The sequence below is a fragment of the Pleurodeles waltl genome, chromosome 3_1 (assembly GCF_031143425.1).
Source record: "Pleurodeles waltl isolate 20211129_DDA chromosome 3_1, aPleWal1.hap1.20221129, whole genome shotgun sequence".
Classification (NCBI taxonomy): Eukaryota; Metazoa; Chordata; class Amphibia; order Caudata; family Salamandridae; genus Pleurodeles; species Pleurodeles waltl.
Window position 1 is genome coordinate 729,830,664 of NC_090440.1, and position 72,089 is coordinate 729,902,752.

Consider the following 72,089-nt stretch of genomic DNA (forward strand, 5'->3'; position numbering starts at 1 on the left):
AGCCATTATGGTGCTGTGGAGTTCGTTTATGACAGACTCCCAGACCATATACTCTTATGGCTACCCTGCACTTACAATGTCTAAGGTTTTGCTTAGACACTGTAGGGGCATAGTGCTCATGCACCTATGCCCTCACCTATGGTATAGTGCACCCTGCCTTAGGGCTGTAAGGCCTGCTAGAGGGGTGACTTATCTATGCCATAGGCTGTGTGAGGTTGGCATGGCACCCTGAGGGGAGTGCCATGTCGACTTAGTCATTTTCTCCCCACCAGCACATACAAGCTGGCAAGCAGAGTGTCTGTGCTGAGTGAGGGGACCCCAGGGTGGCATAAGACATGCTGCAGCCCTTAGAGACCTTCCCTGGCATCAGGGCTCTTGGTACCAGGGGTACCAGTTACAAGGGACTTACCTGGATGCCAGGGTGTGCCAATTGTGGAAACAAAGGTACAGTTTTAGGGAAAGAACACTGGTGCTGGGGCCTGGTTAGCAGGCCTCAGCACACTTTCAAATCATAACTTGGCATCAGCAAAGGCAAAAAGTCAGGGGGTAACCGTGCCAAGGAGGCATTTCCTTACAAATACTATTACTACTACTACTAATAATAATAATAATAAATTGTACCGAGAATAACTCCACAATGCTGATTGAGATTTTCGCTTTACTGCACTGTATTCACAAGGAAATAGCAAGTAGCTTTGTAACTAGATTTTTTAAATAAGATTATAAAGCCTTGGACAATTCCAAAGTCTGCCTACAGGGAGATAGATACGCGCCTCACGTTTGACAAGGGTCGCCATCCCACCGCTAAATGTATTTACCTGACTGTGTCTGAACCTTTTCTTAATCCCAGGGAGTGTGAGCAATGTCCCTCAGATCCATTAAAAGCCCCTCAATAGAAAACCCGCAAAGGGGTTTTCAATGCACATCAACATGTCACTCATCTGCAGTCGCTATCAATATCGGTTCTTATTTCACTTCTGAGTACCACCCTCTGGTTCCTCTTAATGCAAGCTGCTCTTTACGGAATTGCACTGGCAATCTTCCCCCCTCAGATCTATAATAATGTTTTACTTAGAAATTTCCGGCAACATATTTAAGTAGAAACATATTGAAAAAACATTAAACACCCCATATCCATGGTGATGCCTGTTTTTCAGCTTTATGAAATGGCTGTAGTAATGTAAAGCAACGCAATGCATTTTCAATAAAAAAAGGACATTTCTGTAATTTGAAATATTGAAGATTTCCCGACTTTTGATCATAACATGTTGAACAGATGTGCTATTCCTACCAGCGTACTCAATTGAAATGAGTTCTTCACAGATTCAAAAACCAGAGACTAGACTGATGATAAGCTTGCAATTCAGCCAAGTGCAAGGAAGTTTGTTGTAAAGCAGGTAGAGTGAGGGAATAATTTGTGCCTGCCAATGTTTGTTCCTGCAATGGGGATGCTGCTTAGCAGAATGCCAGATGCAGAATACATCCTGTGCATGGACTGCATATCATCTATAGTAGTGTTACCTGAAGTTTTTTAAGGGGTTTATTAGAATATTGAGTGGACGTGCATCCTCTTCCCATCATTAGTTATTTATGCATTTTACCCATTCTGGAATATAGGCCATCAACCAGGACTCTGCAGCCATCTCTGTCCTGGGCTTTTTTCTAATCTGACTCCAGGTGTAACCCAACTCCATGCAGTAACCCTTGAGGCCTCAGCACCAGTTGATTTTTGCCCTGCCTCTTTTCCTTTTCCATTGAAGGATCCAAGTCAGGGCTTACCTAGTGGTGCTTTATGAAGGCTTGCAGAGGGTGTGACCCAACCAGCCCCAGTGTCCTTTCATGATTTCTTTATGAGCAGGGAAGTCTGCTGCCATAGGTCATAGCTACTGATGGCGTTTGGCCTGCAGATTTGGAGAATTTTCTGCAGCAAGGTGTTGATGAAGGTTTGGACTTTACTGGTGGAGGTCAAGTTTCTGATCCATACAGGAAGGACCGATTTTACACTGGTGTGAAAAAGCCTGATCGTGGTTTGCAGCCTTAGGTCCTTGGAGCTCCAGATCTTTTTTAGCTGAATGAAGTCAGCCACTGCTTTGCCAATTCTTGCCTCAACGTAGGCATCTGTGCCACTCTGCTTGTCTATGACACTGCTCATGTAGGTGAAGGCCTCAACCTTTTCCAGTGCACTTCCTGCAAGATTGTCTATATTTTTGCTGGCTGTTTTGTCCTTCAAGATCTTGGTCTTTCCCCTGTGGATGCTGAGCCCAGGTTGTGCTGAGGTGGCTGCCACACTGGCACTCTTCCCTTGCATTTGCAGATCAGTATGGGAGAGTAGGACCAGGTCGACTGTGCATCATCCCCAATCAGTCGATGGAAAGGATCTCCCCCCTCTATGTCATTTTTATCTACTATGAAAAAGCATTCAACAGTGTGGACTGAGAGACCCTTTGGAAACTTCCCTGCTACACTGGTGTGTCAGATAAACTTCTAAGAATCATCAGGAACTCTTACAAGGGAATGACCTGCAACATTGTCCATGAAGGACAACTCACAAAGGCCTTCCAAGGGAGGACTGGAGTTTACGAGGGGTGTTTGCTTTTGTCTTTTCTCTTCCTGCTGGCCATAGACTCCATCATGAAGTCATCCATAGCAAGTAGATAAAAGGGGATCTAGTGGACACCTTGGATGCAGCGCAACGACCTGAACTTTGCAGACGACCTTGCTCTCTTCCCATCATGGATGTCATTTAAGTGTCACAGCTTCAATTGCTGGCTTGCTCACTGGTATAACATTACAAAAATTCCTTTTGGTTTTTCATTGGATCTTAGTAATTCTTTTCTTCTCTTCAAAATACATATATAGACATGACAAAACTGGGATTTGAAGTTAGAGATATTTAGAGTAGGATTGGTTACATGGATCTGGCAGGTAAGAATAGTTGAATTAAACCTGAGAATTTCATGTGACTTATTGCAAAGAACAGTGATTGTGATCAGAGTTAGATTTGTACCCTTTTTAGCCGATCTGCAGATGTGGTTAGCAAGGTACAAGACTGAGGCATTCCGACATAACTATTCTACAACTCCAAAGCATCATTGTCCTTTGTGTTGAGACTACTTGTAAGCTACATTGTGTTGTACCATTGTCATCCTTCACAGGAATCAATACTCTTGGAGTTTGATGAATCTTTGGACCCAGTAAGTGGTGTGGTAGAACCATCAATTAATTTTCAATACTACTCCAAACAATATAGACAATGCACAAAACCAAGTTCTAAAGATATATAATCACCAAGGGTTGCCCAAGGCATCAAAATAAATTCAGGCGAACATTAATAAAACTAAGCATTCAAGAAGAAGAATGTATTTCATCAACGAGAATATCTGAGTTACAGAGATGATATATTGCTCAGAGTTAACAATCATCAGTCAATTCAAATTAGCAGTGTCAATGATCTTTAGCTGGGCACAGGTCAACCTTAAAACTAACCAAATCAGGGAAATACATGTATGGGGAGAAACACATGCAGACAAAATACAAAAAGTGTTAAACTGTAGATCACCAACTAAGTTAGGCAAAAGACAAGAATAAAGAGAAAGCATAAGCACATTAGAAGCTCAGTCAAGAGTCTTCTGAAGGGAAAATAAATATGATTTCTATGGCTAAAAGGACATTTTAAAGGCAATCGCAGAGAGGATGATATTGCTCCAAAGGTACAGCATTTTGGGAGTCTTCATCAGCAAAGCATCAGGATCAGCAAGACGTCTGTAAGCGTCAGGAGCTCTCTGTAAGCCACTAGAAACTGCAGGGACTGTTCAGAACTGCCCCAATTTTCAAATGTCCACCAGTATTTTAGAATTCACAAAGCTTTCTGATTTGTCAAAGACATCAGTTCATGTCACGTTGAAGGGGCATCATCCAATAGTAATCGATCACCAGACTCCAAGTTGAAACAGGCCAGTTCTTTCCCAGGTCTGTCATGGGAACATCTTCCATCTGTGTGACTCCACGCAAGTTTGAGACAATTGTATGTGATGCCAGTCCATGTCTTACAATGTTCTTCAAGAATGTTGATAAACAATAGCCAGGACTTCTTGATCCCCAGCCACCAAATGTGTCGCATCTCTCTCCTAGTTCTGCAAAACATCTCTATTTTCTATTTTGGCTTTCATTGCTCTCCTTCTCTCCTATACTTGTCTAATGAATTATTTTTCTACAGGACTGCAAGTTAAATTATTCTTGTGTGCATATACTGTTTCAAATGTCAAGGTAGGTTCAAAGAAACCTACCACATAATTAATGCTCTTCACCTTTGCAATAACACTTAAATGTTTCATGACCGGGACAGTTGAAAATACCAAACCATAATTTGAATAGAAGTATTGGTAATACTCCTGCTAATAAAACAATGTTAATAACAGACTACAGGAAATTCCATAGGATAGAGGTAAACTGTGATATGTAATTTCTTCCCTGACTGATGAAGGCAGCTCTGTACACATATACGTCTCTAACTTCCATTGTCTCAACATATTCATACAGCACTTTATATTACACATTTATTTAGCACGACTGATCCTTCATCAGCATCCGAGCTTGCATGAGTCAACTGATTCTGCCTCGACCCTTCTGCACCATCCAGTGTTGTCACTGTTATTGACTCGCTCAGAAACCCCATGAAACCAAGTCGGTGCTAAAGCCAGTTATCCAGCCCTAACAGCTTGGTTAACCTGATCTCTTGCACTCACTGTAACCGACCCTTCTGGAACAGACAGTGTTTCATCAAGGGGACCTGAAATGTTGCCAGTGTGGCTAGCATGTACCCAATTTGGTAGACCAACACACTTCACAGCTGTTGTTGTCACGAGAACCAATTGATAAGGGCCTTTCCAATGTGGCTCCAAGTATGTCTTTCTTACATGTTTCATTAAGCATAACCCAGTCACCAGGACATAGGTCATGACACAGTTTCTGCTATGGCTGTACAGTAGCCTCTCCAACCTGATGAGACAAAGAACACACCACATTAGCTAGTCCTTTGCAATAATCCTTTGCAATAATCCAGCACCAAGCAATCTCACAGCATGCCCCATGATGATTTCATGTGATGACAATTCCGTTTTCTTGTCTGCTGTGCTGTAAACACTCATCAAAACAAGAGGCAATGCATCTGGTAATTTCAGTGTTGTGGATACACATACTTTTGCCAGTCGGGACCTCAATGTTTCTTTTATGTGTTCTACCAGACCTAAAGCTTCTGGACGATCACTGCAATGCAACCTTTGCTCAACTTGGAATGCTGCACACAACATTTTACAGACCTCACTGTTGTAATGAGTACATCAGTCTGATAATAGAGAAGCTGGGAATCCAAAACCTAGGGAACAGCTTCGGTACTGTGAGACTATCATTTCTCCTAGTGGGTTAAGCCTCAACTCAATGTCAGAAAATATAGAGAATAACTAAAATATATCTCAGTCCAATGCACACTGGTAGCTCAATAAAATCCATTCAATTGAAAAGTCCTTCTGACCTACCCATGTGACTCATTATAACAAATGTGCATTTCCCTTCATTCATTGTTGACAGGTGACACATCAGTGACATGTGGCTTTAGCAATCAATCTAAATCTAGGATTAAACCATGTTTGTCTGAATGTTCTGACTATTGCTTCTCTACCGATATGTGCCTGTTCATGGTAATGTCTTGCCTTCGGGGACAGTAAGCTGTTTGGCAACACTACTCTTCCATCACTTGAAACCCAAACATCATCTTCATTCCTTTTGACACATAATGCTCTAATCCACCTTTGCTGGTCTTCCTCTGTTGTGTCGTTCTGCAATCTTTTTCCTTCCTTCCATCTGTCAACAGCAGTCATCAAGAAATGTTGGCTTGTCACATAGTGTGTATCACTGTTCCACTCTGCATTAATGGAGGTGGCAAGCAGAAAGTACTCAGCACCTCAATGGACATATTATTCTGCTGATGACTGGGAACAGGAGTTTGCTACCTTTTGTGCTAACAATTTGAATCTTGCTCAGTATTCTTGAGATTGAAATTGCTTTAGAAGTTAAATTTGAAATTTCATTAGCATACATATTGGAAGTGATTATCAGTGATTACAAACTGTGCCTCTATTAGAGACATTTGAACCTTTAGTAGAAGGTTTTTAACATTTGCAAGTAGAGAAACTCTTGAACTTTCTAAAAGATCATGGAACTTTGCGAAAAATGGCCTTGTTGATAGACTATTTCTTGATTGCCTTGCTCACAAATAAAAAGGACTAAAAAGAGACAATGATAAACAAAACCACTTTGATTTTTTATTTGAATTTGGAGTTTTGGTCTGGAATTAGAGAACTTATGGAGTCAAATCGCTATAGAAGTATTAAGTGTAAATACATGTGCATAATTCTGTGTCATGAACGGGGGCTCTGATTATGCTTCTTTTTCTATGCTTTTTTATTGTTAGCAGCCAAATAAGATTGAAGTTTCTATATATACTACATTTCCCATCAAACCATAGTAACCACATGACAAACCATAGAGCATGATACTATTAAACCTGAATATGTCTAACCACTTCCTCTTTCTTTGCTGCTCTGCAGCCAGTTAAGTACACCCGCCATTATATTCTAAACTGTGTGTGACTGTAGTGATATTTTGCTTGTAATGGCGCTGTACTGATTTATTACAATGTTCGTGCTCATTAATTATTGTTAATCTGAGCGTCATCACGCTTGTAATCTGTGATTGGGCAGGTTTTTCTCCCCTTTAAAAAAGAGTGGCGTGCCGCTTCAGTTGTTTTGTTGTTGGGGGAGGGGGGAAGTGTAGGAATGAGGATTGCACGGCTTTTGGCCGCACAGTCCTCTTTCTATTGCCACAATACAGATACAACGCACATGAGTGACCCGACGAGTGCCTCTCAGGCTTTTTCTTTACTCGTCAAGTCACGTATGCAGCATTTCAGGGTTCCTAGGACAGTGCAGCTCCCAGTGACGCCCTGGTGTGACTGAGTTTCCCCAGGGCTGTAATAATTTGGCAGATGCTTTGCCCAGAGCAGGTTGTTGACTGGTCGCCCCTCCACTTTTTAAATAATTACAGTTTTGACCTGATTTTGGGGTTAAAGTACGTAAGGGCCTATTTCTTGCTCCCGGTGAATTCCCCTTGGGGCTCTCTTACTCTGGTGTCTGGCCCATTGTGGGACCATTCAAATTTGATTTTATTAAACAGTGAAATTTGGAGATACATAATGTATGAAGAACACAAGAAAGTTGAGGAGAGTTACTATTATGATGGTGGGCAATCGAGTTCATTTGAACAAAATCTGGTCTAAACTTTGGATGCAGGGGTGTGCCAGACTGTCAATGGTGCCTTAGTAACAAGGGCTATTGCGCCCCTGAAGCAACACCTTTATGACTTCGCCCAGCAGCAGGGCTGGCTACCTCCCCTGAAAGGCATGATTGATGGTGGCTAAGACCAAGCAAAATAAGAAACCTCACACAGAGGCGTTTAAAAGGCTGACAGCATCTCTTGCTAATGAGCATACTTATAGTATCCCTTCTGCCTCCCAAGCTGACGCTATTGCAGATGACTCCAATTCTGTGTCTTCTCAGAACTATTCTCATGAAGCCAAACCCCTTGTAAGCATAAAGCTAAAACCCACCATACCACTCCGAACAAACAGCCAAAGGTCCTGGCTTTTGAACCAGGGGACATTATCCATCCCAGATCGAGGACATGAGTGCCCCCTCAGGAAGTAGTGGACTACGTCAAGGCCCACATAAGACAAGAATTTGATAATGAGGAACGGGCTTGTCTGCGCTCTGAATGCTCCAGGCCTGAGTTGCCCGACAAGGTGGCGGAGACCCCAGGAATGGACCCCACCATGTGATGTATCTCAGGGAGTACACTAAGGACCCTAAGAAAGGTCTAGTTAGGGCATGGAAAGCATGCAAAGATAAATTATTAGACATGATGGGCCCTTTAACTAAGATTCTTGAATTGGCCTATCAGTCTAAGGAGTCTAATGTCCCTATTGATGCTGAGGTCCTGGTGGGCTGGGCCCAACGGGCCATTTGCCAATTAGGCAATACCAATTATACAATCTGTAATGAGCGCCGCTGCTCTATCCTTATGAAATTGGATCCTAAACTGGTGGACTTTGCCTCTTCAGAAGCTGGACCAGCGGCCCAAGCCTTATTGTTTGGCACCCCCTTCTTAAAAGAATTGTCCAAATTTGTTACTACCTATTCCAACCTTGACAAAGCCCAGGGTTCGATTAAAAGGGCTCTTAGACCACTTTTTGGGAGGGGCGGACTTTCCAGGGACGAGCTTTCAGCTAAGGATACCAAAGCTCACCGAGAGATAATTTCCAAAGAGACAGAGGTGGCTATCAGGATCAAGTCTTCACCTTCTATTTCACCAGGCCTCGTACATTCAGAGGACGTTCCCAGAAAGGAAGGTACAGAGGCTCCTCCATTTCCTTCCAGGATCCTAACCCCTCAGGTGATAATTATTCTGTGGGCAGAAGTGTCTTTAGGGGGGATGGACCCACAATTGGCAAAAGATCTCACACAATCCATGGGTCCTCCAGACTGTCCAAGGTTTCAAGCTAGAATTTTACAAAACCCCCTTACAGGCAGGTCCACCACGCATGCTGGGTTTTTCCCAACTACATCAGACTTTCATTAATTCCAAGATTCAATCGCTCCTCTTAGAAAATGTGATAGAGGAGGCCGATTGACAAAACCGGGGCTTCCTGAATTCAATTTTTCTGGTCAAAAAGAAAGGAAGCGGTTCAAGATTAGTCCTCAATCTTCGAGATTTCAACCAATGGATTCTCTACTGTCATTTCAAGATGGAGGTGTTCCATTTGTTATGGGGCATTCTTCACGTAGAGGATTGGATGGTGCATTTTGATTCAAAGGATGCTTATCTGACCATCCTGATATTTCTACCTCACAGACGCTTCCTTCAGTTTCAGTGGAAGAGCAAATAGACCGAAGGGGAGAATTTTGAATTTGTAATATCGTCAGCACCATGGTGCTTCTCAACGATACTGAGGCCTGTAGTAGAAGCCTTGAGACCCCGAGGCATTTGTCTCCTCATAGATCTGGACGACGTAACCATTGTGTCCCAATGTCCACAGATGTCCACTCTGCATCTAGAGTAGTCAATATCCCTTCTCCAGGGGCTGGGATTCGTTGGCCAGAAATACATTCTTATCCCAACTCAATGCATAGAATTTCTGGATTTTCAGGTAAATTCCCGGTCAGCTCAACTAGTTCTCCCTCTGCAGAAGATGAAGACATCAAGAGGGAGTTGAAGTAAGCATTGTCCAAGACAATTGTAACTTTGAGATCCCCAGTCCGCTGGTGGGCCTTCTTGCTTCCTCCATCCAAGCAATATTTCCAGGCTCTCTTCACTACAGGGCCCTTCAATGTTTGAAAATCCAACATCTGAACAAGGGTCTGTTGTATTCTCAACACGTCCTCGTTTCAGAGGATGTGAGAACAGAGATCTCCTGGTGGTTGAGCCAGATGGAAGCATGGAACGGCAGGGCCATTTTTGCCTCAAAGCTGGAGATGACTATAGAATCAGATGCCAGCCGTTGGGGCTGGGGAGCCCGTTGTGGGCAGATGTCCACGGGCTGTCGGTGGTCACTGAGAAAGTTATCTCTGCGTATAAATTGCTTGGAGCTCTTGGCAGGTTCTTTCGCAATTCGGAGTTTTGCAGCAGGCAAAGTGAAGTGCTGCATTCTTCACCGCATGGACAACATATCAGCGGGACCCAATCCAAACTCCTGATGGAGATTGCCAAAGATTTCTCGCATTTTTGTCTCCAGAACCACTTTTCAGTGACAGCCGAATATTTTCTGAGTCAACGCAATGTGGTGGCAGATTGGTATTCTTAACATCTGAGAGGTGCCAGCAATTGGAGACTTCACCAGAAGATTTGAAGATCTCTATTGTGCAAATGGAATCCCTGCCATATCGACATGTTTGTGTCACGTTTGAACAGGCAACTTCCAGCATATTTCAGCTGGCGTCCAGATCCGGAGGCGAGAGCGACAGATGCATTTCTATAAGATTGGAGTCTCTTCCACTCCTATGCCTTTGCCCTGTACTAACCCAATTGCGATGATAGGAAGCAGAAATGGTATTGATCACTCCACTTTGGAAGGCTCAAGCATGGGTTCTGAATGCCTGTGCCCCTCCTGTTCTGATACCCTGGTGTTGGAATCTGCTTCTGGACCCAGGGGATCATCCACATCCACTGATTCAAACAGGTCAACTGTCACTGGTAGCCTGGCATCTTTCAGGCAAATGTGGAGTCTCCCAGGTCTTTTGAGAGAAGCTCGAGACTACATTAATCAAGCATGGGCGTTGAGAACCCACAAACCATACTCCTCTGCTTTGAGACGCTGGTGGTGTTGGTGCTATTCATGGGGTGTAGATCCCTTTAACACAGATTGCACCATGATATTGAATTTTCTTTCCTCCTTGGCATTAGGGATGGCGTATAATTCCATAAAAATTTCTGTTTGGCCATTTCTGCTGGCCATGCATTTACTGAGGGGAAACCTGTGGGTCAACTACCCATTGTAGGAAAACTGGTACGGGTCATTAGGATGTTGAATCCCCTCTTCCCAAGTATTCGGAACTCTGGGACGTCAATGTGATCCTTAAGATTTTAGACGCTTGGCCAAGCAGCAAATATCATTCCAGGAAGCAGTTGTCAGCTAAATTGACTATGCTACTATGTCTTATTTCATGTAAAAGTTTCTCAGACATGAGAGCTTTAGACTTGGTAGGTTTTTTCCCATCAGGGTTTTCCTCTGGGACTCCTTCTGGATGGCACAGACTGTGGTAGCGCACTATTGTCAAACAGCACCGTGGCTACTGGAAGGGGTTGCACCTTACCTCGGCCAGAGCAGGACTTGCAAGAACCGGGGCCGCATACCATCCCCTTCTGATCCGGACGGTAAGCCAAGGGTGAATCGTGACAATTTCATTGCCCAATCATCCATTATTTTGAATATTCATTCATCTGTTGATGTTTTTATTATGTTAGGAATATGAACAGTATATAACCTGCTCTATGAATTGTCTGGAAATGCAGTTTTCTTGAATAATAATAATAATTATGGTATTTTTTATTGAAATGACTTTGTATTAATAAATATGCTACACTGAGATTTTTATTATTGTGGAGATACTTTTTATGTTCTGCACTGGACTCTAACCTTTTAGAAATTGGTGAGAGTAAATTTTGTTTGTGCACCTGTAATCTTCCATTGACTCTGGTGCATTCAAATGATCTTGTTTGTGCAGTAGTTGTAAAAGACAATTTTCTACGTAAGATAGACATATGTTTTCTGACTATATCCCTAACTCTAAATAAGTCATTTTAAATTTATTTTTTGTATCATAATTTGAGAAATGGGGTTGTTGGTTGAGGGGGATGTTAGCCCTTCTCAAAGAACAGCCACAATCCTTGTCAGGGTGAACCACAAACAGTTACTAAATTAATCTGTGCTTAACCCTCTGTTAGCTTTGCATATGGGCAGTCGGGCTTAACTGAGAGGCAATGTGTAAAGTATTTATCCAGCACACCAACAGAAATAAAGTGAAAACACAACACAAGAAAAATCCGTCACTAAGTAAAACAATAAAGTAAAATGTATTAAATTATTTGACATCAAAATGACAAAAATCGAATCAGTAAAACCTGAGATGTGCAATTTTATACAGTATAACGGTTAAAAGTACAAAGTGCACGCACTATTATTTGGTGTGTTTAACCGGGTAAAAGTCACACGTTCAGGCCAAATGCAATGGAGCCTTTACTGGATCCAGGGACCAGGTTAGTCCCACCAACTTCTAAACTTCAGTGCAAAGAGTTCTGTTCATAGGGAAGGAGGCCAAAAGGAGCAGGGTGAGCATTGTGGTTTGTCGTCACAGTAGCACTAAGAACAGGCCAGGTGTCGTGGACAGTTGTTGTTGTAGCACATAGGTCCTGTGGGGCCTCGTGGATGGTCATTTCTGGAGTTTCACATTGGCATGAAGTGCAGATCTTGTGTTTCAGTTCGTCACTAGTAGTTTCTATAGCACAAAGAGTTGGGTTCACCAGAGCCTTCTATTGGCGGTCGGCAAGATCTTGGGGCCAATGGGCCCTTCGTGGTCTGAAAGAGCCCAAAACCTTAGGAATTCCCTTTTTCTAGTGAATCAAAGGAGAGTGAAGCCTCACCATTCTACTTCCAGAGTCTCATCAGTAAGTTTCTTGAAGACCCTCACCCACTAGTTCGAACCCATGATTATCTTCACTGGTGTATCCTAGTGGATAGCTTCATCATCTGGTCCGCTCCCTGGGCATGGAGCAGTCCAGGTAGGTAATATCTCCAGCAGGAGGAAGAGTTTCTCGATATACAATAAGGTTGGATCTACAGAGCTGGCTAAAATTACTTCCTATCCCGAAATGGACAACTTGAATACAAAATTGGAACAGGGGCAAGGTTAAAAAACTTGGAGATCTGTACGGCACACATTACTAATCCTTCACATCTCACCATAGCAAACTACGTGTTTCAGACAACTATGCCCTGTTGGGTCGATAGGCTATCATCAGGACCTTTTTGAGACCAGATACCTTTTTCCCTGTAGAGGCAGCTGGTTCTTTTTTTAAAGGTAATATGGCAAGCATGTTCACTTACGTATCTTAAAAAAAAATGCTGCCCATGTCTTGGGGGAACCTTAAATGTATCTTTACAAGTGGTCAAGTTCAGTGTCAGCCCGATATTAAGTCCACCTCTTGTGCACACTCTGATGAATTTTGAAGTAGTAAGTAATAAACAATCACCAATAGTGATCAGGGCAAGCTTATTTTCAATAGCATGCGAACTGATTCTCTCCCACCCCACCCGGATGATCTTGAAGTAGCAGTGTCATGCTATACCACGTTGTTAGACTCAGTGGCCTGCTCTCTGGCCCATCTAAAGATAGGCAAACCCAAGAGATGTATCACTATGGCCCCTTGGTTCTCGGACAAGCTCTGGGCATCCAAACAAATGTGCAGAGATCAAGAGAGGAGATTAGATTGCAACAAGTCCAAGTTGACACATGAGCTGTCTGGATGATTCTAAAGCCCAGAATGTCAAGGAGAAAACAGCTTATTTTACCAACAAAATAGAGGCGGCGGCCAATTCAACCAAATAACTGTTTCATATGGTATCTAAACTCACTACAGTTCCAACCAATTCCGATATGCACATCAGCCAATCTTTTTGCAACTCACTGGCTAACTTCTTTTTGCAGAAAGTTGCCACAGTATATTGTGACTTTGTTTCGATTACTCCCCAAGCTCATTCAGCTATGCCCCCTACTCCCATAGGGAATGGACCATGCCCTTCTAATTTCTTGCCTCCTTCAGTTGAGTAAGTGCCATGATTAATCCTCTCCACCAAATCAGGGTCCCCTCTGGACCCTTGTCCCGGAGAGTGACAAAGCTTGCAGCAGAGATTATTGTTCCTGTTCTTCTAAATATATTTTTCAGACTATGTTCAATCGCAGATCTTTTTCCACCTCCTGGAAGAAAGCTTCTGTGGTTCCCCTCATTAAAAAATTTAATCTGGACCCTAAGGATCCCAAAAGTTATCATCCTATTTCCTGAATACCTTTTCCAGCTAAAGTCGCAGAAACAATCATAAATAGGCATCTTGTAGAATTCATTAACACATACAATCGTCTTGATGACACACACTTTGGGTTCTGCCATGGGCACAGCACTCATTAGGCCACCAAATAGATTAGATGATCCTTAGATGAGGGTGGGCATGTTTCCCTCATCCTGTTAGACCTGTCCGCAGCCTTCGACAAGGTCAACCATGATTTGCTGTTGGAGCGTCTTGCTGACATAGGGATCACAGGGGAAGCGTGGGACCTTGATCTTTTTTCTCCAATAAGGAGGTTAATCTTGGAGAATTTGTTTCACCCACTTTTTCCATCCCATGTGGGGTCCCCCAGGGCTACTCCCTTAGCCCCACCCTCTTTAAAGTATACGTCACTTTGCTGGCTAGCTCAATTGGATCTTTTTGCTTCGCAATCACTTCATATGCTGACGAAAAACAAATTGTCTGGTCTTTTACTAGCAAAGATTGCAAAGCTGGAACAAGCTTTTGCGACTGCATGATGGCAGTCAGCACCTGGATGTCTAAAACTAAATTCCAGTAGGACCAAATTACTACTTTTTGGCACACGTTCTTCTTTCTGGACTGAGTCCTGCTGGCCACAGGAGTTAGGCCCTCTTCTGGTACCGGTCACCAAAACCTGTAATCTTGGAATTGTGCTACACAACAGACTATCTTACACCGATCATGTCAAAACGGTCACCTCCTCAGCTTTTTTTATGCTCAGGTCTTTGAAAATGATCTGCCCTTTTATTCCAGCTCATTTACAAAAACTGGTTGTCACCTTATTGGTTATGTCCAAACTGGATTATTGCAATGGCCTTCTTTTATATGCACATCAAAACGTACTAAATAAACTACAAACATTGCAGGACGCCGCAGCCCGTTTACTTTTAAACATTTCTAAGTCTCACTCGGTTTCTGGACACATTAGGAAACTTCATTGGCTACCCATTAGGCACAAGACAGCGTTCAAGGCACTTTGTATTGCTTACAAAGCACTCAATTATCAAGCCCTGGCTTTCCTTTCTGAAAATATAAAATGGTATACACCAGGAAGGTCACTTAGGTCAGCTTCCAGCAAGTTGGCAATAGTTCCCCGGTATAAACGTTTAGCCTGGGGTGGCAGAAGCTTAATCCGTGGCTCGACCAAGGGGGGAAATGCACTGCCCATTGCCATCAAAATAGGCCCCCACCTAACTAGCTTTTAGAAAGCCTGTGAAAACCTGGCTGATCCATTCCGATTTAAATTTATCTTGCCCTTATGCCAGTCCACGCTGTTCACATTCCTACCACCAGGCCCTCCTTTCATGACGGGGTTCTCCGGCTGCCACTTCAGTTAGTGCCTAAACACCTCCGGGTAATTGCAGCCCTCTATAATTTATCTTAACATGAATTAAGATTTTTAAGTGTCACATAGAGCAGTCTCACAATGAAGACACTACCATGGTGAGGAATAGGTTTTTTATTGTAGTGCTGGTTTTCATCGTTAATCTTGGTACTCTCAAGGGTTCTTCTTCTATTAAATTTCAAATTGACCCAACTACTGTGTGGTAGATGGCCTTTGTAAAAATGCCTAAATCATGTTTCAATGTAGGTGGTGTGGGAAAATAAACAAATGTTATAAACTAAAGTTAAAAACGAAATATTCTTGTTCTTATGTATTCTTTTACTGTTGTATATCTTATATTTTTGCATCTTTAGAATGGTATGTGGTACGTAGAAGCACGGAACACCAAAGTTGGAATGACACGTACTTTGACAAGAGAAGGGCGGCGTGGTGTGTGTTAGACCTGACAGCCTTAGAGTGGTCACCCCTAACTTTTTGCTTGCCTCCCTCCACTTTTTAGATACTGTCTTTGCTGGGTCTAAGACTCTGCGCACTTTACCACTGCTAACCAGTGGTAAAGTGCATATGCTCTCTCCCTTTAAACATGGTAACATTGGATCATACCCAATTGGATTATTTAATTTACTTTTAAGTCCCTAGTAAAGTGCACTATATGTGCCCAGGGTCTGAAGATGAAATGCTACAAGTGGGCCTGCAACACTGATTGTGCCACCCACTTAAGTAGCTCCTAAACCTTGTCTAAGGCCTGTGTGTGCAGTTATACTGCCAATTCGACTTGGCATTTAAAAGTCAAGCCAAGCCTAATACTCCCCTTTTTCTACATATAAGACACCCCTAAGGAATGCCCTAGGCAACCAATAGGGCAGGGTGCTGTGTAGGCAAAAGGCAGGACATGTACCTGTGGAGTTTACATGTCCTGGTAGTGTAAAACTCCTAAATTCGTTTTTAGACTGCTGTGAGGCCTGCTCCTTTCATAGGCTAACATTGGGGCTACCCTCATATACTGTTTGAGTGGTAGCTGCTGATCGGAAAGGAGTAGGAAGGTCATATTTAGTATGGCCAGAATGGTGATACAAAATCCTGCTGACTGGTGAAGTTGGATTTAATATTACTGTTTTAGAAATGCCACTTGTATCTGCACTAAAATCCTTCTGTGCCTTACAATCCACGTCTGGCTGGATTTAATTGACAGCTGTAGGAGGCTGGACTGGCTTGTAGTGAGTACCTAGGGGTACTTGCACCTTGCACCAGGCCCAGTTATCCCTTATTAGTGTATAGGGTGTCTAGCAGCATAGGCTGATAGATAATGGTAGCTTAGCAGAGCAGCTTATGCTGAACTAGGAGACGAGTGAAGCTCCTACAGTACCACTTAGTGTCATATGCACAATATCATAAGAAAACACAATACACAGATATACTAAAAATAAAGGTACTTTATTTTTATGACAATATGCCAAAAGTATCTCAGTGAGTACCCTCAGTATGAGGATAGCAAATATACACAAGATATATGTACACAATACCAAAATATGCAGTAATAGTATTAGAAAACAGTGCAAACAATGTATAGTTACAATAGGATGCAATGGAGACACATAGGGATAGGGGCAACACAAACCATTTACTCCAAAAGTGGAATGCGAACCACGAATGGACCCCAAACCTATGTGACCTTGTAGAGGGTCGCTGGGACTATTAGAAAATAGTAAGGGTTAGAAAAATAGCCCACCCCAAGACCCTGAAAAGTGAGTGCAAAGTGCACTAAAGTTCCCCAAAGGACATAGAAGTCGTGATGGGGGAATTCTGCAGGAAAGACACAAACCAACAATGCAACAACGATGGATTTCCAGTCGAGGGTACCTGTGGAACAAGGGGACCAAGTCCAAAAGTCACAAGCAAGTCGGAGATGGGCAGATGCCCAGGAAATGCCAGCTGTGGGTGCAAAGATGCTGCTACTGGACAGTAGAAGCGTAGGTTTCTGCAAGAACGACAAGGGCTAGAGACTTCCCCTTTGGAAGACGGATCCCGCACGCCGTGGAAAGTCGTGCAGAAGTGTTTTCCCGCCGAAAGACTGCCAAGAAGCCTTGCTAGCTGCAAATCGTGCGGTAAGGGTTTTTGGACGCTGCTGTGGCCCAGGAGGGACCAGGATGTCAAAAATTGCGTCAGGAGACAGAGGGGATGTCGAGCAAGACAAGGAGCCCTCTCAGCAGCAGGTAGCACCCAGAGAAGTGCCAGAAACAGGCACTACGAGGATGCGTGAAACGGTGCTCACCCGAAGTCGCACAAAGGAGTCCCACGTCGCCGGAGAACAACTTAGGAGGTCGTGCAATGCAGGTTAGAGTGCCGTGGACCAAGGCTGGACTGTGCACAAAGGATTTCCGCCGGAAGTGCACGGAGGCTGGAGTAGCTGCAAAAGTCACGGTTCCCAGCAATGCAGTCTGGCGTGGGGAGGCAAGGACTTACCTCCACCAAACTTGGACTGAAGAGTCACTGGACTGTGGGAGTCACTTGGACAGAGTTGCTGGATTCAAGGGACCTCGCTCGTCATGCTGAGAGGAGACCCAAGGTACCGGTGATGCAGTTCTTTGGTGCCTGCGGTTGCAGGGGCACGATTCCGTCGACCCACGGGAGATTTCTTCGGAGCTTCTAGTGCAGAGAGGAGGCAGACTACCCCCACAGCATGCACCACCAGGAAAGCAGTCGAGAAGGCGGCTGGATCAGCGTTACAGAGTTGCAGTAGTCGTCTTTGCTACTATGTTGCAGTTTTGCAGGCTTCCAGCGCGGTCAGCAGTCGATTCCTTGGCAGAAGGTGAAGAGAGAGATGCAGAGGAATTCGGATGAGCTCTTGCATTCGTTATCTGAGGAATCCCAAGAGACAGAGACCCTAAAGAGCCAGAAAAGAGGGTTTGGCTACCTAGGAGAGAGGATAGGCTAGCAACACCTGAAGGAGCCTATCAGAAGGAGTCTCTGACGTCACCTGATGGCACTGGCCACTCAGAGCAGTCCAGTGTGCCAGCAGCACCTCTGTTTCCAAGATGGCAGAGGTCTGGAGCACACTGGAGGAGCTCTGGGCACCTCCCAGGGGAGGTACAGGTCAGGGGAGTGGTCACTCCCCTTCCCTTTGTCCAGTTTCGCACCAGAGCAGGGCTAATGGGTCCCTGAACCGGTGTAGACTGGCTTATGCAGAAATGGGCACCAAATGTGCCCATGAAAGCATTTCCAGAGGCTGGGGGAGGCTACTCCTCCCCTGCCTTCACACCATTTTCCAAAGGGAGAGGGTGTAACACCCTCTCTCAGAGGAAGTCCTTTGTTCTGCCATCCTGGGCCAGGCCTGGCTGGACCCCAGGAGGGCAGATGCCTGTCTGAGGGGTTGGCAGCAGCAGCAGCTGCAGTGAAACCCCGGGAAAGGCAGTTTGGCAGTACCAGGGTCTGTGCTACAGACCACTGGGATCATGGGATTGTGCCAACTATGCCAGGATGGTATAGAGGGGGCAATTCCATGATCATAGACATGTTACATGGCCATATTCGGAGTTACCATTGTGAAGCTACATATAGGTAGTGACCTATATGTAGTGCACGCGTGTAATGGTGTCCCCGCACTCACAAAGTCCGGGGAATTGGCCCTGAACAATGTGGGGGCACCTTGGCTAGTGCCAGGGGGCCCACCCACTAAGTAACTTAGCACCCAACCTTTACCAGGTAAAGGTTAGACATATAGGTGACTTATAAGTTACTTAAGTGCAGTGTAAAATGGCTGTGAAATAACGTGGACGTTATTTCACTCAGGCTGCAGTGGCAGGCCTGTCTAAGAATTGTCAGAGCTCCCTATGGGTGGCAAAAGAAATGCTGCAGCCCATAGGGATCTCCTGGAACCCCAATACCCTGGGTACCTCAGTACCATATACTAGGGAATTATAAGGGTGCTCCAGTAAGCCAATGTAAATTGGTAAAATTGGTCACTAGCCTGTTAGTGACAATTTGCAAGAAATGAGAGAGCATAACCACTGAGGTTCTGATTAGCAGAGCCTCAGTGAGACAGTTAGGCATCACGCAGGGAACACATACCTATAGGTCACAAACTTATGAGCACTGGGGTCTTGACTAGCAGGGTCCCAGTGACACATAACAAACATACTGAAAACATAGGGTTTTCACTATGAGCACTGGGCCCTGGCAAGCAGGATACCAGTGAGACAGTGAAAACACCCTGACATACACTCACAAACAGGCCCAAAGTGGGGGTAACAAGGCTAGAAAGAGGCTACTTTCTCACACAACCCCACCCCCCCCCCAAACGAAGGACAATAAGGCTAACCTTGGCCAGTTGAGACTTTATTGTCTAAGTGGTGATAAGTAGAGAGTAGCTCTGCAATAGACTGGTTACTCCCTTTATCATCCACTATATGGTTACTTCCCTGTGGGGATGTAAACCACCCTGTTTGAAGTTTTTTAGCTAAGCAACAATGTGAAGATGTATTTTCAGAGTTTCTATCAGTAAGTTTTAGTTTAGAGCAGTGGGAATTGCCCACTGAACCTATTTGTAGTGATGGAAATGCCAGACAGGGATGCTGTCTCAGAAAAGCCATAGCTGGGCAAAAACGTTGTCCATATGGCTGGAAGAGAGAACAGGGATGCTGTTTCTCTTGGGTTGGAGCAGGGCAGGGATGCTGTCCTATGAGCTCCACACTAGGACAGGGATGCTGTCCTAAGTGTTGTGAGGCAGTGCAGAGTTTCTGCACTAAAGTTTCTCTGGGAGGGTTGGAGGGATGCTCCATGTTAACTAAAATGGTGCTCTTTTTGTCACCAATGTTAGTTATCCCACAGAGAGGTACTTCTACCTCAGGGAGTACAGCTTTGCCAGCTGATGATTCCCTTGGAACAGGTGCCACCCCAGGAGAGGTTTCTCCCACCACAGGAATGGTATCCTGAATGGCAGGGTGGTTAGGGGATACTGTGATACCCTTTTTACCTGTTGATGGAGAGGGATCCTGAGTTTTCAGACCTTCTCTCCTTTGCTTTTTCATTTCAGTAGAAATGAGAGGGAACAATTCCTCTGGGATGCCCAGCATGGCTGCATGGGCATAAAACTCTACATCAGCCCAACCTGAGGCCTCTAGGTCATTACCTAAGAGACAGTCTACAGGTAAGCTAGGTGATACCACCACCTGCTTAGGGCCAGTAACTCCACCCCAACTAAACTGAATTATAGCTTAGGGAAGAAACTTAGTGGAGTTATGGACATCAATAATCTTATACTGTTGTCCAATGATGTGTTGTTCAGGAGGCACTAGGTTTTCAGTCACCAAAGTGATACTGGCACCTGGGTCCCTGTAGGCCAAGGCCTCAACACCATTTATTGAAACTGTCTGCCTGTACTTATCCATTGTAAGGGGACAAGCAGCCAGTGTGGCAAGGCCAATGCCACTAGGTGTGACAGAAACTGTCTTGGGCCTGACTACCACAGTTTCTATGATGGACCCATAAGTGTACCCAACTACACCCTTAACTTGACTGTTGCCAGCAGTCCCACCGCTAGTACCTCTACTGCTAGGGGCACTAGAGCTTGATGTATTAGTGGTGGTAGGCTCAGGGGGTTTACCTGGACAGGACTTATCCCCTGGCCTATGGCCTCTGTTTTTACACACAAAGCACCAAGGCTTTTTAATGTGTGCAGGTTGAGAAGAAGAGGAAGAATTAGTTTTATCCCCACCCTCTGAAGAGTGTTTAAGATTTGAAGTGGGATCTTTGGTTTTACCCTTATCCCCATGCTTATCTTGAGATTTTTCACCATCTTTCTTCTTATTGCCATCTTTGTCACCCCCTGTATGAACTTTTCTGTTCACCCTTGTTCTGACCCATTTGTCTGCCTTCTTTCCCAATTCTTGGGGAGAGGTCAGATCAGAGTCCACCAAGTACTGGTGCAACAAATCAGACACACAATTATTAAGAATATGCTCTCTCAGGATCAAGTTATACAGGCTGTCATAATCAGTAACTTTATTGCCATGTAACCACCCCTCCAAGGCCTTCACTGAATGGTCAATGAAATCAACCTAGTCTTGTGAAGACTCCTTTTTGGTCTCTCTGAACTTTATCCTGTATTGTTCAGTGGTTAAGCCATAACCATCCAGGAGTGCATTCTTAAGAACTGTAAAATTATTGGCATCACTTTCTTTCACAGTAAGGAGCCTATCCCTACCCTTTCCACTAAATGATAGCCATAGGATAGCAGCCCACTGCCTTTGAGGGACATCCTGTACAACACAGGCCCTCTCAAGTGCAGCAAACCACTTGTTAATGTCATCCCCCTCCTTATAAGGGGGAACTATCTTGTGCAGATTCCTAGAATCATGCTCTTTTGCAGGATGACTATTTGGAATACTGCTGCTGCCACCATGGGTTTCTAAACCCAGTTTCTGTCTCTCCTTCTCTACTTCTAAGGACTGTCTATCCAAATCCAGCTGTTGCTTCTTGAGCTTCAGTCTGGTTTGTTCCACTCTCAATCTATTGAGCTCCCTTTCTAACAATCTGTCATCAGGGTGGGTGGGAGGGACATTCCTAGACACAGAAGTATGGTGAGAATGGACAGAAGGAGACCTGTCCCTTACAGAAGGCACCCTAACAGCTTGGCTAACAGTGTAATGTGAGAGCACACCTTCTGTATGATGTGACCCAGCATCTGTACCAACTATGCTAGACTGTCTAGTAATGGGCAGGCTAGGAAGTTTCTTTCCTGAATCTTTTCCTGGGGGAGTCCCTGGATCAGATTGGGAACCATTTGCTACTTTTTCAACAGATGTGGCCCCTATGGCCTTATCTTGTTCTCTAAGCATGTTAAGCAATAATTCCAAAGAAGGATTCTTCCCTACACTCAAACCTGTTTCTACACAGAGACTCCTTGCTCCTTTCCAGCTAAGGTGGTCATATGCACGTTTGGACAGATCAACATTTTGGCCTGTGTCAGACATTTTAGAAAGAGTTTAAGTGACAGAAAAAGTGATAAAAAAAGTTTTTAGAGATTTTAGAAAGACAGGAAAAAAAAAGTTTTTTAACTTTTAAGAACTTTTAGAAAGTTTAGAAGTACTTTTCAGCACTTTAGAAAAGAGTGAAAAGAGGAAATGCAAAACTTTTTAGTTATGTGTACATATACTGAACTTGTTTTGTATATTTTTCTCTTATGAAAAGTACAATGACAAGAGTGGTAAGTAGTCTCAAAGCACTTATCCCACCGCTGCACAACCAATGTAGGAGGCTGGACTGGCTTGTAGTGAGTACCTAGGGGTACTTGCACCTTGCACCAGGCCCAGTTATCCCTTATTAGTGTATAGGGTGTCTAGCAGCATAGGTTGATAGATAATGGTAGCTTAGCAGAGCAGCTTATGCTGAACTAGGAGACGAGTGAAGCTCCTACAGTACCACTTAGTGTCATATGCACAATATCATAAGAAAACACAATACACAGATATACTAAAAATAAAGGTACTTTATTTTTATGACAATATGCCAAAAGTATCTCAGTGAGTACCCTCAGTATGAGGATAGCAAATATACACAAGATATATGTACACAATACCAAAATATGCAGTAATAGTATTAGAAAACAGTGCAAACAATGTATAGTTACAATAGGATGCAATGGATAGGGGCAACACAAACCATATACTCCAAAAGTGGAATGCGAACCACGAATGGACCCCAAACCTATGTGACCTTGTAGAGGGTCGCTGGGACTATTAGAAAATAGTAAGGGTTAGAAAAATAGCCCACCCCAAGACCCTGAAAAGTGAGTGCAAAGTGCACTAAAGTTCCCCAAAGGACATAGAAGTCGTGATAGGGGAATTCTGCAGGAAAGACACAAACCAACAATGCAACAACGATGGATTTCCAGTCGAGGGTACCTGTGGAACAAGGGGACCAAGTCCAAAAGTCACAAGCAAGTCGGAGATGGGCAGATGCCCAGGAAATGCCAGCTGTGGGTGCAAAGATGCTGCTACTGGACAGTAGAAGCGTAGGTTTCTGCAAGAACGACAAGGGCTAGAGACTTCTCCTTTGGAGGACGGATCCCCCACGCCGTGGAGAGTTGTGCAGGAGTGTTTTCCCGCCAAAAGACCGCCAACAAGCCTTGCTAGCTGCAAATTGTGTGATAAGGGTTTTTGGATGCTGCTGTGGCCCAGGAGGGACCAGGATGTCGCAAATTGCGTCAGAAGACAGAGGGGACGTCGAGCAAGACAAGGAGCTCTCTCAGCAGCAGGTAGCACCCGGAGAAGTGCCAGAAACAGGCACTACAAGGATGCGTGAAACGGTGCTCACCCGAAGTCACACAAAGGAGTCCCACGTTGCCGGAGAACAACTTAGGAGGTCGTGCAATGCAGGTTAGAGTGCCGTGGACCCAGGCTGGACTGTGCACAAAGGATTTCCGCCGGAAGTGCACGGAGGCTGGAGTAGCTGCAAAAGTCACGGTTCCCAGCAATGCAGTCTGGCGTGGGGAGGCAAGGACTTACCTCCACCAAACTTGGACTGAAGAGTCACTGGACTGTGGGAGTCACTTGGACAGAGTTGCTGGATTCAAGGGACCTCGCTCGTCGTGCTGAGAGGAGACCCAAGGTACCAGTGATGAAGTTCTTTGGTGCCTGCGGTTGCAGGGGGACGATTCCGTCGACCCACGGGAGATTTCTTCGGAGCTTCTAGTGCAGAGAGGAGGCAGACTACCCCCACAGCATGCACCACCAGGAAAGCAGTCGAGAAGGCGGCTGGATCAGCGATACAGAGTTGCAGTAGTTGTCTTTGCTACTATGTTGCAGTTTTGCAGGCTTCCAGCGCGGTCAGCAGTCGATTCCTTGGCAGAAGGTGAAGAGAGAGATGCAGAGGAATTCGGATGATCTCTTGCATTCGTTATCTGAGGAATCCCAAGAGACAGAGACCCTAAATAGCCAGAAAAGAGGGTTTGGCTACCTAGGAGAGAGGATAGGCTAGCAACACCTGAAGGAGCCTATCAGAAGGAGTCTCTGACGTCACCTGATGGCACTGGCCACTCAGAGCAGTCCAGTGTGCCAGCAGCACCTCTGTTTCCAAGATGGCAGAGGTCTGGAGCACACTGGAGGAGCTCTGGGCACCTCCCAGGGGAGGTACAGGTCAGGGGAGTGGTCACTCCCCTTCCCTTTGTCCAGTTTAGCGCCAGAGCAGGGCTAAGGGGTCCCTGAACCGGTGTAGACTGGCTTATGCAGAAATGGGCACCAAATATGCCCATGAAAGCATTTCCAGAGGCTGGGGGAGGCTACTCCTCCCCTGCCTTCACACCATTTTCCAAAGGGAGAGGGTGTAACACCCTCTCTCAGAGGAAGTCCTTTGTTCTGCCATCCTGGGCCAGGCCTGGCTGGACCCCAGGAGGGCAGATGCCTGTCTGAGGGGTTGGCAGCAGCAGCAGCTGCAGTGAAACCCCGGGAAAGGCAGATTGGCAGTACCAGGGTCTGTGCTACAGACCACTGGGATCATGGGATTGTGCCAACTATGCCAGGATGTTATAGAGGGGGCAATTCCATGATCATAGACATATTACATGGCCATATTCGGAGTTACCATTGTGAAGCTACATATAGGTAGTGACCTATATGTAGTGCACGCGTGTAATGGTGTCCCCGCACTCACAAAGTCCGGGGAATTGGCCCTGAACAATGTGGGGGCACCTTGGCTAGTGCCAGGGTGCCCACCCACTAAGTAACTTAGCACCCAACCTTTACCAGGTAAAGGTTAGACATATAGGTGACTTATAAGTTACTGAAGTGCAGTGTAAAATGGCTGTGAAATAACGTGGACGTTATTTCACTCAGGCTGCAGTGGCAGGCCTGTGTAAGAATTGTCAGAGCTCCCTATGGGTGGCAAAAGAAATGCTGCAGCCCATAGGGATCTCCTGGAACCCCAATACCCTGGGTACCTCAGTACCATATACTAGGGAATTATAAGGGTGTTCCAGTAAGCCAATGTAAATTGGTAAAATTGGTCACTAGCCTGTTAGTGACAATTTGCAAGAAATTAGAGAGCATAACCACTGAGGTTCTGATTAGCAGAGCCTCAGTGAGACAGTTAGGCATCACACAGGGAACACATACCTATAGGTCACAAACTTATGAGCACTGGGGTCCTGACTAGCAGGGTCCCAGTGACACATAACAAACATACTGAAAACATAGGGTTTTCACTATGAGCACTGGGCCCTGGCAAGCAGGATACCAGTGAGACAGTGAAAACACCCTGACATACACTCACAAAGAGGCCCAAAGTGGGGGTAACAAGGCTAGAAAGAGGCTACTTTCTCACAACAGCTCCCTTGTGCATTCACTCAGACACACCCCAAACACAGGATACTCAGCCTCACTTGCATACATCTGCATTTTGAATGGGTCTTCCTGGGCGAAGAGGGTGGAGGGCCTGACAATTACATGTCAAAGGACAATAGCCTGCCCTCACACCAAGGACTGCCACACCCCGTACTTGGACCCTGGCAGACAGGATTGAACTGTAAAGGGACCTTGTGCACTTCTAAGCCACTCTTTGAAGTCTCAACCACTTTAAAGGCACATTTGGGTATTTAAACAAGGCCTCTGCCCCTACCAACTCAGACCCTTCCTGGAGAAGAGAACCTGAACCAGACCTGCATCCTGCCAAGAAGACCTGCCAGGCTGCCCAAAGGACTCACCTATCTGCTTTCTGTGAAAGATTGCTGCCTTGTTGTTGCCCTGCTGCCTTGCTGAGGTTCTAAGTGCTCTCCAAGGGCTTGGATAGAGCTTTCCTCCTGTTCCCTGAAGTCTCAGGATCAAAAAGACTTTGGGGGTCATTACAACCCTGGTGGACGGCGGAGAAGCGGCGGTATGACCGCCAACAGGCTGGCGGTCTTTACCATGTGTATCATGACCATGGCAGTTACCGCCATGGTCATCCGCCGGTTCTCCGTTCCGCCCGCCAGGGTAGAGACGAACGCCGGGCTGGAGACCAGGGTCTCCAGCCCGGCGGCCGTCACTATACCGCCGGCGGTATTTGGACCCGGCTGACCGCCACGGATTTCTGCGGTTTGAAACCGCCATGAGATCCATGGCGGTAAGCACTATCAGTGCCAGGGCACGCAGGCACCACCAACACACATACACGCACACACACCGACATACATGCCAACATCCACACACACAGTCAGACATGCACACCCACATTCAGACATCCACGCACTCATTCCCATACACACTACAACGCTGCAAGCAGACACGCACTCACACACCCCCTCTACATACACACACACACACACACACACCCCCCCATGCACGCACACAACACACAACAACCCCCCGCCCCCCTCCCCTCACGGACGATCGACTTACCTGGTCCGACGATCCTCTGGGAGGGGACGGGAGCCGTGGGGGCTGCTCCGCCGACACCACACCGCCAACAGAACATCGCCATGCCGAATCACAGGACGTGATTTGCTGGGCGGTGTTCTTTTGGCGTGGCGGTGGAGGTGGAGCAACCTCCACTTCCCCGCCGCCCGCCAGTATGGCTGTTGGCGGCTCTCTGTCCGTAAAAGGACGGAGAGCTGCCAACGGTCATAATAGGCAGAGCGGCAAACCGCCACCACTGGCGGTCTTCCGCACGGCGGTCCCTCGGCGGTCTGGAAAAAAGACCGCCGAGGTCAAAATGAGCCCCTTCATCTCTACAAGAAGGACTCCTTGTGCCGAATTGGAATGACGCAGCCTGACTTCACAATGAGAAGATCGACGCAGAGCCAGCGTAGCAACCGGAAATCTGATGCACGGCCCACTGGATCGATGCACAGCCATGCCTGAACGACGCAGCCTAACTTCACAACGATAAGATTGATGCAGCGCCATCATAGCGACTGGAAATTCGAAGCACGGCCCACTGGATCGACTAACAGTCGAGCCGGAATGACGCAGCCCAACTTCCAGAGAGGAATCAACGCAGCACCTGCCATGTGGTAGAAATTTCCACGCAACGCCCACCGGATTGACGCAGCCCCTGTGGCTTCATCCTGTCAGCGCAGGAAATCCAACCATCGTCCCCGGGGCAACTGAAAACCCCACAACCCGAAGAAGAGGCACAACTGAGCGCTGGAAAGCAAAGCACAGCCGTCCCTAGTGAAAAGTAAACAACGCATTGCTGTGTGTGGCCCGAGAAAACAACGCAAACCTCCTTGTTTTCCACGCATCTCCTCCTCTGCGGTTCTTTGCGGGGATTTTGAACGTGAACCAGGTACTTTATATCACTTTTTACAGTGATATCCCAACATATACTTATTGCATCTTAATCGTTTTGACCTGCATTTTATCAGATAAATATATTTATTTTTTTAAACACTGTGTGGTGTATTTTTGTGGTGCTATAGTGTGTTATTGCATGATTTATTGGAAAAATACTTTACACATTGCCTTCTAAGTTAAGCCTGACTGCTCAGTGCCAAGCTACCAGAGGGTGGGCACAGGATAATTTGGACTGTGTGTGACTTACCCTGACAAGAGTGAGGGTCCTTGCTTGGACAGGGGGCAACCAAAGACCCCATTTCTAACAGTGGGTATTGCATGTAAAAAAAAAAAACTGGGTGTCTTTAACCTTGGTCTCATATTTCTGTCTGTCTCCTTTTCAGAGAGTGTGATAACGTTGATTTAAAGTGTGTGGCAGGTGTCCCAAAAAAATATGTAGACAGTGACTAGGAGCATGCTAATATTGCGCAAAATGTATCTTTTTAACAATGTATCAAAACACCCAGTTGTATCTTGCTCATGCTGTACTGGTCTTTTGTTTAAGCATTAAAAAAGATCATGCAGAGTGCGTTTAGTTAAATAAAGCTCAGACATTCTGCCTTGGAGCTCTTCTAAACGTAAGAGCAGAATGCGTACCTTAAGTTGGGCTCAGAATTGCCCCATAGGGTGCCTGGTAAGGAGGACAGTCTTGCAGTCACACACTTCAAGTACAAAAGATATGTATCAGCAAAAATGACTAAAGCAGGAAAAACAGAGAGGGTGTTATTATGAATGAAAACAAGATGAAAAATGTGTCAAGCCCCAGTGGCCCTCACTTACTTCTTCAAAGACCTGGCCCGGTCGTATTACCTAATGCATCCTTCCTGTCCTGAATGATGATGCAGACTGTGACATTTTTAAATATGAGTGGGGGGCACTTAATTGTTGCTACGGGTTCTGGAATTGGAGGGAGTTTATTCGCTGTTTCCATGATGATAGTCTGTATGCCATCAGGTTTAGTTCTTGATCCACAACGAGGGACTGCACATTCTTGGGATACGAGGAAAGAATAGAACTAGAAAGAAGACTAAGGTGCCTCGTTCAAAATAAAGACTCTTCACTACTGTAATGAGTCAGTGGGCTTTGGTCTAGGTGACCAGTCCACAGGTTTCATACCTGAAGGAGTTTAGGACATCCTCTGGCCAGGCATGACCAGAGGCTATATAATGAATGGGGGTATACCACACGTAGCCATTCACCCCGACTGTGATACTGCGAGTCAGTGGTCTTATTACTGGCACCTGCTACGCACCACATCAGTTCCAACCTGCTCCTGATGACGCTGCCACATTGCCATCTGTAGCGGCCACGTCTGGATCCCCACTGCCTGGCTGCATTCACCCTCTTCAACTGCTCTAAAGGCCAAAGACTACGCCCGAGCACCTCAGAGTTTTGCCGCACTTCCTGGCCCCTCCCCCCGCCTGAGCAATTGGCTCATGAGCCAGGGTGCTCCACCTGCCCTGCACTGAAGTTCTGCCTGCATCAGTCTTCTGGCAGCTCCAGTGGGGCCCAGCATCTCCACTCAGGGAGTGAAAAGAAAAAAACATTTAAAGTAAGAAGAAAATACTAGCACAAAGTAGGAGAACGTCAGGAGGAGATCAACATGACAACAAAGCACTCTGTTTTAAATAACTCCAGCAGCATCCTTTGAACGCTGACTCACCCAGACGCACGTTCCAAGCTGCTCTCAACATGGCAGATGATCACCCAGCACCAATGGCTCCTGTGCAATTCCCACAACAACACGCCATGGTAGGAGTGTTGCTGTCATTCAGCGAGCTAGTTGATCCTGCAACTGCTTCCCTGCAAGGAAAGATATGGATTGAGTTGTTAGAAAATTACTTTATTGCCACTCACAACCGTGATGGGGCTGTCAAAAGGTCCTTGTTGCTACACTTCGACGGAGTAGACATTTACAAATTATTCAGGCATCTACCCAACACCAGCGCAGTAGATGACTATGATGCTGCTGTGAGAGTGCTAAACACACATTTTGACTTGCAGCTAAACCCCGACTTTGAGAGATTCAAACTCTGCTGCCAAGCTCATCAATGAAAAGGGAAATCTATGTGCAGCTGAGAGAATTAGCCAGCATCTGCACTGCTGATGACCAGCCCAAAGAGTTACGAGCACAGATCATACAAGGCTGTCAAAGCAAGACTCTCACATGGCTTAATCTAAGACAACCCAACATCGTAATAATGGCAAGGTCGCATGAACTTTCGGCAGCCATAGCGACTGAGATGATAGCTGCCTTAACTCAAGACCCCATAAAGGTCCAACCATCAAGACAGAATGTGTGGATGCAATACAAGTGCAACATACCAGGAGCAGGCCCAAGACACTAACATCAAGAAGGCAAGGGGTGCACTGCATGTACTGTGGATGAGAGGAGCATGCCCCCAAAGACTACACTGTTCAAATATGGCAATGCTATAACTGTGGGAAGATGAATCACTTCACCATGGTCTGTTGCGGAAGTGCCAGAGGGAGAGGGGCAAGAGGATGACACCCAATAGCCAGAAGAGTGAAACACCTGTCACTCGAAGAACCCGAACAACTCAAAGGGGACTGGCAGGGGAAGAGGATTTGTACACACCCGAAGACTCTTCAACCGAGGAAGAAGAGGTTATCCTTATCTCCTTCACTAATTAGCTGAAAAGGCATAGAAGATCTCAACCCATCTGTGTCGTCAAGATCGCAGGGTCTCACGTAAAGGCACTAATCAACACAGGTGCCTCAGTCAATGTGATGGCCCACCAGCGGTATCGCCACCTCCAACCTCACCCTCTGATAGTACCATCCTACACCAAAATCTTCACATATGGAAGCCACACACCTCTACCGCTCAAAGGGATAACAATGAAAATAAAGTCGGAAAAAAAGGAAATACAAGCCACCTTCCACATCGTAGACAAAGAAGCAGACACGCTGAGTGGCAGCCACTTGACTGAGGACTTAGGACTCGTTTCCTTCGCAAAAAGTGTCAGAACTCTTTAAATCAATGAACTACTGCATCAATTCCTAGACCTGTTCACTAGTCTGTGGTGCTTGAAAGCCCCAATTCATCACATTACACATCAGCAAATCAGTCACATCCACTGCGCTATGACACAGGCGTGCCCCATTCCACCTCGGGCTGCTGGTGGAGCAAGAACTAAATAGGTTAGAAGACTAAGGCATCACAGAAAAAATAACCAGGCTGACACCATGGGTGTCTCTTATGGTATTTGCGTAGAAACCAAAATAGCCAATGAAGATACATCTGTGCATTGAAATTGGCCTCCAACCAAGCAATTAAATGGGAAAGACACATAACACCGACCATTGATGACATAATTTTTGACCTGAATGGCTCACAATGGTTTTTCAAACTGACCCTTAACGCTAGATGTCACCAACTGCTCTTGGCTGAGGAGAGCACTATCTGCTCCACACACCTAGGGCTCTGGAGATACAAGAGACTAAACTTCGGCATATCACCTGCGTTTGAGGTATTCCAAGATGCTATTCAAGAAACTTCTATGGACTACCAGGAGTTATGAACGTAAGCAACAACATCCTCATCTATTCCACAACTGCTAAAGAGCACCACAGACAACTCCAAGCCACGCTCCGACACCTGGTAGAATGTGACGTAAACCTCCAGTGAGAAAACTTTTCATTTTTTCAAACGTCCATCAAATTCTTTGGCTACATCTTCAACCAGAATGGGGTGCAGGTTGACCCAGGGAAGTCCCAGGCAGTTAAGCAAGCCCTAGTGCCGAAAACTATGAGTGAGGTGCACAGCTTCCTGGGGATGGCCACCTAATGTGGGCAGTTTATACCAAACCTGCCCACCATTGCAGAATCCCTATGATCCCTCACAAACATGGAGACTCCATGGTCATGGGGCCAGAGAAAAGCGAAGGCTTTCCAAGACCTCATGGAAAGCACTGCTGAATAAGACCACCATGGTGTACTTTCACCAAAAGAAAAAGACAGAATTGATAGTGGACGCCAGCCCAGTAGGCCTCAGAGCTTTCTTAATGCAAGAAGTTGAGCCTGGCAGGTGGGTTCCCCCCAGCCTTCTCAAGCAGAGCACTCACACCAACTTAAAAATGCTATGCACAGATTGAACGAGAACACTTGCCGATCAAGTGAGCCTGTGGACACTTCCACCTCTACCTCTGCAGGAGGCCCTTCAAAGTGGTAACAGATTACAATCCCCTGATCCCTCTCTTCAAGGGCACTGCTCCGTGAACCCCACCATGTATAGAATGCTGGTCCATACAACTGCAACACTATCACAAGGAGGTTGTTTACCACCCTGGTGCCAAGAACCCTGCAGAATTCCTGTCACTCCACCCACTGCACCAAGCACACAGAAACAAGCCAAATGACAAAACAGAAGATGAACATGTTCAAACACTGGTGCAAAGGGGGGGGGAGCGTGGTCTGTACGCCGACACGAATGGCGGCCTGAGCAAGGAGCTCCGCGCGCCTGGTCGAAGGCCACAGAGGGGGAGCCGGCTGACAGCTGAGCCCCCTTGCTGTCTAGGAATACACACGCGACGGAGGGGCTCCGAAATACGCGGTCTCCGTGCGGGACCCAGCTCCTTTTGCCCTCCGGAGCACCGTGGACTGCTGCGGCCAGGCGACCTCTTCTTTCCTCAAGGGAGGAAGGCCCTCGGACAAGGCCGGGCAGCGTAGCTGGAATCGGAGGCCCTGGAGGGGGTGCCCGTTGGACTGAGAGCCTCCTTGCTGCCCTGAAACATCCGTACAGCAGCGGGGCACTCCCATTTACACCCTCCGGACAAGGGCCGGCTCCTTCAGCGCACCAGGACGCTATAACCGGATGCGGCCTGGTGCGGGGCGCTGGGCCGCGCCCTAGACCTATATTTATCGCAGAGGGTGGAGGGCCCTACAGCTGGGCCTGGCAGCCGGGAGAGGTTCTCCCTGGTCATGCGGAACAGATTGGGAGGTAATCCCAGATTTAAAACCTGGACTTTGAGGCGAGAGGAGATCGCCCTCCCCCCTGTCGTTGCTGGGCCGGATGGCCAGTGCCCTATCTCATCGCATCACACTGCAGCATTGCGGGAGACACCGCAAACATCCTAGGGGAGACGGATGGCGTAGGGGGACTGAGACAAGTGCCGGGCGCTGAACCATGATCTGCCCAGTCTTGAGGAACCTTGGATGCCTGGGTGCGGAACCCCCCATTGTGAAGCGAGTGGCCGGAGAGTCTGGGGACTGAGTTGGCAGAAACTACATCTGACGGGTCCAGGGTACCCTAGGTCGGAGTGGATGCTGGATTCGTTAGACCTGGCGGAGAGGAGCCTTCCACAGAGATACATCGGATGCCCCGGTGCAATATCGTGGAGGGTAAGGGATCTCCTGTCTGGCTGATTCGGTGACGTGACAAGGTTTCTGAAAGAGCATATCATCCTGGGGCTCCTGTGCCCTGTTCTTCTAGCTGTCGTCACAGCCGCCCTTTTGATCCATTCCCTCTTGCACCAGACCAGGCATGAAACACTGCCTGAGGCCCAGAGATAACAAGAGCTAACTTTAGGAGGACTCCAAGGGGGGACTGCTTCCATCCTGGTTGAAGGAAACCATTGGGGTGCGCCTAGTCTCACGTTTTGGAATACCATAACAGCCACAAGCCCCCTGCACCATACGTGATATCTCTCCTGAGGTCTCTCTTGAGGTCTAGTTTGCCTCACTGACCCTCTTACCGAGGCTATAGCCCCAGCGACTTTGACGGTCACTACGCCATCCTCGCTGCCCTTCCAGCAGGAACGAGGCTCAGCGGCTCCGATATATTCAGCAAACCTTCCAAGTCTTCCACCCCCTCCCCTTCCAGGGCAATGCCAAATGGGAAACATTCAGGCAAGCACTCCCACCAACTACTATTTTCTGAGGCCATCGCACAACCAAAAGCCATGGCGGCCCCTCCAGGTTCATTGGCCTCGCCAAAGCAAAAACAACAAGTGATGGACGGAATGCTGAACATTGTCAAACATTCACCCCCAGTACAGTGATCTGGGCCTAAATCCATCGTTTTTTTGCTGCCCATGCCATTCCAGTTTGGACCCAGCCATATGCAAATCAGTCTTGACCCTGTTCCCAATGGGAACAGTCCAGCCCGAACTGCTAGGCCAGGTCTTCCCTGGACTGGAAACAAGCATCCTGGGACCGGTTTCGGGGTTTCACCCCTCATCAGCCAGGCTAGCTTGAATCCAGTGGCATGGGAAGCACGGGACCCACGTCTGGGCATACCCTTCCCACTTAGGGCGACAAAGCAAAAACAACAAGTGATGGACGGAATGCTGAACATTGTCAAACATTCACCCCCAGTACAGTGATCTGGGCCTAAATCCATCGTTTTTTTGCTGCCCATGCCATTCCAGTTTGGACCCAGCCATATGCAAATCAGTCTTGACCCTGTTCCCCATGGGAACAGTCCAGCCCGAACTGCTAGGCCAGGTCTTCCCTGGACTGGAAACAAGCATCCTGGGACCGGTTTCGGGGTTTCACCCCTCATCAGCCAGGCTAGCTTGAATCCAGTGGCATGGGAAGCACGGGACCCACGTCTGGGCATACCCTTCCCACTTAGGGCGACAAAGCAAAAACAACAAGTGATGGACGGAATGCTGAACATTGTCAAACATTCACCCCCAGTACAGTGATCTGGGCCTAAATCCATCGTTTTTTTGCTGCCCATGCCATTCCAGTTTGGACCCAGCCATATGCAAATCAGTCTTGACCCTGTTCCCCATGGGAACAGTCCAGCCCGAACTGCTAGGCCAGGTCTTCCCTGGACTGGAAACAAGCATCCTGGGACCGGTTTCGGGGTTTCACCCCTCATCAGCCAGGCTAGCTTGAATCCAGTGGCATGGGAAGCACGGGACCCACGTCTGGGCATACCCTTCCCACTTAGGGCGACAAAGCAAAAACAACAAGTGATGGACGGAATGCTGAACATTGTCAAACATTCACCCCCAGTACAGTGATCTGGGCCTAAATCCATCGTTTTTTTTGCTGCCCATGCCATTCCAGTTTGGACCCAGCCATATGCAAATCAGTCTTGACCCTGTTCCCCATGGGAACAGTCCAGCCCGAACTGCTAGGCCAGGTCTTCCCTGGACTGGAAACAAGCATCCTGGGACCGGTTTCGGGGTTTCACCCCTCATCAGCCAGGCTAGCTTGAATTCAGTGGCATGGGAAGCACGGGACCCACGTCTGGGCATACCCTTCCCACTTAGGGCGACAAAGCAAAAACAACAAGTGATGGACAGAATGCTGAACATTGTCAAACATTCACCCCCAGTACAGTGATCTGGGCCTAAATCCATCGTTTTTTTGCTGCCCATGCCATTCCAGTTTGGACCCAGCCATATGCAAATCAGTCTTGACCCTGTTCCCCATGGGAACAGTCCAGCCCGAACTGCTAGGCCAGGTCTTCTCTGGACTGGAAACAAGCATCCTGGGACCGGTTTCGGGGTTTCACCCCTCATCAGCCAGGCTAGCTTGAATCCAGTGGCATGGGAAGCACGGGACCCACGTCTGGGCATACCCTTCCCACTTAGGGCGACAAAGCAAAAACAACAAGTGATGGACGGAATGCTGAACATTGTCAAACATTCACCCCCAGTACAGTGATCTGGGCCTAAATCCATCGTTTTTTTGCTGCCCATGCCATTCCAGTTTGGACCCAGCCATATGCAAATCAGTCTTGACCCTGTTCCCCATGGGAACAGTCCAGCCCGAACTGCTAGGCCAGGTCTTCCCTGGACTGGAAACAAGCATCCTGGGACCGGTTTCGGGGTTTCACCCCTCATCAGCCAGGCTAGCTTGAATCCAGTGGCATGGGAAGCACGGGACCCACGTCTGGGCATACCCTTCCCACTTAGGGCGACAAAGCAAAAACAACAAGTGATGGACGGAATGCTGAACATTGTCAAACATTCACCCCCAGTACAGTGATCTGGGCCTAAATCCATCGTTTTTTTGCTGCCCATGCCATTCCAGTTTGGACCCAGCCATATGCAAATCAGTCTTGACCCTGTTCCCCACTGGATTCAAGCTAGCCTGGCTGATGAGGGGTGAAACCCCGAAACCGGTCCCAGGATGCTTGTTTCCGGTCCAGTGAGGACCTGGCTTGGCAGTTCGGGCTGGACTGTTCCCATGAGGAACAGGGTCAAGACTGATTTGCATATGGCTGGGTCCTAACTGGGGTGGCATGGTAAGCAAAAGAACGATGGATTAAACCCAGATCTGTGACTGGGGGTGAGTGTTTGACAATGTTCAGCATTCCGTCCATCACTTGTTGTTTTTGCTTTGTCGCCCTAAGTGGGAAGGGTATGCCCAGACGTGGGTCCCGTGCTTCCCGTGCCACTGGATTCAAGCTAGCCTGGCTGATGAGGGGTGAAACCCCGAAACCGGTCCCAGGATGCTTGTTTCCGGTCCAGTGAGGACCTGGCTTGGCAGTTCGGGCTGGACTGTTCCCATGAGGAACAGGGTCAAGACTGATTTGCATATGGCTGGGTCCTAACTGGGGTGGCATGGTAAGCAAAAGAACGATGGATTAAACCCAGATCTGTGACTGGGGGTGAGTGTTTGACAATGTTCAGCATTCCGTCCATCACTTGTTGTTTTTGCTTTGTCGCCCTAAGTGGGAAGGGTATGCCCAGACGTGGGTCCCGTGCTTCCCATGCCACTGGATTCAAGCTAGCCTGGCTGATGAGGGGTGAAACCCCGAAACCGGTCCCAGGATGTTTGTTTCCGGTCCAGTGAGGACCTGGCTTGGCAGTTCGGGCTGGACTGTTCCCATGAGGAACAGGGTCAAGACTGATTTGCATATGGCTGGGTCCTAACTGGGGTGGCATGGTAAGCAAAAGAACGATGGATTAAACCCAGATCTGTGACTGGGGGTGAGTGTTTGACAATGTTCAGCATTCCGTCCATCACTTGTTGTTTTTGCTTTGTCGCCCTAAGTGGGAAGGGTATGCCCAGACGTGGGTCCCGTGCTTCCCGTGCCACTGGATTCAAGCTAGCCTGGCTGATGAGGGGTGAAACCCCGAAACCGGTCCCAGGATGCTTGTTTCCGGTCCAGTGAGGACCTGGCTTGGCAGTTCGGGCTGGACTGTTCCCATGAGGAACAGGGTCAAGACTGATTTGCATATGGCTGGGTCCTAACTGGGGTGGCATGGTAAGCAAAAGAACGATGGATTAAACCCAGATCTGTGACTGGGGGTGAGTGTTTGACAATGTTCAGCATTCCGTCCATCACTTGTTGTTTTTGCTTTGTCGCCCTAAGTGGGAAGGGTATGCCCAGACGTGGGTCCCGTGCTTCCCATGCCACTGGATTCAAGCTAGCCTGGCTGATGAGGGGTGAAACCCCGAAACCGGTCCCAGGATGCTTGTTTCCGGTCCAGTGAGGACCTGGCTTGGCAGTTCGGGCTGGACTGTTCCCATGAGGAACAGGGTCAAGACTGATTTGCATATGGCTGGGTCCTAACTGGGGTGGCATGGTAAGCAAAAGAACGATGGATTAAACCCAGATCTGTGACTGGGGGTGAGTGTTTGACAATGTTCAGCATTCCGTCCATCACTTGTTGTTTTTTCATTGGCCTCGCCAACTGACCCCCGCACAGTAGAGGCTACGGACAACATTTTGCAAGAGATAACCGAAGTGGGGTGTCACCTAGAGGCAATGGACTTGAAGATATCGGACCTGTCCGTGGCCTCCACCTCCATCTGGGCTGATATAGCCGGTTTTCATGAGACAGTCACTGATCTGGACCACCGCCTCACGACTGTGCAGGACCAAGTCGCGACATTACCGGACCAGGATGCTGAACTGCGTCTTTTACAAATTAAAGTCACAGACCTGGAGGACAGGAGCCGTAGGGACACTGTTAGTTTTTTTGCCATCCCAGAACACAAAGAAGGCTCCGACATTTTGACTTTTCTCAAAAACCTAATACCTGAACTCACTGGCCTGGATTTCTCCCCACCATTGGAGTTCGAAAGAGTACACAGGATTGGCCCAATGCATAAAGGGGCCTTTGGACAACCTCGCCCCATTATTGCATGCTTTCTGCACCACGATCAGGCTCGTCAGGTTATCTCCATGGCCAGGTCACGTGGTCCATATTCCCTTGAGGGACACAAGATCAGGATGGCGGTGGACTTTTCCAAGATGACAAATGAGAAACGGGAGGCCTTCTTAGCCCTTTGACTGCAACTTAAGAACCTCAATGTCAAATTTGGCCTTTTTGAGCCGGCTCGTATGTGGATAACGCATAATGGAAAATCCAGAGACTTCACGGAACCTGCGGACCTTGGCTCCTTCCTGGACGGTCTAGCTCACCATCCTATGGACTACTCCTCTGGATCCTGACGCCCTCACATCTGGAGATCCTTCTACCACCACTATCTCCTTGTCCCAACATCACTGTTCTGCAGCGCAAAAGAGGGGCAGAGTCTCTGACCGTTCGGCTAAATCACAGGACGGCAGAGATCATGCTCTCCAAGCGGTGATTGTCCACACGCAGGACAAAAACAGAGACAAATCTCGATCTCCTCTGAAGCCAACTCTGGAGGAACAACCGTAATGCTGGTCTTGGTAACCTTCAGGGGACTCTCTATCTGGCAACTGACATTGCTCACCCCTGAACTGGGCAGCTAAGTGTCATTGTAATCTGTTTTTTTTATTATTGCGGTCTGGTGGTGGGGGGGGGACAGCAAAGTATCACTGTTTTTGGTGTTGTTGCTAGGGTTATTCATTTCCATTTACGGGCTTGTTTCATTGTTAGCTTATCCAGGTGTCCTGAGGTACCCCCTTTGGGTGGGACAGCCGAACAGGCAACATGATTATTGGTTTATTCACCTATGTTTTAAATTGCAGTACACACAGGTTAGCATGTTCGTCAATAGCATTATTTGTATTATGCACCCCATCCTGTCCACCCCCGCGCTTTATCCCTAGTTGCAGGATGCGATTTGGCCCTTAGGCGCTCTCGGCATCCCCTGTGGTGTCCTCCCATCTTGTGTCATTTTCTGTCATTTACCCTGTGGGTCTGCGTCAACTGTGGATTACCAGGGGTCAGGCACCAAGGGTGATCCTGATGCTCTGCCCCTGCCAGACAGCGGTGGGGTTTGCCTCCTTCTCCCCCACTAACCCCGCCTTTGCTGGTCATCCTGGAGTCGTACGTAAGTGGCGTGCTTAGTGAGGTCCCTGCATTTAAATTTAAATCGATCTCCTCCCGGATGAATGTGTTCCTTCACGGACCTCCTTATGGCATGCTGATTATGCACTCCCTCATCCAAATCATGGAGCCCCTGTCACAGATCACACTTACCTTGCTTTCTAGTCAGGGATCGATGTTGACGTCCCCGCGTGTACTTCGGTGATGTTGCGCAGGCGACGTTGGCCTGGTGGTGGTATAGTAGGGTATTCACCCACCTTTCCTTCTTCTCTGGGCAAGGCTTGTCGGCCATCAATCCCCCCCGTTGGCCAGGCTGTGGTCCATTTTCTATGCCCCCTCCCGGAGATGTTCCACGCCACATCCTGTCTTGCTAAGCGCTTTCTACTATCCATTCCCACATATATCATACGATGTTTTATGCTTATAGGTACTTTGGGGGGGCTCGGTTGGATTGCACATACACCTGTTCCTTTTTCTTCTGCCCCTCGTGGGACCCACCCGGCGGGTGGGTGTTACAGGTTTCGACCCGCAGTTTAACAGAGCATCCAATGGTGAGGTTTTGCCTCGCTTGCTGGTGTTTTAGATTCTTTTCCTTCTCTTTACCGATTCTCTGCCATTTCTTTCTCCTTCTTACTTCGCTCCTGTACGACTGCACGTATCCCATCCCTTCTCACGCGAACGTGTGTTCTCTCTCTCTCTCTCTCTCTCTCTCTCTCTCTCTCTCTCTCTCTCTCTCTCTCTCTCTCTCTCTCTCTCTCTCTCTCTCTCTCTCTCTCTCTCTCTCTCTCTCTCTCTCTCTCTCTCTCTCTCTCTCTCTCTCTCTCTCTCTCTCTCTCTCTCTCTCTCTCTCTCTCCTCCCATTCCATGTTCCCTCCTCTTGCTTTCCTATCTCCCCCCCCTTTTTTTTTTTTTTTTTAATTCTCCTCTCTGTTCTATTCCCTGACCGAGGGTTTCCTCCACTGCTTTTCCCCCATCCCACTCCCATCAGTTCTCCTGTAGTACATAAGAGCCTGGAGATTTGTTGCCCCTACTCTTCTATTGCACTCGGTGTTCTAACGCATTAGAGTCTCCCCCCCTACCTCCGACGTCGACTCAACCGAGTCCAATGATGGGTGAGGTGACCCCATTGATGGTCCTTTCTTGGAACGTACATGGCATGACACATTATGTCAAGAAACAAAAAGTCCTATCTTACCTTCAATCCAAAGGAACTGATATCATTCTGTTGCAAGAGAAACACCTCTCCCAATCAGAATCTGAGAAACTCTGCAGAGACTGGGTAGGCAAAGTACTCTTCAGTGGAGCACCATCTGTGCATAATGAGACACAGGGCTCAGGGCGTAAATGCGGAGTAGCGATACTCTTTCGTCAGTCGCTGCAGTTCAGGCTCCTCAAGACGTGGTATGACCCAGAGGGGCGGTATGTCTTTGCCAAGCTTGTCCTGGGGTCTCTACAGTTTGTGTTGCCACTGTTTATGCACCCACGGGCGCCAAATGTTCTTTTTTCCTTTCTCTTAACCGACTATTGACGGAGATAGGCGCTTCCCAATACCTCCTGGGTGGGGACTGGAACCTGGTTCAGGACGCCATTCTCAATAGGTCAGGTGGTCTTGACTCAGGCAATAAAGCCGATCGGGCCCTCCTCAGGGATGTCCAGTCGGACCATGACCTGCTAGATCATTGGCGTTTTGCCCATCCATCCAACTGAGAATATACCTTTCTTTCTGCAATCCATGGGACTCAATCTAGACTGGATTACTTCCTGGTCACCCATCAGATGTTACAGGCAATTAGAACGTCTGAAATCCTACCAGCCGCTCTGTCAGATCATTCCCCGGTACTGTTGGCCCTGGATCTGGGGCTGGCCTCACCCGGTCGCAAACCGTGGCATTTCCAAACCTCCAGATACCGCACCCCAAAGGGAAAGGAACACCTCAGATCCCATGTTGCCACATATCTCTGAGACAATAGATGGTCGGTTTCTTCACCTTAGTTGCTGTGGGTGGCGGCAAAGGCATCGATCAGGGGTCAGCTCATGAGAGATGCGGCCATCTCCAATGCCCAAAGACACGACCAACAGACGACATTGGAAGAATGAATTGCTCGGACTACTCGGAATACACCTCAGCCCCCTCTTTGTCCAACCGCCGTCGTCTCGAACAAGCCAAAATGGAGCTTAATTCCCTCTATATATCTTGTACAGAATACGCCTTACAGCGACAGAGAGGTCGCCACTATGAGCATAGAGAGAAGGCAGGCCACCTTTTGTCAGCCCAACTCCGTCAACGTGAGGCGGCACTAGCCATTCCGGCTTTACAAGGTGCCAACAGCACGCTTAGCACCCATCCTCAGGCAATAGCAGACGAGTTCAGTCATTTCTATCAAACCCTTTACTGACCGGAGACCACTGTCGACACGGACCGGTTGGCCGCCTTCCTTGAGAAGGCAAAACTACTGTGTCTTTTGGCAGAAGGCAGAGCTCTCTTGGAGGGGGACATCAGCAAGGAAGAAATACAGCAAGTGATAGTTAAACTCCCATACCATAAAGCTATGGGTGAGGACGGGTATACAACAGAATTCTACAAATGGACAGGAGCGGATAGAGTGAATGCCCCATATGAGGCATTTCGTGGGGCTGATCAGACAGGCTCACTACATCCTCTTTCCAACAAAGAAGCTTCTATCATAGTTCTGCCCAAACCAGGTAAGGATCCTCTTCTTTGCGGCAGTTACCGCCCTATATCCCTCCTCAACGGAGATATCAAAATCTTGGCAGGAATCTTGGAGTCCCGCCTCAAGAAGGTCATACCGTCCCTAGTTCATCACACACAAGTTGGTTTTGTACCTGGTTGCTCTTCAAGGAACCACCCACGTACACTCCTACACACTATTTGGACGGCCCAGGACTCTCGTGAGGAAGCCCTTGTTCTCTCATTAGACGCCGAGAGGGCTTTTGATTGTATAGAGTGGTGGTACCTTTTCGAAACAATGAAACGCTTCGGTTTAGGGGACTGGATTTATTAATAAAGTGTGTTTGCTGTGACTCTCCGTTGTCCCAGGTCAACTGTGGCGGGTTTCTGTGAGACACTTTCCCTATCAAGAGGGGGACTCGCCAGGGCTGTCCTTTATCTTCGTTATTATTTCTATTGGCCATTGAACCCTTAGCGGCGACATTTCGTAGTTCCAGCCTCATCTCTGGAATACCGGTCCCGGGGGGTTCCGCCACCATCTACCTATACGCCGATGATATTACCCTTACTGACTTCACCAAATCCCTATTGGCTCTCAAAACTATCCTGTCAGAATTTGAACTTCTTTCAGGATATCGGATTAACTGGGATAAGAGTGAGGCATTGCCGATATCCCCAGTGACAGTAAGTGCATCAGTCCAGGGATTCTCTGTCAAATGGAAGCAGACACTTCTTCATTACCTGGGTATTGACATCAACAGGGGCTTGGAGAGAATGGTGGCCGACAACCTGGACCTGCTGCTGGCCAGTATGAAACGTGACTTTGAAAAGAGGGCACACCTGGGCCTCTTCATGGGGGACAGAGCGCAGGCGGTACGAATGGCGACGTTACCGTTATTTATATACGTCCTAGGCATGCTACCTTTGCGGATACCCTTGACTCTTCTCAGAGAGATAGATCGTCGTATCTGGGCCTTTGTCTGGGGGTCCATGCGTCCGCTGCTACCTAGAGTAGCGCTGCTCGCCAGGCGCAAGTGCGGAGGACTGGGTCTTCCCTCAGTGGAACACTTTACCCTGGCATTACATCTCTTGCAATTGGTCTTTCTACTTCCTGATGTAAGGGACCCCCCGCTCTGGGTCGAGGTGTAACAGCTTTTTTTGCACTCCCCCCTCAGGGATCCACATGCTCTATAATGCAGACACGGTGCCACATCATACCACCAACCCTATGATAAGAGCCATGCGACATGCATGGCGGCAGGCACATCCCGTAATGAAAGTGGACCCCCAGATACATGACAGGGCACCGATATGGGGTACAGAGTTTTCCTGATAGGGGGAAAGACGATTTTGTGGGAGGAGTGGCGTTCAAAGGGTCTCCTGAGATTGGATCAGCTTCTGACAGGGGACAGATTGAGTTCTGCAAATGACTTCAGAGGGGAATTTAATCTGCCGGCACACCATTCATGGCGATTTATACAGGTCAGGCACTGTATGGAGAGGCGTTTGGGGAATCTTCCTTGGCAACTCCCTCAATCTCCAATACTCCAGTATCTGGAGACCTGGGGTCATATGCAGGGAGCTATCGGGTCTGCAGGCATTGATGAATCAACACTTTAAGGGAGAGAAGTAGGGTGAGGGAAAAAAGGTAAGTGGCAGGCACGTTTACAGGTTGAATATGAAATGGAGGACTGGGCAGAATTGATTGAGGCCATTGACCGTGGAGCTTGAGAGGCCTGTTTGAAATTTAGGGGGTCATTCTGACCTCGGCGGTAAAAGGCGCTTACCGCCGGTCAGAAGACCGCCATAACACCGCCGCGGTCGCGGTAAACCGCCACGGTGATTCTGACCCGCAACTGGCAAAACGCCAAAAACCCGACATCAACAAAAGTCCGCCACAGCAACGGCCAGCGAAAAACTGGCGATGACCAAACCTCCACCGTCACGCCAACAGAAATACGCCCATGCCATTCCGACCCACAAATCCCCGCAGCGGTCTTTCAACTGCGGTATTCCATTGGCGGTACACACCGCCGCGCTCAAAATACACACACCTCTACAAAACACAGCCACATTGGACAATTCAAAATACACACACCTGAGACACATACACACACCACTCCCACACACCCAATTAAATATAAAACACACACCCACATCACCCACAAACCCTTACGACCACAATTGCGACTGAAGGACAGAGATAGACAGCACAGAATAGAGTAGACCATCACACAGAGGCAAATCACAACATCACCCACACAATATCCACGCACAAAACACCATACACCACCACACTCACCACACTCTACAACACATACACCACCCCTCACCTCATCCACACCACCCCATGGCACCCCAAAGACACCCCAGGTTCTCTGACGCAGAACTCAGGGTCATGGTGGAGGAAATAGTTTGGGTAGAGCCCCAGCTCTTCGGGACACAGGTGCAGCACACCACCATTGCCAGGAAGATGGAGCTATGGCAAAGAATAGTGGACAGGGTCAACGCTGTGGGACAGCATCCACAAAATCGGGACGACATCAGGAAGCGGTGGAACGACCTACGGGGGAAGATGCGTTCCATGGTATCGAGGCACAACATCGCGATGCAGAAGACTGGCGGCGGATCCCCACCTACACCCCCAGAATTCACAGCATGGGAGGAGGAAGTCTTGCACATCCTGCATCCTGAGGGCCTCGCAGGAGTAGGCGGAGGAATGGACTCTGGTAAGTCAAATCTTCACTACTTCATTCCCCCCACCCCACCTGCATGCCAAATCATACCCCCACCCTCACCCCCACCCCCATCACACCAACTCCTTGCAAATGGCTCACCATCACAACCCACCCATCCCAAAACCTAGCCCTGCATGCGTCCACAAAGCATGGACACCCATCACCAAAGCATGCCCACTGCACATACCCATCTCCCACACAAGCCACCGTCACAAAAGCCCCCACAAGGGAATGCCAGCACTGGGGTACACGGCCACCCACCCATTACACGAAATGGCACACACAGAAGCAATAACCATACTCTTATACCCCTGCAGGACCCGAACGCCACCACACCACCCAGGAGGGTCCAGAGATGTCCATCCCACCCCCAGAAGAGGCCCCCAGTGATGACAGCAGCTCTGTCTCCCTGGACCCAGATGACCAGCCCGGCCCATCGGGGACCTCGGGACAGTCGGTTCCCCACAGACAGCCACAGGCTACAGCAGACCTAACCCCCTCTGGGAACACCAGCACAGCTCCCACCCAGCGGGCCCATGCCTCTGTCTCCAGGACACGTCAATCAGCGGTGTGTCCACCACTACCGGGCACCCAGGTTGACCCACCACCCCAACAACAACAGGGACTTGGGGGCAGTGGTAGTGGGCACACGGTCCAGGGGACAGAGGCCCAGGGAAACAGGGGAACTGGGAGGGCTGCTGTGCGACAGGGGGGGGACAGGCCCAGGGAACCGACTCTCCAAGAGGCCCTCTCCTCCATCATGGGAGCATACCACCGCTCCCAGGAGACGATGGCTACAGTACTGGCCAGGTTCCAGGAGATCCAGGTACTGCAGGAGGAACAGTACATGGGGTTCAGAGAGGAACTGAGAAACATTAGTTCCGCAATGGGGACCATCATCGTGGCCCTTAACCAGATAGTCACCACATTGCGGGACCATGTGGCACCACAAAGGGCCCCTGTCACTAGCATGGACCCAAACCAGGCTACCACCTCCGCCGGCGCTAGTGGACAGGAGGCCCCCACACAACGACAGGCCACCAGAACCCCACCTCCTGCAGAAGAAGAACCACCCCGCAAGCGGTACCTGAGATCTCAGAAGAAGACAGAGTAGGATGCCAAGACCACCGCCAGCAAATGATACCCCCTGATGTCATCCCACTGTCCCACATTGTCACCCTGTCCAAACTTAAACTGCCCCTGCTCCATCCTTCCACAGGCATATGGACAATGCACCTGTGAGACTGAAAACTGGACTCTGCCATGGACATTACTCCACCATCACCCATCACCGTTTTACAATCATGTCCCTAAATTTAGCACTTTAATAAAATCACTTATTGCACTTAAAAAATCTGGAGTCTGCTTGTATTTTGAACAAATGTATTAGACATAACGGTGCCAAAATGTTCAGTTACATTGTGATGACAACATACCACTGTCACACAGCTGTAGTCCATGGGCAAACAAAGCAGAGGTCACGCAGTGGGGCCCACAGCTCTGAAAACGGAAGGGAAAGGCACAACTCAGTTAACAGGAACTGGGGGGAAACACATACAGTAGAGAGGCAGGAGACTTTAAGTAAATGTAAAATGGCGGGGTTGATTCGTACCTGTGTGCTACTGAAAATACTGTTGTATCACTGTGTCCCTGTTGTCTGTGTCGTCCCCGTCGTCTTCCTCCTCTTCACTCTCCACAGGCTCCACAGCTGCTACAACACCACCATCTGGACCATCCTCCTGCAGGAAAGGCACCTGGTGTCGCAAAGCCAGGTTGAGAAGCATACAGCAGGCCACGATGATATGGCACACCTTCTTCGGTGAGTACATTAGGGATCCACCTGTCATATGCAGGCACCTAAATCTGGCCTTCAGGAGGCCGAAGGTCCGCTCGATGACCCTCCTAGTACGCCCATGGGCCTCATTGTACCGTTCCTCTGCCCTTGTCCTGGGATTCCTCACTGGGGTCAGTAGCCACGACAGGTTGGGGTAACCAGAGTCACCAATTAGCCACACACGGTGTCTCTGTAGCTGTTCCATCACATAAGGGATGCTGCTATTTCGCATGATGTACGCGTCATGCACTGACCCAGGGAACTTGGCATTTACATGGGAGATGTACTGGTCAGCCAAACAGACCACCTGGACATTCATCGAATGATACCTTTTTCTGTTCCTGTACACCTGCTCACTTTCACTGGGGGGAACCAAAGCCACATGGGTCCCATCAATGGCACCAATGATGTTGGGGATATGTCCAAGGGCATAGAAATCACCCTTCACTGTAGCCAAATCGCCCACCTCAGGGAAAACAATGTAGCTCCGCATGTATTTCATCAGGGCAGACAACACTCTGGACAAAACCTTAGAAAACATAGGCTGAGACATCCCTGATGATATGGCCACTGTTGTTTGGAATGATCCACTTGCCAAAAAATGGAGTACTGACAGAACCTGCACCAGAGGGGGAATCCCTGTGGGTTGGCGAATGGGGGACATCAGGTCAGGCTCCAGCTGGGCACACAGTTCCTGTATAGTGGCTCGGTCAAGTCTGTATGTCAGTATGACATGTCTTTCTTCCATTGTCGACAGGTCCACCAGCGGTCTGTACACGGGAACATTCCTCCATCTCCTCGCAAGTCCCAGCGGACGGTGCCTAGGAAGGACAACATGGAGCACAGAGTCAAGCAACCCACAGGTACGTAACCACAGCTTGCACAGAACACGATTCGCTATGCATTGAATGGCTTGTATGAGTGGCAATGCAAGGGCTAGGCCTGTGTGACGCAGTAGAAATTAAGCCATGTGGGCCCTTGAAATGGCGGCTGCCTGACCTGTGAAGTGTGACAATGGGATGTGAGGTCAATGCGCTGGCGTGGCACACCGTGGAGGTAGGCGGTCGAAGACCGCGGCGCAAAGCAGCATTGGTTAACATTGAACCCTATGGGTCTCAGGAGCCAATGACGATGTGCGCCGGCGGTCGCGGTATGCACTGCCGCGGTACGCACCGCCGCGGGCGTGATCGCCATTTTCTATCTGCTTAATCACTCGAGACCTGATCATCCACAGGAGAGGACCTATACTGCAAGTGCTGCTGTGACCTCGGTCTGGAAGAGACAATGGCTGCTGCGACTGGGGAAAGGGCCCTGCCTTCACATCTGAGGAATTGGAGAAACTTGTTGATGGGGTCCTCCCCCAGTATGCGCTAATCTGCGGTCCTCCAGACCAACAGGTAAGTACACTGGGACCATGCTTTGTGGGCAATGCCTGTGTTGAGTGGGGTGGATGAAAGATGGTGGGGAGGGGAGCGAATGAGGCATGCATCGCACGACAGATGAGAGCATGTGCCATATGGCAAGGTTGGGGAGGGGGGGCCACTCACATCGACTATGCAGAAAATGATGATATTTATTTTCCCACCCTGTCCATGTCACATAGGTCAGCGCCCATCAGAAGATTGACATTTGGCGTGCCATCGCCAAGGACGTCCGGACCCTGGGGGCCCACAACAGACGGGGCACCCACTGCCGAAAGAGGTGGGAGGACATCCGCCGCGGGAGCAGAAAGACCGCGGAGGCTCTGCTGGGGATGGCCTCCCAACCCAGGAGGGGTGCCACACGGCAATTGACCCCCCTGATGTCCCGGATCCTGGCGGTGGCCTACCCCGATTTGGATGGGCGCGTGAGGACATCACAGCAGACACAAGGGGGTGAGTACCAGCACATTCTGCTATATTAGCGCACAGTGAGGTGTCTGGGTGGGGGTGGAGGGCTGTGGGTATCTCTAGGCCAGGGTGATTTCTGTAGGCTAGGCCCCTCCGTAAGGCATGGCCCTGTGCCCCCGCCCCCCACCTCTGTAGGGTGCTAAGTACAGCTATCCATGGCCCTGGGTCACCTATGTGTGCAGTTGTCGTCCATAGGCTTGTAGGCCAAGTCACAATAATTGAGTAGTGTACACCGAGTGCGCGGTGTAGTGCAGGGGGCTTCTGTGTCTGTCCTCTCCGCCAACGGTGTCGCCAATGCATGCACTCAACATGTCATTCTCCCCCCCCCATTTTTTTTGGTCATCCTGTTCATGTGTGCATTAGCATCATCAGGCGGAGGAGAAGTGGCATCGGAGCACGAGGGAGCTGCATCTCACATGGCCCCGGAGGGCCATGCAACAGACTCCGAGATCACCAGTGAGATGGAGGGCGAGGGGAGCTCCACAACGGGGATCCGTGGAGACGTCAGCGACACAGACACGTCCTCGGAAGGGAGCTCCCTTGTAGTGGCGGCAACATCCGTGCCTCCAAGCAGCCCCTCAGCGTTCGCCCCATGCCCGCTCGGCCAGGAAGGCGGGCATCTCCTTCGCCCCACCTCAGGCCCTGACCCAGTTACCCCTGCTGCCCTCAGTGAGGAGATCATTGACCTCCTCCAGACGCTCATTGTTGGGCAGTCTACCCTTTTGAATGCCATCCAGGGTGTAGAAAGGGAGGTGCACCGGAGCAATGCATACCTGGAGGGCATTCATTCGGGTCAGGCTGCCCATCAGCGATCGTTCAACGCTCTGGCCTCAGCACTGACGGCAGCCATTGTCCCTGTCTCCTGCCTCCCCCCTCCAATTTCCTCATCCCAGTCCCACTCCCCTGTTCCTCTGCCTATCCCAGCCACACCTACAGACCAGCCTGCACACACATCAACACCCAAGGGCAGCTCATCCAGACATAAGCACCACAGATCACACAAGCATTCACACATGAAACATCCACATGCAGACATGCCAACAGCCACTGCCTCCTCTGTGTCCCCCTCCTCCTCGTCTCCCTCCTCCCTCCCTGTGACGTCTCCACTCACACCTGCATGCACACCACCATCAGCCAGTACGTCCATCACCAGCACACCCACCAGAACACTTCGCACACGTGCAGTCACCACCCCCACTGCCATTTACACGTCCCCTGTGTCCTCTCCCAGTGTGTCTGTCACCCCCTCTTCCAAACCACACAAACGCAGGCAGCCACCCACCCAACAGCCAGCACCTGCACCCAAAGACACCACACTTGACTCTCCTACAACCACATCCTCTTCCTCCACTCCCATACCCACTGCATCTACCCTTCCCACTGCTCCTAAAAAGTTTTTCCTCTCCAAAATTAACCTCTTTGCCTCACCTGACCCACCCCCTCCATCTCGTAAGAGTCCAAACAGCACCTCAGCCACCACAAGCCCTGCACCTACAAGGACCATTGGAGTCCACCAGCTTCTAGGGCAGCAACATCGTCCAGAAGCAAGGGGACAGCCAGCCCACCCCCTGGGAAAAAAAACTAAAAAAGGTAAGGGCCGGCGCGAGAGGTCAGAGACTGCAGCCTCCAAAGGCACTACCCTGCCACCGTCACCTGGCACTTCCACAAAGGGAGGCAAGGGCCCCAGAGAATCGGCGAAGGAGGGCAAGGTCAGCAGGGCGGACAAGTCCGGCAGCAGGCGAGCTGCCCCGGAGGGCCCCACCAGCCCCATTTCGGGTGTGAAGGAGGACACCCACGGGCCCAGGACTCCAGCACAGGAGGGCCCGCAAGCGAAAGGTCGGATGGCGACTGAGCGGAAAATATTGGTCCGATCTGGTTCCCTGGGAACACATGTCAAGCACCGCCGAACAGGGCCCCGCCGTGACAAGCACCGCTGAATAGGGCCCCGCCGTGACAAGCACCGCCGAACTGGGGCCTTCAAGACAAGCACCGCTGAACAGGGCCCTTCCTGTCAAGCACCGCTCCGTTGGGCCCTTCATCTCAAGCACCGTTCCGCTGGGCATCGCCGTCTCTGCACCGCTCCGCTGGGCACTTCCTGTCAAGCACCGCTCCGCTGGGCCCTTCCTGTCAAGCACCGCTCCGCTGGGCCCTTCCTGTCAAGCACTGCTCCGCTGGGCCCTTCAACTCAAGCACCGCTCCGCTGGGCCCTTCAACTCAAGCACCGCTCCGCTGGGCCCTTCAACTCAAGCACCGCTCCGCTGGGCCCTTCAACTCAAGCACCGCTCCGCTGGGCATCGCCGTCTCTGCACCGCTCCGCTGGGCACTTCCTGTCAAGCACCGCTCCGCTGGGCCCTTCATCTCAAGCACCGCTCAGCCGGGCACTTCCTGTCAAGCACCGCTCCGCTGGGCCCTTCCTGTCAAGCACCGCTCCGCTGGGCCCTTCCTGTCAAGCACCGCTCCGCTGGGCCCTTCCTGTCAAGCACCGCTCCGCTGGGCCCTTCCTGTCAAGCACCGCTCCGCTGGGCCCTTCCTGTCAAGCACCGCTCCGCTGGGCACTTCCTGTCAAGCACCGCTCCGCTGGGCACCGCCGTCTCTGAACTGCTCCACTGGGCACTTCCTGTCAAGCACCGCTCCGCTGGGCACTTCCTGTCAAGCACCGCTCCGCTGGGCCCTTTATCTCAAGCACCGCTCCGCTGGGCATCGCCGTCTCTAAACCGCTCCGCTGGGCCCTTCCTGTCAAGCACTGCTCCGCTGGGCCCTTCCTGTCAAGCACCGCTCCGCTGGGCCCTTCAACTCAAGCACTGCTCCGCTGGGCACTTCCTGTCAAGCACCGCTCCGCTGGGCCCTTCAACTCAAGCACCGCTCCGCTGGGCATCGCCGTCTCTGCACCGCTCCGCTGGGCACTTCCTGTCAAGCACCGCTCCGCTGTCTCTGAACTGCTCCGCTGGGCCCTTCCTGTCAAGCACCGCTCCGCTGGGCCCTTCCTGTCAAGCACCGCTCCGCTGGGCCCTTCCTGTCAAGCACCGCTCCGCTGGGCCCTTCCTGTCAAGCACCGCTCCGCTGGGCATCGCCGTCTCTGCACCGCTCCGCTGGGCACTTCCTGTCAAGCACCGCTCCGCTGGGCCCTTCCTGTCAAGCACCGCTCCGCTGGGCCCTTCCTGTCAAGCACCGCTCCGCTGGGCCCTTCATCTCAAGCACCGCTGGCCCATTGGCAGGGCCGGATCTGTGTCGGCCAGGGCTTCACGAAGCACTCTGGGCACCATGCCTCCTCCAGAACCAGTGGAGTCTGTAATCCACTTGATGGACTGTGGCTTTGCACTCCCCAGGATGGTACAGTGGGCAACCCACCCACTGTAGAGACTTGTGAGACTGTGGCTTTGCACTCCCCAGGATGGTACAGTGGGCATGGAGGCCCCTCGTGGATCTGGCGTCGTGGACTCAACAGGCTGAGGTGCCCCCCCTTCCCTTCCCCCTGAGGTGCCTGTAGTTTTACTATCTGATGCCCCTGCAGTGTTCTCTCCAATGGAATCGGGTCTCGTGTGTGGGCTTTGCCCATGTGTTTAGGCCCATTGGCCCACAAACAATGGATGATAGCCAATATGGGCAGGACTTTTGACCTATGTATATATTGTTCATGATGTAATATATTTTATTTATATATTTCATATTTCACTTAATTTCAATTATGCTATAATATACTTCATTTTTAGTGATCATTTCTTTTTGTCTTTGCATTCTTCTGGGGGGTTTGGGGGGTGTCACTCTGACTTGTTGCTCTGCATTGATGTGTATGTTGTAGTGGGTGAGGGTGGGGGTGGGTGTGTGGCATATGTGTGTCCCCGTAATTTTTTGCCTCCCCCCTCCCCTGTGTCGAAGGTGCAGTACTCACCGTTGTCGTCTGCGCCGGCATTCGTGCTCCTGGTAGAGGAGCAGGAAGACAATGGCTGGGAGGATGTGTAGTTCCGGTTCCATGCTGTCCAGATTCCTTGTGGAGTGTGTAGAGGTGAGCGTTTTCCCGTTCGTAGTCTGTTTCCGCCGTGTTTTTATCGGCGGGGCTTCCGCCCCGGAAAAGGTGGCGGATTGGTGAGTTGTGATAGGGTGGGCGGTACATTGTCTGCCGCCTGTCTGTTGGCGGTGACCGCCGCGCTGCTTGTCTGTCCCGCCGTGGCGGTCGGAGTGTTAAAGTGGCGGGCTGTGCTGGCGGTTCCCGCCAGGGTCGGTATTCCATTTTTTTGGCCGCCTGCCTGTTTGCGGGTTGGCTGCCGCTTTAACACCGACCGCCAGGGTTGGAATGACCCCATTAGTCTTTTTAAGACATTACATGAGTGGTACTGGACCCCCCAGAAACTGTGTAATGCAGTATTGTTGCCCAATGCCTCCTGTTGGAGATGTCCTCATGCTCGCTGCGATTTGCTGCATTTCTAACATGATTGCCCCATCATTCAACCTTTCTGGCGATCAGTGGGGGGCACCCTCAGAGCAGTGTTACCCTTACCATCTCCTCTCACCCCCGCTCTATTACTCCTACATGATACCAGAGACTTATGCGACCTTTCACGACCGCAACACCGCTTATTACACATGGCATTGGCCACAGCCAAAGTCTGAATACTCCACCATTGACGCACAGAAACTATACCCTCCGATGAGGAATGGACTATTGCAATGTATCAGGCCGCTTCCCATGAACGACTCATATACGGCATACAAGATAAACTGGACGTGTTCCTACAAACATGGACCCCCTTTCTGTCAGGGCCAGTGGGCTGAGTATCCACTGAGGGTGACCTTGTTCACGATGACCAAAGGGGGACGTGCGCTCCTAGGAACCACCTACTCACATATCGCTATGCTTCCACCCACTTTGGCGTCGCCCTGGTTCCAGTAGAGCACAGATCTACGTCCCCATCTGCTCTCCTTTTGACCCCTTCAGGGGGCGAGCTGCCCCCTCTTTCCCGCGCTCCTCTCCCCACTACATCTCTTTCTCTCCTCGGCTGTGCTCCCTACTCATGCTATTTCCTCTAACCCTTCCCCACCGTGTCCTCTACACATCACCTCTCCTTCCCTTTAATCATTACCCCCTCTGTCATCTCAGCGTTTCAGCATTTTAGCTATTATTTCAGCTACCATCTCAGTCATCACCTGCACATACTTTCCGCTATTACCCTCTATCCCCTCGTTTTCAAGCTAATCTCTGCTTCCCTCTCCATCACTTTCACTCTTGATTCTTCTCCTTACTTACGTTTTCCCGCTCACGTATATCCAGTAAAAATACTCTCCTGTTATGTTCTCGTTTTTTTTTCTTCTTCTTTTTCTCTTCTTTTTTCTCTTTTCTTTCTTTTTTCAGACACATTCCTGGCTAAATTGAGACCTAACTCCTGTTGTTACCCAGGGGCATCATCATCTCCCCCCACGCTATGCAATTGGCACTATGGCATCCCTCCTCGGTTCCCGTCCCCCCTCTCTGTCCTCCCCATATAACCTTTCCTCCCCCTCCATAGGTACAGCGATCCTCCATCCATCCAGGATGCCAGGACTCTCTCTCCTCCCCCTGTCATCAGCTTTCATATCCCGACTGGGGTGTTTATAAAACAGGCCCATTACCTGACTTGATCAACGTTTTGAACCGTCCTAATGTTCCTTGCCCCATACCCTATAGTGTTTACCCTCGGGGAGGGATAGGAGAGTTTCGAGAACCTTGGTGGAGAGACAGCAAATGGAGACATGTCCAGTTTGTTGTACGACCTCTTATGTATGGGTTCATGGACGGGGCTGGAGTGAGGACTGGAGAGGAGGAGTCTTATATCATGTTGGTATCATTTGCTTATTTTATGTTAGTTCTAGCTTTGTGCAACGGCTATGTATCAGGTATACCTTGAAGGTTTCTGTTACTGTGCTATACCAGAAGGTCTTTCTCTTCTTTCATGCTAAGAAATCTTTTGCATTGCTCCGTTGGAATGTATCATGTGCGATATATTAGTGTCCCATGTGACAACTTCATGTATACTATTGTTGATGCTGCCTAACATTAATAAAAAATTGCAACACAAAAAAAAACACACAAAAAAAAAAAAACACTGGTGCACAATGCATGCCCCAAGACACTCAACCTGAAGGAGATCTCTGACGCAACAACCGCTGACACTGTACTGACAAAGGTAAAGACAGCCCTGTCACACAAATCCTGGGAAGGATTCCTGAAAGATGCCAACAGCTGGTCTGGCATGGATCTAGGGTGACTTCCAAAGCTCTGGAGAGTCCGCAATGAAGTCAGTGTGTCACAAGATGGCCTCATACTGAGAGTTCACTGATTAGTAATAACAGCCAGCCTACAACAGCGAGTAACTACACTAGCTGTTCACGAGCTCAAGTGGGGTCACCAGGGCACAATGAAGATGAAATCGTGGATGCGAGAAAAAGTATGGTTCCCTCACCTTGAAGACATGGTAGACGACCATGTGAGTCAATGTCCCACCTACAAGCTGATGAGCACCTTGGAGGCCCCAGCGCTTGTTATTACCCAGGGACTATGTGAGGCACCCTGGTCCAAGGTGAGCCCCTACTTCTGAAGCTTCCCAGATGGAAGAGTCATCCTAGTGATGGTTGACGAATACTCAAAGTACCTGATCGTAGAGGTTATCGAGTCCATGGATTCTGCAAACATGCCACCCGTGTTGGAGAAAACCTTTGCGATGTTTGGATTCGCTGAAGAAATTAAAACTGACAATGGGCCCCCCTTTTAGTGGGCAGAGATCAAAGAACTACTCGAGCAGCTTGGGATAAGGCATTGGTGTCTCTCCCCGCAATGGCAGCAAGTTAATGGTGAGGTTGAGCGCTTCATGCTCACCCTTAACAAAGCCCTCAGGATTGTCACGTTGGAGGCTGCTGAACCAGAGCCGAGCCTTCAACACTTTGAGAGAATATTGAGGAACGACACACTGTACCACACAGCAGGCCCCCTTGTCATTCATGTTAAAGAGGGTAAGAGGTGACACCATACCACGTGTGCTGGATGGGTACTGCTGCCCGACAATCCCAGAACAGCTCAGGAAAAGAGACAACAAAACAATGCACAAGCCAGCAAGAAGTGACATGAGACCATCCGACTACTGCCCCCGGGAGATTCGGTAAATCATCTGGCACAGGAAGCCAGGGTAGAAATTCAGGATGCCCTTTGAACCTGGGGTATGGACAGTCGTCTCTGTCACTGGCAAGATGGTCACTACCAGAAAAGGAACTGAACAGGCAGCTTGGAACATCTAGTGGTTCTGCAAAGTCCCAGTCCCAGAAGATGCCCACAGCACCGAGGACACCTGGGATTTGCCCCCTGGAGAACAAGAGCTGGACGCCTGTGGCACTAGGAGTCCAGCACCAGAGGTAAGCAGCGAAACAGAGAGGGCCGACAATGACCCCATGACCCAGGAAGATACTTGTTGTTTTCCTCGCCGGCAACAGGGACTTCGACCCAATCCACAACCGAGCCAAAGGCTCAGAGACTTTGTGTGCGTTCTGAATGGATAAACATTTTGAACTAAGTTGGGGAGGGATGTAATGAGTCAATGGGCTTCCGTCTAGTTGACCAGCCCACGGGTTTCGCACCGGAAGAAGTACACGACATCCACTGGCCAGGCGTAAACTATGCATTGCTCTGCATATAAGCCCTTGCTCTGGTATTATTTATAGGTCTATGTATGGTTGTTTTTTCTATGATAAAAAGCACTGGTGGCTAGGATACATCATGGCCATTAGTGGGAGAGGGCCAACCAGGGAAGGTTATCATTGAGGCCATTGCTAAAGGATTTCAATTGTTCTTTTTGCAAGAGTTTTTTTTCAGCAATACTGTTGATGTACTCTAATGTCTGTAGGGTAATCCATTGGAGTGGGTTGGCCGCATGTAGGGCTGTCAAGTAATGGTGGCTCATATCGGTTGTTCTCTTCCTGGGTTTTAATCTTCCTGCACATCATTCCTATATACCTGAGATTGCATGTACACATGATCATGTAGATCACGTGGGTGGTGTTGCAGTTAGTGTGTCTACAGAAGGTCCATTTCAGATTTGAAACTAGATCTAAGACCTGTGTAGATTTTGTCAAATAGCACACTGAACAGTGGAAGTGTCCTACAACTGCGTTGTACAATGGGTCTTAAAAAGAAATCAGCCAACTAAGAAAGTGGTTCTAAATTTAAACCAATACCCAATACTATAGGTCGACCTGTGGGGGCATCTTGTTCTTGGGCATCTTTGGCATCTTATTCTTGTGCATCTTTGGCATCTTGTTCTTGTGCATCTTTGGCAAAGATTAGAAATACAGTATCTTAGAAGCAGAGTTCCTGTTAACTAAAGATCCCTTAGAAATCAAAATGTTAATTTCTGCATCTTCTATCATATTGCTGATGGTTCTTTGTAGTCTGACTGTAGGGTCCTGATCAATGGTTCTGTAATATTTTTCATCTGATAGTAATCTGGTACACTGCATTTTACAATAATCCCTTTTGAGTAGGACTATACCCCCTCCCTTATATGCTGGTTTTACTACCACATCTGGATTGTTGGTTAGTTCTCTCAAAGCTTGTTGTTCTTTCTTTGTGATGTTATGGTTTGAATTGTGAAATATACAGAGCCACAATCTCCTTGAAAATGGCTTGTGCAAAGGTTTGAATTTCAACAGTGACCATTGCATTGGGGGTGCAGAGGTAGACTTCTTCCTGAAGTCGGTATCCCCTTCATCTGTCTGATCCTCTTTGTCCTTAAGAAAGGCTTTTAGTTTGATCTTCCTGCAGAATTCTCTCATTTCACTGTGTAAGCGAAACCTGTCGAAATTGGGGGTCAGTAGAGTCTAGTCCTTTATTGAGGATTAATGTCTGTTCTTCCGTTAAGATCATATCAGTACCATTAAACACTAATGTGTGCTCAAGATAATTTTATCCCACTGACTTGTTCAAAAACATCTATCAGTCACAGTGTGTAAGCATTTGAACCAGTGCGGCGTTCTACTAAAAGACTTCCTACTTCTATAGTACAAAGGGTGCCCGTGTAGAGACAGCTTGTAGTTACCGAACACAAGCAGCCCAAAGCAGGGGCTAACCTGATGGATATGCCTTGGGTAAGGGGTTCTAAATATGTAAATGAGACAGAAGGCTTGGAGAAAAGGTCTTTGTAATTGCCACCCGAGTGCACCCCTTAGTGGTGGGACGTCCTCCAATATCACCACATAGGTAAGGGGAAAGATGAGGACACTGAGGAACAAACATGTGAGACTGCATGCTGGGTACATGCAAAATCTAGATTCTATGGAGACTTGAACAATAAAATCCTGTATTTCAGGAGGGTGAGTTGGATTGGCCAGTCTAAAAAGAACTCAAAGGGAGATTGCATAGTGATTAACTTTAAAGATCCAGGAATTGTACATACTTTGTTACAACATTTGAATTATTTAACAAGAAATTATGAGGGAATTCAAGCTCATCTGCTTGGTTCCTTCTATAAACCAACACTCTTAAGCCAAGTCAACCCTCCAGTACCTCAGAAATTGCAAGTTAATCCATCAGATGTCCAACAACAGTCAAATATACTTATGTCAAATCGTTTCAAGCCACTCAGTGACCTGGGCATGATCAATTGACTACCTCCCGCTGCCAAGCCAAACACCCCAGAAAGAAATACGGGTGCTTTGTCTGACATTGGCTCACAGACTCAGCCACATGAAAAACAGCATGGCCTGGACACCGAGGCCCCTAATACAGACTCAGAACCTATGGAGGTGTTAAAATATTTGAGCCTGGTTTCCTGGAATATTGTGGGTGCTTGCACAAAGCTAAAAAATCCTGATTGGTTAAGCTTTGTGCCTTCTTTTGACCTTGTCTGTGTCCAGGAAACTTGGGTGCCAGAGCCTTTTCATATTGACGGTTATAACGTCCTGGTTATAACCAGCACTTTCATCATTGGTCGGGAGAGTAGGGGTGGCCCTACTATTTTAGTTTCTATATAAATTACTGGTCTTGCATATCCCATTAGAACGGTCCTCATGCCACTTTTTCATTTCTTTTTTTTTCCTTTTCTAAGGAGCCCGATATATTATTGATTAATTTTTATAATAATGTATTTAATCAATTTGTGTGCAATATAATTGAGGAGTTGTCTAGCTTTTGGAGAACTTTCATTTTAATTTGAAAGAGAAAGTTGTATTAATATGGGTAGAGGATTTTAACATTTCATTATGCCATCTTAGTGGTAGACAAATATGTGGTTTTCTGTTGACAACATCAATAATAGGTCATATTACAGACACACAGTGCTTGCTTATGCTCGGAGCACTTTGATGCTGAAGTATGATCTAATTTTTACCAGTGACAACTTTGTACAGAAAAAACAATGCATTCCTACTTTTATGAGAAGCTTCTTAGGAAGCACTATTGATTTTATATTGATGTCTGTGGAATTTTCTTCACTTGTCTCAAATTTTACAATTGTCCCAAAGAGTTTTAGTGATCACTACCCTTTAACTATTACATTAAAGTGTAACATAAAAAAGTACCATGAAGCAAAAGGCCCAGAGTAAGCATCCTTAAAAAATGAAGGGCTGAGAGCCAAGTGGGAAAAAGCAGAGCATGTGAATTTTAATACAAAATTTATGAAAATATGCAATCCGTTTTAGCCTGTCTACTGGAAAAGGCTAATCACTCTATCATATTGACAGAGATTGAATGCCTAGGTATGTTAACTCTAAGTAGGACAAAGTCTGAGACTCCTTTAAATCAATGGTTTAATACTACCTGACCAGTTGCCCATAAATGTCGGAAGGCTATGCTAAAGGCAAACCCTTGATCCTTACTTGTGTAAAAAATGCCATACGCCAATATAAAATCACATTAGAAGGTAGGAAAACGGAGATAAGAACTAAAGCCTGGTAGGATCTTTTAGCTGCAGCAACGTTAAGGGATAGCACTAAGTTTTGGGAGGTAGTAAACCATAATTTCTTCTCTGACACTGAGAGGCCAAAGGTTGAATCTTTGATCCTGGCAGATGAGTGGGTGAGTCATCTTACTAGAGTTTTCCAGTCAGGTGATGAGTACCCATAAGTTCACAATGCTTCAATTAGCAATTATAAACCCTAGATCAGGTCCACCAGGGCTTCACCACTCCTATAGAACTTAGTGAAGAAGTTTTTGCTATTAATCAGTCCACTTTGGGGAAAGTGCCAGGACCATACGAGGTGCCAGTTGATCTTTTTAAATCCAACATTTAACTATGGGCTTCCACGCAAACAAACATACTTTGCAGTGCTGTGACTGGTCCTGTCCCTGAGTCTTGGAAATCGGCCATTATAGTCCCCATTTTTTAAATAAAGGGAACAAAACATATCCCTTATAGATTCAAGTGTTAAAATCTTAGGATGAGTACTTTTGACTCGCCTGGAGGTTTGGGCAGAAGAACTTAACATCCTGTCAAAATATTTACCTTATGGCGAGGAAATATGTCATGGCAAAAAAGGAGACCCTGCACATGGCTTTTATTGATTTAACAAGTGCCTTCAATGTAGTCAACTGTGAGGGTTGATAATGAACTTCTTACTCTTAGAAAGTGACTACATCAAGACTTAAAAGTTACAGTGCTATATGGTGCATGAGGTGAAAACACCCCTCAAATAGGTTTGTCAGGAGGAGTGAGACAGGGATGCATTTGAGCCCCTTACTCTTTTTGCTTTATATTAACAGAATAAGTAAGCACTTAATAAGGTTAGAAAGGGATTTGCCTAGAATGTGAGATAAATCAATATCAATCCTGCTTTATGACGATGATGCAGTATTCATTGCTTGCACAGCAAAGGGTCTTCAAGGGTTAATGGCCTACTTTGTGGGTTTTATGTAAGACCTAGATTTAAAAGTAAATTATTCTGAATCCTTTATTACGATTTGTGGGCATTTAAACACTAAAACAAAGGTCTTTACAACAGGGGGTATATTTCTAGAGAAGACAACAAATTTGAATTATTTAGGGATAACATTTACTTCATCCCTTTTGTGAAAATCCCTCCTCATATCAAAAACACAAGAATTCGGCAGGAAGATCTAGGCCATTTTCAGATTTGCATGGAAATTAAAACATTAACTGATAGAGGAGATGATAACCTTTCCCAAAACCAAATTTATTTCAGCAGGGCTTTACGGCACATGAATTTGGGGGAGTTACAAAGCAGATGCATTCCAACACATGGAAAATGGTTTTACTCTCAGAATACCACCAATCCCCAAAACTTTTACTTCTGTTATTGTACACACAAATGTTTTAGTGGTTATTGCTGAATAACGATTTTGAACTAAACTGAACAGAGTGCTCGAGCTGGTCCCTGGTCTTTTGTCCTACTCCTGGTCAGGATGCCTTGGTCTATGTCTTCCCATCTGACTTTCTTTTTTCTTCCTCATTTGGGGGGGGGGGGGGAGGATGGGGAATTCTGGCCTCTTCCCAAAAAAAGAAGTATAAACATAGGAGAGAATTTTGGTGGCTGACTAGGCATGTATGAATTCATCCAAGTTCCAAATTGTGGTGGAAGCGGTTGAAAGAAAAGGGCAGGTTGTACACCATAATTCGATCCTTGCTTGTGTTGATGCCAGCTGCAGCCTTTCCCTCTGTGCATACTCCTATTAACTTCTCCACTGCTCCAACCATTGAAGTCCATTGAACTGCTTCCCAAGGAATCACAATCAAATTGCCCTCTTTTCTTGATCCTTCAGGGGGTGATAATCACTTCTGATGTAAGGGTAGACTTTTCTTGAGCTAAACATTTGAGGTTTTTGCTCATTTTTTAAAATTTATTTTGGATTGGATTAGTGTAGGAAAATGCCACTGTTGGCATGGTCACCCCCCACTTTTTGCCTAGTGTTGATGCCAGCTTTGATTGGAAGGGTGCTGGGATCCTGCTAACCAGGCCCTAGCACCAGTGTTCTTTACCTCAAACTGTACATTTGTTTCCACAATTGACACGCCCTGGAACTCAGTTAAGTCCCTTGTAAAAGGTACCCCTTGTACCAAGGGCCCTGTGGCCAGGAAAGGTACCTAAGGGCTGCAGCATGAATTATGCCACCCACAGGGACCCCTCACTCAGTGCATGCACACTGCTTGGCAGCTTGTGTGTGCTGGTGGGGAGAAAAGACAAAGTCGACATAGCACTCCCCTCAGAGTGCCATGCCTACAAACCACTGCCTATGGCATAGGTACGTCACCCCTCTAGCAGGCTTTCAGCCCTAAGGCAGGGTGCACTATACCAGAGGTGAGGGCATAGCTGCATGAGCACTATGCCCCTATAGTGTCCAAGTCCATTCTTAGGCATTGTAAGTAATGGGTAGCCATACTGAGTATATGGTATGGGAGTTTGTTACTACGAACTCCACAGCACCATAATGGCTACACTGAATACTGGGAAGTTTGGTATCAAACTTTTCAGCACAATAAACCCACACTGATGCTAGTGTGGGATTTATTGAAAAATCCACACAGAGGGCATCTTAGTGATGCCCCCTGTATGTTAGCCCAACTGCTAGTGCAAAGCTGACCGGTCTGTGCCAGCCTGCCACTTCCAGATGAGTTTCTGACCACATGGGGTGAGTGCCTTTGTGCACTCTGGTCAGAAACAAAGCCTGTCCTGGGTGGAGGTACTTCACACCTCCTCCCTGCAGGAACTGTAACACCCGCCAGTGAGCCTCAAAGGCTCAAGCCTGTTGTTACAATGCCCCAGGACACTCCAGCTAGTGGAGATGCCCAGCCCCCGGATGAGCCCCCACTTTTGACGGCAAGCCCAAAGGGATAGTGAGAAAAACAAGGAAGAGTCACCCCCTCAGCCAGGCCCACCCCTAAGATGACCAGAGCTGAAGTGACCCCCTTCTTGAGAAATCCTCCATCTTGCTTTGGAGGATTAGGACCAATAGGGATGGGGATGTGCTCCCCTCCCCAGAGGGAGTGGGCACAAGGAGGGTGTAGCCACCCTCAGGGAGAGTAGCCATTGGCTACTGCCCTCTAACCCTAACACACCCCTAAATTTAGTATTTAGGGGCGACCCTGAACCCAGCTCTTCAGATTCCTGATGACCTTACAAGAAGAAGAAGAATTGCTGAGCTGAAAACCCCACAGAGAAGAGAAGGAGACGACAGTTGACTTGGCCCCAGCCCTTCCTGCCTGTCTCCTGCTTCAAGGACCAATAAGCGACACATTCTACAGGACCAGCAACCCCTGAAAATCCTCCAAGGGAACTGCCTGCATCACTGAGGACCAAGAACTCCTGTGGGCAGCGGCTCTGCCCAACCAGAAGAAAAGACAACCATCTTTAAAGGGACTCCCACCTCACTCCGGAAGCGTGAGTCCCCACTACTCTGCACCCGACGGGCCCAGCCCGTGTCCCAAGAAACCAACTATCCAGAGAGGACCCCCAGGCGACTTTGACAACTTGTCCACCCTGGGCTGACCTCTCTGCACCCCTACGATGACACCTGCAGAGGGAATCCCATGGACCCCCCTGATCGCGACTGCCCAGGACGAAGATATCCAATGCCTGAAGAAGCACTGCACACGCAGCCCCCAGGCCCATGAGAAACCGACCACCAGTGCAGCAACGACCAGCAGGTGGCCCTCACCCTTGCCCAGTCAGTGGCTTGCCCGAGAGGCCCCCTGTGCCCTGCCTGCAGCACCTAAGTGACCCCAGGTCCCTCCATAGAGTGCTATTGAGAACACAACGCCCTGTTTGCACACTGCACCCGGCCACCCCCGTGCGGCTGAGAGTGTGGTTTGTGTGCTAACTTGGGGCCCCTCCAGTACTCCTCCAAACCCCCCTGGTCTGCCCTCTGACAACGCGGGTACTTACCTGCAAGCAGACTGGAACCGGAGTACTTCCTGTCTCCATAGGCGGCCACGTTATTTTAGCTCCTGTTTGACCTTTGCACCTGACCAGCCCTGTGTTGCTGCTGCTGGGTGTTTGAGGTTGCCTTCAACCCCCAACGGTGGGCTAACTATGCCCAGGAGACTGAACCTGTAAGTGTGGTACTTACCTCTTAAACTATACTGTACTTACCTCCCCCAGGAACTGTTGAAAATTGCAGTGTCTACTTTTAAAATAGCTTTTTGTCATTTTAATGAAAACTGTGTACAATATTGAATCTATTCAAAGTCTCAACTATTACTATGCAAAGTACCTTTCATTTAATGTACTTACCTGCTAAATGAATCTTGTGGTTTGAAAAATAAATTAACAAAAGAATATTTTTCCATATAAAAACCTATTGGCCTGGAGTTAAGTCATTGAGTGTGTGTTTTCACTTATTGCCTCTGTGTGTACAACAAATGCTTAACACTACCCTCTGATCAGCCTAACTGCTCGACCACACTACCACAAAGAGAGCATTAGTATTATCTATTATTGCCTCTGTCAAGCCTCCTGGGAAACCCCTGGACTCTGTGCACACTATATCTCATTTTGATATAGTATATACAGAGCCAGCTTCCTACAATTAGAAAATCCTTCATCTTGGTCATCTCTTTGTTAATCACTGCAAGTCTTTTCTTAAAGATTGTCACCTCAACCACAGTTTTCAGTTTTGTCTCGCTGATCTGGATTTTAATGGTCAAGGCCTCGGAAGGTCTTTTGGCAGTTTTATTGTGAGCCAGTCATTGTGTTCTTCAAGGAGGAGCTCAACTGACGTCGCACCGCCGGTCCATGGTCTGAGGGGCACCTTTTGGGGATCAAGAACTCACTCTAGCAGAGGACACCAGGGCTTAGGCAGAATCAGTTGCAGGTCCAGGCAGGTCCGGATGCAGTGGCTCATCTGCAGAGAGGCATTTGGAACTCAGAACAGGAGGTCAAGTCAGCTGACCCTTGGAGTCACTTCAGCCTGGGATGAAGGGTGCAGGTCCGTCTTCCTTCTCAGCAAGCAGGGCAGGCCTCAATGAGCAGGGCAGCAGTGTGCCCTTTTGTAGTGTTCATAGGTCCAGGAGTGATTTGAAGAATGGGTCTGAGGGTTCCATTTTTATACCTGGTGGCCCCTTTGAAGTGAGAGAAATTTCTAGAGGCTTTCCCCCACAGAAGTGTCTGGAATTTCCTGCCTCCCTGCCCTGGTCCCAGTTTGTGCGCAGGCACAATAGGCTAGTGTTAAGTTATTTGTGTGACAGCAAGGCCCTGCTTTTCTTAGTGCAAGTGAGGCTGTGCACAGTTCCCTCTTCACACAGCCCCATCCTACCTGAGATGGCCCATTCAGGCACACCTATTACCTCTATTCTGTGGCTGTCTGGGAGGAATACACAAAAGCCAGCTATCACCTACACCCAGTTATGTGACCCAGGAATAAGCTGCAGACACCGAATGGTTAGGACAAGAAAATGCCAACTTTCTATAAGTGGCATTTTCAGAATTGTGACTTAAAATCTGACTTTACCATTAAAGACAATTTTAAATTACAAATCCTCATACAACAAACATTACTTTTGTACCTGAGCCCAATTAAGTTATCACTTGTTAAATGTAATAAGCTAACCCAGTGTTATCATATGGGAGGGGTATGCCTCACTGTAGTGAAAAAGGAATTTGGGAGTTTTCACTACCAGGGCATGTAAACCTTAAAAGTACATGTCTAACTTTTTAATAACAATGCATGCACCCTGCCCTATGGGCTGACTGGGGCCTACTTTTGGAGTGACATATGTAAAACAAAGGGTGTTTAAGGCTTGGCAAGAAGGTTGTTTTGCCAAATTCAATTAGCAGCGTAAAACTGCCAGCAGGTTGCATTGGCAGGCCTGGGGCCTGTTTTAAGAGCTACTTAATTGGGTGACACAATAGGCCCAGTAATTGCATTTAATTTGCCAGCCCTGGGTATATGGTATACCACTTTACTAGTGGCTTATAAGCAAATTAAATATGCCAATCCACTGTAAGCCAAATTGAACATGTTTTAGGGAGCATGCACACACAATTTAACGGTGGCTAGCAGTGGTAGAGTGTGCAGAGTCATAAGGCCAACAGAAACAAATTAAGAAAAAGAGGAGGGGGGTGCAAACGTTTGGAGAAAGACAACCCCAAGGCTGACAGATCTACACATAGCTGTACTGGATTTTTTCAGTGCTTTTCTGAAGCGTGATCAGTCTACTGCCAAGGGTCACTACAAGCCAGTGACATTCTGTGGGGCAGTACCGCAGTGTGCAACCCTGTGTTCATGTGGGTGTCTCAATTTCAGTGTCTTTATGGTTGCTGGCGTCTCAACTGTTTCTTAGAGTGCCTCTGAGCATCTGTTAGTGTCAGTTTGTCTAGGAATTTAAGCTACAGTCAAACTTGCCTTTGAGCTCTGTCAGAATTTGTAAGTGGTAGTCTTTAAAGAGCATGTGAAAACAGAGAATGCAAAAGTATTTTTTTTTTAAATAGAGCCAAAACACCAACTACTGAAACCTCGAACAATCAATATCTGTCCAGACTGTTTAGATGCAGGCTCGACACAGACATGGGCTCAGATGTAGTGCTACACAAGGCTGGACTGATTGTTAGTGCACTCCTAGGGCATAAGGTGTAGGGTCTGTCTTTAAGACCAATCAGACAAAGAGCTGATGTTTGGCAATGCGTTGTTAGTTGTTTTAGCGCTCTGCTGTGTACTACTTTGCACCCATTTATGCCTTTCTCACATTTGTTGTTTTGTTCCTTTTCGGTTCCCTCGCATTTAGCATTCCCCTATTTTCCTCCATTGATCTGCCTGTTGTTTGCTTCATACCATTGCGAGCTCCATTGCTTTCTTGTTTCGTCGGCTCCTGTCCAGCCAGGCTGCAGAGGTGTCCAGTGGTTTCCGTCTCGTATCCTGGTCTGCCAGGGACAAGACAAAGCAACCGTTACTGCCGAAATTGTTCTCACACTATGTGGCCGGTACAGTGTGTTTACCTGTTACTGTACAGCCAACTCAGTGACTTATTCCTCCAGTGAGGAGTCAATCCAGGACCACTCTCAACCTGTGACAAGGCCATTTCAAGAGGGAGCTCCAGTCCATTCTTTTTATTCACTATCTTTGCCTGTTTCCCCTTTTCCCCTACATAGTGTGTGTTGTGTTTAGTGAAGGCGGGGCTTTCAGAGGGTCTGCTCACCAGGACACAAACATTTCACCTGAATCTAATCCCACTATCAAGAGTTTACCCCAAACATCCTATTACTGGAGTTACACCAGTGAACTAACTCAGCCCTAACATATATGGGAAGTGAACATGGTTGTATCTGGAAGTTAAATACAGTTCAGAATTATTTGTATAGGGCGATGTTTGTGCGAGGTGAGTATTTTGGAGTCTTTGGCCTCGATTACGAGTGCCCTGGTATTGGTGGGTTATTCTCGCACTAGATAGATAACAGAACCTGGAATGTTATTTGCTGGATGCGATAAACAATGCAAATAAGAAGTTTTTAACTTTAACCACAATAATGTGGAAAATGATGCTTATTGCAACAAAATGCACCTCATGGTATTTTCAAGGCAAGTTTCTAAGAGCCTGGAAAACTCTGACTCTCTCACAATTGCAATACCTGTGAAAAGAAGGAGTTGCATTGATAATGCAATTTAACACACCGCTAATAATCAAGAGCTACTTTTTGAAAAAGATGGTTTTACAATCTGTTCTCCCACGGGACCAGTTTTCATGTGAATGCACCTATTGTGGGCACTGGTGTTCGTCGCTATGTCATTCTTCATCTGTGTTAGTGTCTGCGATGCCATTGACACCTGTAACTGTTGCGGATGCGTTTGGTAGTCTGTGTACACTCTGCCTACGTCTATTTTTGATTTTGATTTTTTTTTCTATGTTGGCGTTTCTCTGCATATGTGTTTGTGTATCACGGTTAGTGCTTTTTATGTGTATGTGTACGAGTGCACACATGTTGCACGTGTGTGCGTGTGACAATCAATACAGGATTGCGGGAGCTGAGCAGAGTGGACCCTTTTCCCGCCTGCTTTGTGCACAGACCTTTGAATTTATTGTCTCTCAATGGTAGGCTAAAAGCGAAGCTGTGATGTTTCATTTGGCACTATTGAAAGTCCCTGGCAGGTGATCAGAAGAGGGCATGGAAGAGCCGGAAAAGCCGAAAGATGATGTCTGGGCGGCTGTTATTACTTTTTCAAAGGAAGGAATGCACCGCTCCAAATAGAACAGGCTGTGCAAATGCTAAGTCAATGCTAACTTTGTGCTTCCATGATCTCAGGGGAAGGGCATGGGTACAATTCTTCAATGGACAGTTGAGAAACAGTACCCTCCACGACTACACAGTCTTGGAAAGTAGTCTTAACAAATCTGGCTTGTCTAATAGAGTCTGGCACACAGCTAGAGACTGCCTGCATGCAATGAGAGCGGGATGAAGGCAGAGTATGATCCATAACTGACAGGCCCAGCTGACATAACTTACAGAATTGCTCCAGACTTCAAGAAACGCAGTATCTTCAGATACTTGAAATGTGAAAACTTGTTTTAAGCAGGAGATGATGCTGTGCAGCGGCATCTGACTGAACCTAAGCTCTGTTGCACGTTTGATGGCATTTTGCTTGTATCGTGCCAAGTGCTATGTTAAGCGTTACATCGTAGTTTTGTTTAATTTTAAATTGTCCGTGTGTTTAAAAATGCAAGCAACTAAAACACGAAATGCATTCTCAGAAATGCACCTTGTAATGGGCTACAAACCAACTAAAGCACTTCTATTTCTTTACCATGCTGTTCAGCAGCAGCAACACAAAGGAATGTTAACACATTTTAAAGGTGAATCATATTGGTTTTGCCAATTCATTTTATCAGATGTTCGGATTACAATCAAGAGACCTCAGAAATTCTTAATCTATTTTCAAGATGAAAACATCAAGTATATGGCTATAAAAAAAAAAAGTAGTAATTGAGAGCTGCAAAATTGATGTAAATGCTACAATTTATATAAGGGAGTCTGAAAAGCCAAATTGCCAAAGGGTCACATTCTGCTTACAAGCTTTTTTACTTATAGGTAATACCGTCCTTCTTATTTGGGTGCACAGAAAAATTTGAAAAGTCATACCATAACAGAGATTTAGTTCTTTTATTTCATATGGATTATCTGCTTTACTTTTTTTTTTACATAACATTAATTTGTAAAGCAAATATTCGCCCAAGTATTGGGTCTCTTGGTGCTGAAATATCAGATGTTTATTGTTACCCAAGTTAATGATACTCAGTTATCGACCTCAAAGCTTGAAAGGCTGAGTGGATCCACCAGGTTCGAACCAGTGATCAAGAGGTCAAATACAGATTCCTGGAGTGGACACATTAGTCCACTAAACCATTTGTTTATTCTTGTATTATTGTATGAACAATTTACTTAGGGTATACTTTTGGAAGTTGGTGGAATGGGTGCTTCTCTCTTCAGTTCATTCTGTTGGGATTCTTCAAACTTATGGCTGTGCTGCACACACTCATTTTACATTTTCAGTGTCGTATAATTTACGATTCTAATAAAAATGTAAGTTGCACTAAAAATGCAAATTGCAATAAACATATGAGGCCCAATAACAACCCGTTCTTTCCAATCCATTGCCCATATGAAAACTGATTTTATTTTCCCATTAAGGTACCACTTCCAATGCTGCCTCCTCCCCCTCTCCGAATTTTCTCCCATTAAATGCTCCATCAGACGCTAAAAAGATGCAGAAAGAAGCTTTTAAATCAGAAAAATGCGTTCACAACTGGAAAATATGCATTTGGCACATAATACTGATTCAGCAGCTGGCTACACAGCCTGAAGTGGGCCGGCCGCTTCTCCTCCCCAAGGCCTTGGAAATTTCAAAAAGTTATGACATGAAGCAATGAAGGAAAACTGAAACAACAAAACCGTAAAATGATCATTTTTTTTTTGCTTCTTGTTCGGTTTTCTGTCACTTTGAAAGAAAGCGACTTTAAACGTGTTTCAAAACAACATACATTGAGAAATGATCTTACCTGCAAAGAAATATGACTCTTTCCCCCATTTTCGAGAAAATTAAAACACAGCTTTGGCTGATCAGCGCTTGATTGATGTACCCTCCTCACATCAGGCTAATGGGACCTTGTTCCCTAACAGTAGCGTGATGAGTCACCTCGACTGCGTATTGTTTTGCTGAGAGCTTTTTCTTGCTTTGCTTAGCCTACCAGCACCCCAAGGAAATTAGGGCCTGTGCTGGTCTTTTTTCCCCAGAAAACCTCATTCCTTTCATGGTTTTCTCTTAAAGAATTTGATACAGGGATAGAAGCGAACCAGGGAGAGTAAATTAAATATTGATCCATGCTCCTCTGGCCTTGCCTTCACCTTGTCCCAGGGCTGTGAGTTACTGACTTTTCCGTTTTGGCTCTAATAGGAATTATTACAACAGGCCTGTGCGAGTAATTACTTGGCTTGGCGAAAAGGAGGGCCCATCATATATTTCTGTAGAGACGTTATTTTCCATCAGCCCGGCAGTCTGCTTTTTTGGCCCTGTCCCTCCTGCTCTTGATTCAATTCTTTTAAGCGTCATTAATCAAGTTCCTTGTCAGTAGAAGTTTATCAAAAGGCTTAAGTGCGCAAGGTTGCACGGCCTCCTTCTGAAAAAAATGCTCGTACAGGGCAGTAAATTTCGAAATATGGAAGGTTGTTTCTGTGATATATACAGGTGTCTTTTTGGTTCGGATGGGCAGTTAGTTTCAGTGATAGATACCGTAGTTTCAGCGGTGATAGAGCACCGCGCGCTAGTGCAGGTGCACGTCGCGCGCTGTCTCTGATTAAAAATAGCACGTGTTTTCTAAACGGTGAAGGTCACTTGTGATGGCAAACGTGGAAACATTTGTGATTCACTGAACTAGTTAATTAGGCTTGCGGCGCCCTGAAATAAATAGCAATATGTCACAGTAACGCGAGAGCCACTATTGTAGGTTGAGATGTCTCTGTGTTAGCTGGGTGTCCAACTGACCGACAAGTGTGAGTTGCACGCAGATGTATGCGCAAACGTTCCCTTGGCGCTAGTAACAAATGCAAGTTGTGTTCTAGTTTGATTGAGCCTGCCAGGCCTCTACCGCAGTAGACCCGTGTACTTTATGACTTGTTGTCTGTATGTTGTTTTAACTATGAAATATCTAGACCCTGGCGGCAGAAAAAAAATCGCCATGCGTCTGCATGTAGCTAGAAAATGTCTTCTTGTTTCCTGCTGTAGCTGAACTCCTCTCTGGGAGTAGATGCGTTAGGAGCGTTGTATGTGATGCAGAGATAAGCTTCCTGTATGAGTTCTACCTACGGCTAGCATGACTGGTTTTGTAGCCCCTCAAACAACGACTGTCCCCTGGCTTGGCATTTACTCGTGGGTGCGCATGATATTTTAAACTATAAGTACACTAGCACGAGGACTTTGGTGGGCATCAATTCATTCCAACTCCACGCACATTCAAACTCCCTTTGAACACCTTTCTGGATGCAATTATGCAGTGCCGTGAAAGGGAGGCAGGCTAGGCCAGGCTGAGTGTGGAGGCCCGCACTTTGAAACGGTTTGCTCAGCACACTGCATGATTTAGTGTCCTGGAGGCTCTGGATCTTCAGAGACAGTAATACTGTAGTTGCCTAAGTTTGTACCGACTACGTAGTCCTCCTCACAAAGTTCACCAAGCCCTTTAAAATTTGTGAGGGGGAAAACGCATTATATTTTTTTGCAGGTGAGCAGGAGAGAAACGTGCAGTATCACATTTCTTCCATTCCGATCTGCAGCACTTGGAATGGGGAAGTAAACAACAACTGGGCAAAACCAAATTCTGCGGTATTATATTTCTCTGGGTGGTTCTACCTCCCAAGAATAACATGACACTTGTGGTGAGGGTCTTGCTGTTGCTTTAAGAATTCCTTAGTCTGTAGCAACTTTTGACCTGGAGCCTCATATCCTAACATGGCAGCTCAGTGTATCAAGCACTTCATGTAGAAATGTTTGTGCAATTCGCTAATCACATATTTGAATACTAACAGAGCAGACTTTATCCTTCTGAGGTCAAAGACCGAGTATCATAGCGTTGCATAACAACAGCAGAACTTATTTATAGCAGCTCCCTAACTCAAACAATGATAGTGTACACTATATACATTTTTAAAGCTTATTCTTTACTGGTCTAGCAGTGGATAATCACCGTTGACATGGATAGCATCTATGTGAAGAAATGTCACTCGATAAGACTTTCAATCAAGGAATCACTTCCTACTAGCCATAGATGTGTTTGCAAGTCCTCTGCCAACCATAGCACTGTGTGGGTGACCTTTGAGTTACAATTACAAAACCAACAGATGATGGACGGAATGCAGAGCAAATCAAACATTCACCCCTAGTCACAGATCTAGGTTTAATCCATCAGTTCTTTTGCTTGACATGCCATTCCAGTTTGGACCCACTCATATGCAAATCAGTCTTGACCCTGTTCCGCATGTGGGTGACTGTGAGGTGAATGTTTGCATTGTTCAGCATTCCTACCATCATCTGTTCTTTTTTGCATTTGTTGCCCCAAGTGGGAATGGTATGCCCAGACGTTGGTCCTGTGCTCACTGCACCACTGGATTCAAGCTAGCCTCGCTGATGACGGGTGATACCCTGAAACCGTTTCAAGGATGCTTGTTTCCGGTCCAGGGAAGACCTGGCTTGGCAGTCGGGCTGGACTGTTCCCATGAGGAACAGGGTCAAAGCTGATTTGCGTATGGCTGGGTCCCAACTGGGGTGACGTGGTGAGCAAAAAAAAAACAAAGGATAAAACCCAGATCTTTGTGACTGGGGTGAATGCTTGCATTGTTCAGCGTTCCGTCCATCATCTGTTCTTTTTGCATTTGTTGCCCCAAGTGGGAATGGTATGCCGTGCTCACTGCACCACTGGATTCAAGCTAGCCTAGCTGATGAAGGGTGATATCCTGAAACCGGTTCTAGGATGCTTGTTTCTGGTCCAGGGAGGACCTTGCTTGGCAGTTTGGGCTGGATTGTTCCCATGACGAACAGGGTCAAGACTGATTTGCATAAGGCTGTGTCCAAACTGGGGTGGCGTGGTGAGAAAAAAAAACAATGCATTAAATCCAGATCTTTGTGACAGGGGGTGAATGTTTGCATTGTTCAGCATTTCATCCATCATCTGTTCTTTTTGCATTTGTTGCCCCAAGTGGGAAGGGTATGCTAAGATGTGGGTCACATGCTCACTTCGCCACTGGATTCAAGCTAGCCTAGCTGATGAAGGGTGATACCCTGAAACCGGCTTCCACCTTGAGTGCTAACTCTTGATGGAGGTCAAGAAAATGACCATGCACGTCTACACCCCGCACGCCAACATCCAGGATCTGACCACCTTCCTACGCCGCCACTCCACAGTGACGAAAGATCCCTCCTGCAACCTGGACAGTGATGGCATATGGGATGGTAAATGGAC